The sequence below is a fragment of the Protobothrops mucrosquamatus genome, unplaced genomic scaffold (genome assembly GCF_001527695.2).
Source record: "Protobothrops mucrosquamatus isolate PMUCROS unplaced genomic scaffold, P.Mucros_1.0 scaffold226, whole genome shotgun sequence".
NCBI classification, from domain to species: domain Eukaryota; kingdom Metazoa; phylum Chordata; class Lepidosauria; order Squamata; family Viperidae; genus Protobothrops; species Protobothrops mucrosquamatus.
This window is the reverse complement of record NW_015386577.1, coordinates 485,982-557,685: the sequence shown is the minus strand read 5'-3', so window position 1 is coordinate 557,685 and position 71,704 is coordinate 485,982. Positions and strand designations below refer to the sequence as shown.

General features: G+C 38.4%; 2 protein-coding genes across 2 annotated transcripts in view; one reads left to right on the top strand and one right to left on the bottom strand.

The window, feature by feature from the left end:
- The window catches only part of CCDC77 (coiled-coil domain containing 77), a 24,126-nt gene extending 16,934 nt beyond the window's left edge, over positions 1-7,192 (bottom strand). The window contains exons 1-5 of the mRNA XM_015814172.1: positions 7,118-7,192; positions 4,810-4,859; positions 3,339-3,555; positions 2,598-2,740; positions 1,275-1,371 (exon numbers count right to left, since the gene is read on the bottom strand). Coding sequence (XP_015669658.1) covers positions 1,275-1,371; positions 2,598-2,740; positions 3,339-3,555; positions 4,810-4,859; positions 7,118-7,132 — 522 coding nt within the window. The 5' untranslated portion in view covers positions 7,133-7,192. The remainder of the gene's footprint in view (positions 1-1,274; positions 1,372-2,597; positions 2,741-3,338; positions 3,556-4,809; positions 4,860-7,117) is intronic.
- A 4,226-nt stretch (positions 7,193-11,418) lies between these two features.
- Positions 11,419-61,787, top strand: KDM5A (lysine demethylase 5A). The gene is made up of 28 exons (XM_015814171.2): positions 11,419-11,601; positions 14,240-14,317; positions 15,620-15,742; positions 16,988-17,158; positions 17,868-18,002; positions 20,777-20,882; positions 22,376-22,464; positions 25,639-25,797; positions 26,972-27,091; positions 28,289-28,447; positions 29,609-29,790; positions 30,683-30,845; positions 32,575-32,694; positions 34,748-34,942; positions 36,424-36,605; positions 36,785-36,909; positions 38,595-38,745; positions 40,148-40,262; positions 40,920-41,275; positions 42,428-42,566; positions 43,272-43,451; positions 44,209-44,370; positions 47,987-48,538; positions 50,289-50,432; positions 50,819-50,978; positions 51,869-52,089; positions 53,503-53,913; positions 60,041-61,787. The coding sequence occupies exons 1-28, from the start codon at positions 11,419-11,421 to the stop codon at positions 60,242-60,244; spliced, it is 5,085 nt and encodes a 1,694-aa protein (XP_015669657.2). The 3' UTR covers positions 60,245-61,787.
- The last annotated feature ends 9,917 nt before the right edge of the window (positions 61,788-71,704 follow it).

Genomic DNA, 71,704 nt, shown 5'->3' with positions numbered 1-71,704 from the left:
TCAAAGTTCATGCCACAGGAACAGGAAACTTCCAGGCAGGGCTAGAGGGTATAAAAAGACCATCTGCCCATGTGCTCACTCTCTTTTTCTTCTCCTCTGCTGCTTATCTGTCTTCTGCAATAAACTGTAACCTTCTTCCCAAAGCAGTCGCCATGTTTGCTTATTTATTCCCGGCTTGGATGAACCAGGATGAAGACTTCTAACACATGTTTCCAACTGATAAAAGTCTAAAATCACTATAAGCATTCTTATATATTTTTATTAATGTATTAATACATTAAACCACCAGGGGGACATCACACAACTTTGCCTTACACTGTGTAAAGTCAAGCTATTACCTATGCTTTGTTTTCTCTTGCATGCTTTATTTCCTTCATGTACCACTCTTAAAGCATTCAGCAACCGATATTCAATTTCATAAATGTGTAAAACACCATGCTTATTCACTTTAACATGTGTTTTCTCTAGATTAACAAATATAAACTTTCTTTTTCAAATTAATTTTTCAATGATCTGTTGAAGAAAAAAAAATCTGATCTCTATTCACTTCTCTGCCAATAAAATGCTGCACTGCATTTCCCAAATCTTTCAGTCAGCATTCTGCCAGTTTCCTAGCACACTTAACAAATTCATTTGCTTCTGACTGTGTTAGTAGACTGCATATACTTCCAAGCTGGTAAGATGCGGGTATAATATTACATCGGCTTGCAATATAATCTCTAGATTAAAGATCCAAGTTTGCTCAGAATACTTGTGGCAAAACTGGAATTTGGTTCTACTTGTAACACACTAATCAAGTCATGACAAAACTGACCAATGCTGTCCTTAGCATTTATAGATAATGTAAGTAGCATAGCTAAACTTTGTCTATCACTAAAAGCCATTCTTGTAAAAGCTGACCTATATAATTATTTACTTTTAACAACTTGACTGGAATAATAGATTGACCAACCTTGACTTACAAGGCTTTCTGGAACTGTCACTTGGGAAAGTACTGGATTTAGGCCTATGAGGCACAAATTCATCAATTTCATTTACTGACTTCCATTATCTTTTGCCTGAAAATTTATGGATGTGATTATGTTTATATTCTGCTCTTTCTCTAAGAACTAAATGGTACTTTTCACTCCAAAAATAAAAAATACTTTGTTGCAGCTACATTTTATACAATTATTTAAATCTTTTTAATAAGCCATAATCAGTAATGTAAGTAATGTATTTTATAAAATAAAATACATGCAGTAAAAATATCTAGGTTAATTGATGGTCATTACCTTATTTGGTGGTTCCTTGTGAAAATAGGTAATTTCACCATTGTCTGTTCCTAATAAAGCCAAAAGATGTTGAATCTTCTTTCTGTCCTCTAATTCCCTATACAGTAATGCATTGAAAATAAAGCAATTTATTTCTATTCCTAAATGCTGAGGTATGCTGCACTTTTTGTTGACTTCAAGGTTCATCTAATCTTTGAAAAGCAAACCTTTTATTTTACATGCTCTAGAAGTTCTTTCTTATAGAATCTGACCACATAAATCCTCATGAAAACTCTATGGCAAACCAATGGTTGGAAACACAATGTCTTAAAATTAATTTCTCCTCTACTGAAGATATTCTCTATTTTTTTTTCTATTTCAGAAAGAACTAATAGAAATTATAGTAGCATCTTATTACTAAGAATGTGAACTTGAGTCTTTAGCCACCAGGAGGCAATGTTACCAAACCATTTTATAAATTAGAGACTGTTTAAAATCAGACTCTTAAATTATTTGGGGGGAAATACCAATGTGATGCTTTGGAAGAGGAGGTTCCATTTTAGTACTAAGACATACATATAAGTAGAAATGTTCAGCGTGACTCCTGAAACCTGTATCAGTCCAGATGGTAATTCTAAAATTCCTATCATCATGAGATTGCATAAAGTAATATCCCACAACAGTGGAAGATATCCTCTGTACTTGACTTGCAACAGTGAAAAGCTTATAAATATGAACTGTCCATATGTGAATGAGGTTATTGGGTTTTTTTTTTAAACAAAGGGTCAAGAAAGAATTCTGAGAATCTGATACAATTTCTTGGAAATGATTTTTATAGGAAATGGACCCCCTGGCCCTTTTTGGGGGGAAATGTTTGATTAGTAGTCTATTAACTTGAACAAAAGAGATACCTCTCTTACTCAACTGTATGTATTTATTTTAAACATTTCTAAAAGACAATGTTTTGTGTATGAGAAAAATAGTATATTTGGGGTCCTTCATTGATATACAGTGTACTTAGTTCAATTTGTATTCCAGTGAGAAAAGAGAAGCTTCATTTACAGTTTTCTCAAGACAACAGCAGAGGAATGAAAGGGTTTGTAAGTTGATCCTATCACTGACAGTGTGCATCTTTGTCATAGATCTTTTCTCATAAAAGAAGCAAATACCAGTTATCTTCCTATGTCATAAAATAAAAAGTAAGGAAGAAGCAAATTGCTCTCATCTGCATTCCTTTCTTGTATATCTTATTTTTGTCCATGTGCAAAATTCCAATATATTTCAAAGCTATAGATTCCATCAAAGACAATCACTTAGCGTTTTTCAGTCTTTCAGGACACAAACCTGATTTTCAGTCGATCGTTTTCAGCATAAAGGCGCAGAACCTGCTCTCTTTCCTGAAAAAGGTACACCTGCATGTCACTCAGAGCCTTCTGCAGTTCTGCAATTTCTTCCTCTCGCTGACGCATTTCCCATTGAAGCTTGTGCTGCACAGAAAAAAGTATTATTAATTACCTGGCAGCTGAAGCAAAAGTAGAATACAAGTTTTTCTCATTATCACATTCCATCTCAAACCCAAGGCAACTTCTTGGTGGAATGCTAGCATTTTAACCTGCCAAAAAGATGCTTAGTCAAGTTCTGCAACTTGTAACAAATGTTTTCTCCTTGTTTACCATCTCTTGGGTTTGCTGAGAATGGTCTTCTAGATCAGAGGTATCCACCCTTTCTCAGTTGGCGGACCGGAGGGAAAGGGAGGGGGAGAATAATGCTTCAGCCCATGTTGATTCTTTTAAAAACTAAGTTGGATAAAGATTTCTTTCACTATCAGTGATTTAAAACAGTTTTTTTAAAAAATATGAGGATTCAGATAAATATAATGTAGGGAACCAGGTTCCAGATAATTCATATTTCTCTTTAATACTTTTTAGTGAAAATGCCTTCTATGTAGCTTTTGCAGAAAATTCAAAGCAATAGAAGAATCACGACTGCATTATGGAAAAGGACAGAGGAATAAGCCTTGAAGCTTCCTTATGTGGCTTTCCAGATCACCTGTCTCTTGGTGGATTATCATTCCCTTTTTCTTACCTGTTCATCATAAGATGCTTTGTATGCTTCCAACCGTTTCACCAGGTCTTCATGCTCTTCATCAAATTCTGCAATCTTCTTTCGATAGTACTCCAGCAGCTCCCGAGAGGGGCGAAGATAGGCCAGACGTTCATTGATTGAAGGAAGAGGGGTAGAATCACTTTGGTGAGGAGAAGGGAGGACACCACCCTTGGAAGCAGCACGTGGAGTGTTTGATCTGAAAAACATATATATATATAAAGAGTTAACATTACTAAAAGCTTTTAACACGCTATATCTTAGATATAGGTGGCACACTGAAAGGAAAGATATAATAATAATACTAATAATAATACTAATAATAAAGTTGGAAGGGACCTTGGAGGTCATCTAGTCCAACCCCTTACTCAGGAAGGAAACCCTATACCATTTCAGACAAATGGCTGTCCAATCTCTTCTTAAAGACTTCCAGTGTTGGAGCATTCACCGCTTCTGGAGGCAGGTTGTTCCACTGATTAATTGTTCTAACTATCAGGAAGTTTCTTCTTAGTTCTCTCTTTGGTTAGTTTCCATCCATTGCTTCTTGTCCTGCCTTCAGGTGCTTTGGAGAATAGCTTGACTCCCTCTTCTTTGTGGCAACCCCTGAGATATTGGAACACTGCTATCATGTCCCCCCCCTTGTCCTTCTCTTCATTAAACTAGAAGGATTAGAAGGATGGGAGTGGTCCCTAAAACAGGATTCCTACCCACAGCCCAGATTAGGATTGTTCTGCTAAATGAGAACTTTGAGAGCATTTGTTTTCATTTTATATGGAAAAAGGTAGAAATTAGGTAACTATGCACCTTAATGAAAGAATGCAAACTATTTACTCTTATGGGTCCATTGCTGGTTACTACTAGGCACAGCTGACATTTATATACAGAATACAAACCCTTGTATTCAAAACACTAGGTATTTGTTGTAGGCTTTACTTACTGATCCAAAAGCTATATTGGAGTGAGAATCTTTCTGGCCTTGGTCTACAGCAGGGTGTCAAACTGCCAGCCCATGGCCGGATGTGTCATGCCAAAACTGCACCCACCCCATTGCTGGCAATGGAAAAAAAGTCACGATACATCACGACACGTCACGTGACGTTGCGAGTTTGATCATGATATCTCTTGCATTGGCAGGATTAAACTTTATTTTATTTTGTAGGAGTTTTGGGTGTGTGTGTTAAAGGCATATTATAATATGCAGTTTTAAGCACCCCAAAGAGAAACAGTGGCCTGACTTTGAAAAGGGTATCATACCTAAAACAACAAATAAATCCATAAACTTCATCAAAGGCCCAAAATTTCAGATTTGCCTATTCCTGAGTATGTTGCTCTGGAAACTAAAAATGGTATGCTGGGAGGTCTATGAATCATGCTTTGCAGGATTCTTATTCTTGAGATAAATGAAAAGGAAAAAAAAAGACATTTGAAATCAGTACCTAATTCTTTGACTTACTTTTTGGAAGGTGTTCTTGGAGAAGTAGTCATGGCGCATATTCTCACCATCTGCAATGCATTTAATATATTGAATTACTGAGCCAGAAAACATTTCCCACCATTTCACCTTTATTTGAAAAAATCAAAATACAAAAACATTTCTTAGACCTTTTTTCACAATCTGTCCCTATATGCCATAATAAAGAACTTAAGGAGATGAGTTACATCAATGGTAGATGTAATTCAACTCAATAAAAATGGAATAACTCATGGAATACTGTAGATTAAAATAAGATTAGTCCAATTCAGCTCTGATCTGTAACAGCTCTAAAAACTGGCGATTTAAGTTGTTTTGGGTTTATTTGTGACAATTGCTATAGAGCTATGGCTTGGTTCATATAATGCAACTATGTGGTTTCTTTGGTTTGTCTTAGCATGCTCTATGAAATATTGTGGCTTGAAAGGCATGGCTTATGGATGAAAGTCTTTTGTGGACAGAATCAATTGTGGCTTAGTTGTAGTTAAGGAACAATGATTGAAACAATGTGAACATGACAATAATGTTTGTATTATTGGAGCTCCTCCATTAATATTTAACTTTACTAAAATGTTCCAATCATTAAAAACAAACAAATCCTCCAAAATCTTTAATATAATTTAAGAACTTCACTCAAGCAAGTGAAGTTCAATTCATATTTACTATTCAAATTGTATGGAAAAGTTTTGTTTGTACTCCAATTAAATTTAGTTTCTCTTTTCAGCGTGGGTAATCCTCCAATGAACCTCAGTCATTCAACACACATTCCCACAATCCACTTAATGGTTTCTGCCAGAATCCTTGGGATTTATTTAGCCCACTTTTAAATGCATAATTTCAGGTCTGGAATACATTAAATAAGAATATCTTGGTGCATAAAGCCAATAACCTCATCAATAGGTCATAATACATCATTTATGTAAGCACAATCACATACAGCTTTTCAATGAACACGATATATGCCAAATATATACTCACAAGAAACTTCATATATTATAACATATACATAAGGGTTTTGCTGTGCACATTGTTTGACATAAAATTAGACTGAAACTACAAACTCAATTTTACTCAAAATAAACAACCAAGATCCCTTACTAGTCTATATTAATAACCATATAAGCATCATAAATCTATTGTTCTATCTCTGAGCATCCAAGACAGCATCTGCAAGTTAGAGTGTCCCCAGCATATTCCTTGGTGCTTATGGTATACAGGTGTCTTGCCCTATACAAATTGCACTCTCTTCAGGTTCTTTTTTTAAGAGTGAGAAACTAATATGCTGCAGCCCTAGCCCGTTTAACAATGTGTTTGAAACCTACATAGATCTTGGAGACATTCTTAGAAAATAAAATGGTGGGTAATTGCAGCACAGTGCTTTATATCAGTCTTTGTATGAAGCAATCCCTACTTTCTACTATAAACACGGAAGATAGTTTGTTTCTGCATAATGGGCACATACACTCTTTGCAAAGTTTAGCCCCATCTCTTGTGCTGTTGAAAATTAAGGACTGATATTGAACTGGATTGGTCAGAAGACACAAAACAAGTTATTCCCTACAGTCCTGTAGAGTTCACCATTTCACAATGATAAAATAGAGTCGACTTTGTATTTAAATCCTATCAAATATGTAGTTTCCTAACCCTTAAGAACACATACATGTACATTATAATCTGCCTAAATAGGAAAGCCAAGGATCCATAACTATAGCTTGCCTCATCATCTTCTAATCCATTCAAATTAGCAAGATATTAGTAACAGAATTGGAGCAGACAGCCTACAATGTTAAAGGATTTGCTATACTATGCATGGTATATAAAACAAATCCCATAGTAGCTATTGGGGGAAAAAATGGCGGTTATATTCAAGATAAGCAAGTGGTTTGTGTGTGTGTGTGTGTGGTCTTTGAAAGGAAGTTTAAGTCCAACAAATAATGGAAGATTCATTGATGGTTAATTGCTTCTGAAAAGTGACAATTTGCACCCAATAATCTTGAGTTTGGCTACTGAGGGAAGGTTACTACGCAACTGAAAAGAAATCTGACTCTCATTCTCCGCCAGCTCAAATCCCACATCAAAACTGTCATACTAATGCAGGTTCCCTTAATAAGAACTGGAAATAAAAAATGAAGCATGTATAGCCTAGTCGTTTACTTGGTGGAAACAGTCTGGGTCTTCCAACCATCTGAACGGGATACTTCTGGTTTAATGTCAAAAAGGACGAAAGCAACCAGAAGCTACACTATTTTCCCCTTATCCTACCAGACCGCCGTGAAACCCCGTGACGCACCCTCCTCGGTCCCATTCGGCACCAGAAGTTTGCACTTTCCTTCTAACGCGCCGATAACTCCGCTGTTCCCTCCGCTCCTACTGCGGGTCTCAACGGAAAAACCAAAAATCAAACAACAGGCTGCGAAAATCCTCCAATCAGGAGAAAGGAAATAAACGATGTCCGATATTTTGCCCAATCACAACCTTTTACTCATCCGCGCGGCTTGTCTGCTAGACTTCTGTGGGTACAGTAGTGAAGTCTCGGCTACAGAGTAATGAGAGTCGATACAAGTCTAAATAATTTCCTTGGATCATTTTGACAACTGGATGAAAGACCTAAACCGATTGATGAACGGAAAATACGGGTGGTTTTAGTGCAGTTACATAGTCGAGAGCACTAAGTCTCCTTAAGGCTGCCTGGCATTTCCATTCCTCGTCTAGTAAATAATTTGTGTATCGCTTACTTCCAGAGAAAGACCCTTATTCGCTTTGTTGCACTAGCAAAAAGCTTGTGGCACAATATTACTAGAGATAAGCAACAATGGACTGCCCACAAATTGTCTTTTTATCCTGTGGTAACCAAATAGGATAGAATTTAATTTTGAATTTACATGCAGAAGTTAAATCCTTCCTGGTGCAGGATAAGATTAAAACCTTTTTAAAAAACTAAGTTATGTGTTATATATTGTGCTATTTTAATATCACTAGTTTTCATAATTTATTTTCACGTGGAAATCCCTTGAAGATTATAATTGACATATATATTTACATGTATTTCTAGGACTCCACCAAAACGTAATTGAGAAGTAATATGCACAAGTTCATGAGTTTGATAAATTTAGTATAGTTTTTCCTGTTTGATTAAAAATAGAGATTAACAACCACTGGGCAGGCATGTGCTTAATATGGTACCTTATAAGTTGTATAACCATCTCTGAACACATTAACCAATTATTGTCTTGAACAGGTTTGGCAAATTGGCTACAGGTTAAGTACAATCAAAGTTAATTGTAACTTTAAAGATTTTTAACAATTATGTTAGTAGCATTACTTTTTGTCCTATAAAGCAAAACAATTTTGTATATTTATTGGGAAAAGACTAGGTACAGATCTTATTATTCCATATTTATTACTTGCATTTTAGATTTTGTAATTAACATTTTATTACTTCTACTTTGTGATATTGTTATTGCTATTTTTCTGGTAATTGTTCTATAAGCAGTGTTGGAAGGTAGTTTATAAATCCTTAAATACATTTTAATAGCTATGTAGAAAAGATTTTTTATTTCATTCCCCAAAGCAGAATTGTAATACTAAGGAACCCTTCCCGGAAGTGATACCACCTTCCAGAAAAAAGAGCATGATTTCTAGCAATTTAAGTATTAATTTAGCCCCAGATCTTGTTAGTAGGAAAATATATAACAATAAATGGAACAATCAGCTGCTTGAAAATCCCCTTTATCTTTGTTTAAGAAATGAAAGTCATTGCAATCCCCCCCACCATTTCATCTTTATTTAAAGCTGATAGAAATGGCAGGAAATTTTAGGCTTTGTTTCACAGATTTAGAGAGTACTTCAGGAAAGCACCTAGTACTTCAGGAAAGCACCTTACATTATTTGGAACAATGGTACCCTTCCAGATTTGAAGGCACTCAACATAAGAAAGACTTTGGCATATCTCCCTCAAAGAATTCTTTTCAGGATAGAAATGAATGAAATCTCCTTTGAAATGAATGAAATCTCCTTTGGCCTACTTCATGGCCACATCCATACAGATTTTGGGACAAAGATTACAAAATGGTTTGCTGTTGCTTCTGTTGTTTTCCTTCCCTGGTGTAGCCTGTAGTCCTGGTGGTCTTCCAACTAAGTACTGACCAAAATCTATCCCTCACTTGCAGTCAATGCCATATTTTTTCTTCTTCTGTGTCTGCAATGTTCTCTTCACCCCATGAGTAATATTGACAAAAGTAACCCTCAGTTGTTTTACAGGTAACATTTTCTCTTTATTCCAACATGGCTGAGGATGTCTAAGACCTGTATACCATCACTCATGACCTTGAAGAGCTGTCAGGTGACTGGCAGTGACTTGGAACAGAGGCAGGATAGAGATCAGTAACAGGGCACCAATTTCACGCTAGTGCAGTTTTCTGCTATTTAAAATGCAGGTAAATAGTATTGTCGCTACAGTAACCATATTTTCTTGGAAAAAAATAAAGGACAAATCTGAAGGGTTCATAAGTATGTGTTTTATTCGTTTTATATATATATATATATATATATATTTGTTTTTTAAGGTTTTCACGGGTGTTTATATGTGAGTCTTTGGTCATTCGGGTTTTCTCCCATGTAAGATTAGAAGTATCATAGCGACGTTTCGATGAAATCACATTCATCATCATCAGGCTTGTGCTTTTAGCTTTGTGCTAAATATATATATATATAAAACGAATAAAACCGAGCACCAAGAGAAGTAAAGTATAAAGTAAAGTGTTGAAACACTTAAAGGGACCCCCTACACGGGAGTAGGCACCTTGCCTCTAGCACGGCAGGAGCAGCTGGGTCCGATGACGCGTAGCAGAAGCCGGATGCAAGCAATTGACACACACATTTTATAAGGGTTTCTCCCAGACTGCTGTTTTAACGCCCTGATGATGTCAGACGGGTTCTGACGAAAGCTTGGCTCAGTAAATTTTTAAACTTTTATACTTTACTTCTCTTGGTGCTCGGTTTTATTCGTTTACTATGATTCCCAAGAGTCGGATTTTTAGCGTAATTAACTCTCATATATATATATATATGTATATATAAGTAATAAAAAATAAAGGGCAAATTTGGAAGGGTTAATAAGACTTATTTTTTTAAACTTGGCTTTACAAAGGAAAAAAAGTAAAACCAAGAAAACTATATTGAATACATCTGTACTGTATTGTGAAATAAAGGGCTGTCATTTATAATGAATATGTCATTTATAATTATGTCATTTATAATTAATATAACAGCTCCTGTAACTACAACTGAACAGCTGCTAGAAGGCCCAGATTTGGCCCTACTTAGCTTTTTGAGCCACCCAAAAAAAACCAACAGGTGAGCCATAATAGACACTTTTTTCAGGAAAAGAGAGGAAAACAGTATCTTTGCACGAATATTCTCTTCAGCCGAGAATTGTTTTATGGCATGGCGTTCCAAGGTGCTGAGGGAATGCTAATTACAGTTTTGCAAAAAAAAAACAAAAACCCTTCTCTCAGGGATCCGACAACAGCAGATCCTCCCCCCCCCGAGGAAGTTGGTTGAGGGACTGCGAGGGGGCCAGGGCGCTGCGGTGCCGTGTTTTTTATGGGGGGGGGAAGGGACAGGCGGTTACTGTGGAAACAGAGTGGGCGGGGCCTATGGAGAGTTCAGTACTGTACTTGGAGAGGCTTGTGGGACTTTCAAGTGGGCGGAGTCCAGGTTTCTCTTTGTCGGCCGGACGGGAGAGGAATGCGAGGATAACTGACGGGATAGTCTTGTGGGAGAGGAGCGCGCGACAGTCAGCTCGCGGCCTCGCAAAGATTGCACGGAAAGGGGCGGGGCGGAATCTATTCCCACAGAACCAGAAAGGGGGAAACGAGCTTTCGGCACCGGAAGTTCTTGTTGTAGAACGGCTCCGCCGAAAGAAAGACCTGCGCGCAGGCATACATACTCCCCCCCCCCCGCTACTCCTACACACCCACCCTCGTTCATTCTGCTCCACGACTTCGAAGTCCTTATCGCCCTCGGCTCTCTCCTAGCATTTGCCGGGGCATCATCCATAGCTTCGTCGGATGAGGTGCTAAAGCGGATAACGCAGAGCGAGAGAGAAGCGCTTCAGACCGAGAACAGTAAAACACACACATATACACAACAACAGAGCCGGGACTAGATACATTTTTTTTGAAACCAGATCAGCGGAAGGATATGATGAGTCGCTTCCGCAAGAGAGGGGATTTAACTGAGACGCGTCACTTCCGCTGAGCCTCAAGAAGGGGAGGAAAAGGAAAAGGGGGAAAAAAAACATACACACACGCAAAGCAGCAAATCCTTGCGGGAGGGGGGGAGGCGAACAAAAACAAACGGGGGCCTGGACCGGCCTGAGGGAGCTGCGGCCTTGCCTTGGAAAGAACGGCGCTGCTTCATCGGCCGGGATCGCCTTTGCTCCTCGCTGGGTACCGGGATGTCCCTCCGCCCCCTGGTCCATCTTTAAGCGGTTTCGCCTTCCCTCCTCCTCCTCCCCCCCCCATCCCCGCGAGCCGAGCTCCTTCGTCCGGGCCCTGAGGCAGCGGCAGGAACGACGGCGCCGACGCCATGTCGGGGGACGACGACGGCGGCGGCCTCGATGGGCCGCACTACGTGGCAGAATTCGTGCCTCCGCCCGAGTGCCCCGTCTTCGAGCCCAGCTGGGAGGAGTTCAGCAACCCCCTCGGCTTCATCGGCCGCATCCGACCCTTGGCTGAGAAAACGGGCATCTGCAAGATCAGGCCGCCCAAGGTACGCCGGGCGGAAGCCCGCGGGCCTGCGGGAGGAGGGATGGAGACGTCTCCGGCGTTCCTCGGGGATCCTCGGAGCTGGGGCTCCGCTCTTTTTAAGAAGTTGCTTTTCCCTTCTTCCTCCCCCCCCCTCCCGTGAACTCCCCCAATGGCCGCCCGCCGGCTCGTCCTTTAATTCGGATGGCGCTGAGCCGGAAGGAGGGAAGGAAGAGGGGCGCCCGGGCGTTTCTCGAGGGTTTGGGACTTTTTCCCCCCCCTCCGAGGTCTTTGGATCCTTTGCAGCAATGGCGCCTCTTGTCACGATGGGCCGACGCTGAAAGAGCGGGGGGGGGGGGAAATCGGGGTTAACTTTGCTTACAGCCCGCTGAGCCTCCTTCGAAGCGTTTTTGGAAAGCAAGAATATGGAGTGGGAACGATCTGTTGGGCGAAGAAGGATCCATTCTTACTCTTAGGGGGAAGTGCAGCGAGCTCGTAATTAGCGGTGTTTAAAATACCGTATTTACGATCAAGTCTAGCCGGCTGGCTGAATTTATCGGGAAGGAGGGATTTTGATTGGCAGTCGGTGTTGATTGCGAAGTGGTGTGGTGGCTAAGTTCTGTCAATCCACGGTAAAAAAAGCGCTTAGGCTTTTAAACTGTGTGCTGGCCTCCATAACAAAAAAAAAAAAGCGCATTTATCTCCTGTGTCGGTCTGAGTTCTCCATGAAAACAATTTTGCTTTGTATCTCTTTGTCTAGAACTACATAGCTCCTATTGTACTGTATTGTACAGCCCCAGTAGCGTTGTGTCTCTCTACTCATTTTCTTGGTTGTGAATATTTGAAAAACACTCGGATTCTTGTTCTGTTCTATACTAAAGAGCTCTTGTAGGTTAAACCGTCGTGTTAATTTGAAGAAAATCTCCTTAAAAGAGATTAGAAAACACAGTCCTAAATAACTCTTTTCTAGTACCTGATAGACACTCCCCTTCATCACCCAAGGTCAGTCTAGATCAAGGCTTCCATCTTTGCTCCCTTTTCTGTGCAGTAGCACTTTTATTCACCTTGCTCTTTTTAACTCTAAAATGATGTGATCACTTTGAGATTCAGCTCCTTTTTCCTTCTGTTCTGTCTTCTACTCCAAGAATCTGGATAATGAGGAAAGCAATTATAAGTCATAGTACTTGCCAGTTTTTTTTCTTTGTCACTTAGTTATTAAGAGTTATCATAACCAAGAATTGAATCGATGCTGACGGAGTTTTAGGCTTCAGTTTGCAAAGCAGATTGCTTTTCGGGTATAAAAAGATATATATTTAACATAGAACAACTACAATAAGTAAAATAATTCTTTGAAATGAGAAGTCTAAGCCATGCAGGTTCTTTAAGTGCAGGCAAAAACAGCCATTACATCTGTATCTCTTGTGTTTTTTTCATTAGCTTTGTGTTCAAAGCTATGGAAGTCATGTATTTGGCCTTGTGACATATTACTCTGAAGGAATGCTTATTTTTGGATCATGTCAAGTACATTATATTAAAATATCTGTTGGAATGAAACAATCGTTCACAGTCTTATTCATTCTAAATGTTTCATTTTAACTTATTTAACACCCGCATAATGAATAGGTTACATGGTTAGACAACTGCTTAAAAAGTAATAACCAGCGATGAATAACAGATGTTCTGATTCATAGTATTAAAAAGTTTAAAATAAACTGTCATTCTATATTCCAGTATAGCTGGCTGCATTCTAACTCATTGCATAATTACAGATACATTTACTTAGAGAAATGCTATGCTGTTTTAAAACAGTCATGAAAAGTAGCAATCATTTTAGTTGTATGAGAGAAAGGGGGGGGGTTACAAAGAAATGAGCAGCTGATGAGTGATATGCCATTTTTAGAGTATTTATAGATTTGTAATTTGGGTCAACATATTTGTAACACTTTTTTTATTAGGAACATGCAAACAGTTCAATGCACTGATTGTTCTATGCGTGGAATGGGCAAATTTGCAAAGTTCAGGCATAGAAAAAGATATATGTTCTGGATATGGACCTAAAAAAAACATTTCCAGGATGGGAAACAAAAAGTCAAAGTTTTTGATGGAACAAGGCAGCAGCTAAGGAAGGTAGTGGGGAGAGGGCAGATGAGCTAGTGGAGTGTGCCATGCTTGAAGAGCGGCATATTGGTGCCCTGGCCATGTGGAAGAGGAATTGAAGAGGGTAAAATACACTACCCTTGTTCTACTTATCATGAAAAATGCCTCTGAAATTTCTCTCCACCAAAATCCAGAACAATACAGATACTTGGCCGAGCCGTATCATGCCCCAAACAATCAAGTTAAAGTTCAAGAAAGTCAGATTCTAAATAGGGTTGCAACATTGTGAATCCTAGCTTTGTTCTAACAATTTTGTATGTTTTTCTTTCTGTATAGTGATAAGCTACTGTATATGAGTTCTGGAGTTACTAGGATTACAGCATATATAATAGATCATATGAAAGCTTATTCATTTTGTAATAACTTTCTACCTGAAATATTTTCAACTTTTAATGGAATGCTTGTAAATCATTCAAATATGAAAAATATATATATATGAGTGATGTGTTTGTTGTTTTATTAAAGACTTGCATTTTAAATGTAGCATTCCTTGTTTACCCCCTTAGGATTGGCAGCCTCCTTTTGCATGTGATGTGCAAAATTTTCGTTTTACTCCACGGGTGCAGCGCTTGAATGAACTGGAGGTAAGTTTCTAGTCATCAGTATTGGACTCTTTAGAATTTTTTGGTGAGATGTTCCAATGAATGATCTGAAAAGCCCATACAGTTTCTTTGTTATATTGATATAATTATACAAAATAACTCTCCCAGTATTTATGAGTAAATTTTTATTTTATTAAGTGCACATATTAAATAACCTTTTGGTGCTACAGTAAAAATGACAGTTTACTAGAACTAATTTCTGTCTGGGTTCTTTGTCAGTGCCAGTGGCTCTCTTGGACACTCCTTATTATGACAGGAGGAAAGCATAAAGTATTCATTATTTAACCATTATTGCATTCTTGATAGTTCTGCTTTGCAGTCCTTCATGAGTTAGTACAGTGTTTCTCCACCTTGACAATTTTAAGGCATGTGGACTTCAACTCCCAGAATTCCACAGCCAGCATTGAGAAACACTGAGTTAGAATATAACACAAGGGCCTGGCTATGATCCTATTATAGTGCAGGGGGAATCTACAGGAATATATTAACCTAAAGCAGTTGAAGTAGAGGAGCTAATTAGTGTATCTTATCTCTTCTACATTATGCAGTAGAGAGCACATGAGAGAAGACCTGATCAGCACTCATGTTTCATGGATTTTGGTGGAACTTAATATTGGTAATGACCAATTCCATAGTAATGAGTATCTGTGGAAGATGAACCTGGTTCAGACTTAATATTAAGATGTAGTTTAAGATTGAGAGGTTATACTGCATTATTTTGCTCTTCTTCCAATCTTGCCAGTATTTGCTTTTATCTTTATCTTGCCTTGTTTGGGCTTTATAAACATGGATTTATTTTAGCTATGACTTGTTTTAAACAAGTGATCTTTAAAGTAGGGTTCCAGCTAATCATTATTAGGATTAATCACAGCTTTGATTTCAGACAATTTAAATGATTGCCCTTAGTCTCCCCCCTCCCCCAGGCAAGAGAGAAGCAACATCTTTTGCCAAAGTCTCCTAAAATTTACTTAAGAGGAACTTGAAATATGGAGATTGTTATATAATTTTGGTATACCTGTATATTATTTCTGTCTGTTTCCAAAACTCTTTAATGATTTTCCCTGCTCTTTTTAGCCTTCACTAGAGTGGAATTTATTCATTTATCATATATTAAGACACACACACATTCTTGCGGACTTCATAGCAACTCCATAAGTTTGATATTTAATGTTTTCTCTGAAACAGCTGAAATGGCCTTTATTCTGTTGTTTCCATTTGTTTTTTGTGGACAGAGAACTTTATACATCAAATTTATATGATATCTTTTGCTGGTTTGATTAATAGGCAATGACTAGAGTGAAGTTGGATTTCTTAGATCACCTAGCCAAATTCTGGGAACTTCAAGGGTCTGCACTGAAAATTCCAGTAGTAGAAAGAAAAATATTAGATCTTTATTCACTGAGCAAGGTAAGTTGAGATTCTGTAGTGCAGGCATGTCAAACTGCCGGCCCACGGGCCGGATGCGTCATGCCAAAACCGCGCCTACACCATTGCCAGCAATGTGACGTTGCGAGTTTGACATGCTTGCTGTAGTGGTTTGGTGTGGGCAAGTGATGGATATCTGAACTAGTTTTTCCACTGTAACGGGGGCATAACTCTTTTAAAAAGAAAATATTCACATTATGGCCAAGGTAGTCTATAACATACATCAGTGCATTCTTGTAATCAGAACTGCATTATTTTTATTTAAGGCAGCAAGGATTTTTTGTGCATATAATCTGTATCAGCAAGCTATAAAACATTGTTTTAATCTTTAAACAATTACATAATATATTTCAAGCATTCTTCAAATGTTACACCATTGTAACATTAATTTCATTTGAGAAATTAAAGAATGCATGGACAGAGTAAGAGATCTGTTGAGATTTTTGAGAAGTTATTTTTCCAATATATCGAAAGATTCATTTTAAAAGTGTTAAATCTTCATTACAGTTCCATAGTTGGCCTAAATTAATTAGTACTGTTTATTCTTGATAAAATCTTTGTCGGAGATTCTCCCAAAACAACATTTCATGTTCCTGCTTCTATAAAGGTCTTTCTGTTCCCTCCCTAGTACATGATACATTGTTACTTCATTATTACTGTTGTGCCTTCTACTTATTTAAACAGTTTTAGCAAAATGTAAATAAGTTATCAAGTCCTTTATTTTAAAATCAGTTCATTTGTAATCAGCTATGTTTTCACTTTTTTCAAAGTCTACCCTTCACAAATCTTTTGGTTGTTTAAAACCATAAATATTGAGTTGAAGAGAATAACAACAAAAATCATTTTTGCCAAATAATAATGATGGCAAACTTTATCTTGAAGGACCTATACTATACATGCTCTACTTTGCTGTTTTAAGACTCTTGATATAAACTCTCACATGAATTCCAGATTTTCTGAATTAGATAATTGCAAGTTAAATTAATGTGTTTCAGAACATGACTAATCAGACTGAATGTTTCACCCTCTTGTGTGGTTAAATGGCAGATGTGTGCAGACTGCTTAGCTAGTTATTTACTTATGTAGATAAGAGAAATTTTGGAGGATGAAAATGTCTAGATTGTTTAAATGATGTTTGGAGTTTTATATCGCAGATGTAACCCTAACCCTAACCCAATCTTGATCTGTAGAAATCTGCAGCCACATTGTTTTGAACTTTTGTTTTAGATTGTTGCCAGTAAAGGAGGATTTGAAATGGTCACTAAAGAGAAGAAGTGGTCTAAAGTGGCAAGCCGCTTAGGTTATTTACCAGGAAAAGCAACAGGTTCACTTTTGAAGTCACACTATGAACGGATCTTATATCCTTACGAACTTTTCCAGTCTGGTGTCAGCCTTATGGTGAGAGTATTTTATTTGCAAGAAATCAAATATACACTTCTTTAGTATGTACAGGTAGTCCTTGGCTTACAACAGTTCATTTAGTGACCGTTTGAAGTTACAATGGCACTGAAAAAAGTGACATGTCTGTTTTTCACACTTACAACCATTGTAGCATCCCCATGTTCATGTGATCAAAATCCAGACACTTGGCAACTGACTCATATTTATGACGGTCACAGTGTCCTGGAGTCATAACCTTCTGACAAGCAAATTCCCAGCTGTGGCAAGAAAGGTCGTAAAATGAGGCTAAACTCACTTAACACATGTCTCATTAGCAAGAGAAATTTTGGGCCTCAATTATCATAAGTCGAGGATTACCTGTACTAGGTGGACATGTTGTCTAATGTGCATTTACTTTACTTAAAATATCTTGCTAATGAGAACCATATTATTTGGTTCTTTGGTCTCTTTATTTGTATGTTTTTAGCTAGATAGGATTGGAACACTGTTGAAAGAAAGTCAAACATGAAGGGTTGGGTTTTTTTATTTGGCTAAATAAAAGCATTTGGAAAATCTGTTACGCTTCATGGGTGAATCTGTCCAAATGACATATATAACGTGTCACTATTGGCAGGCCTTTTTCTCTCAGTAACTATGTACGCTTTGAAACCAGAGTGACATCCCATATGTAATCAATCTGTTATTGTTTTGTGTTGTGGTTCTTTAGGGCATCCAAAAGCCAAACTTGGATCTTAAAGAGAAAGTGGAAGTTGAAGAAGTTGCTGTTGATATTCAGTCTCCTCCAAAGCAGGCTGCAAGAATGAATGTTGTGCTGAAAAAAACCAGACGCATCAAGTCCCAGGTACTCAGGCTCTTGGCCACTATAGATAGATTGCTTTTTAGTTTAGTGTAGTGCAGAAGCATTAAAAATGCCGTGGCTTTTATCTGGTCGTAAGATTTATACAATCAGGCCACCCTGAGTCTTTTCAAAGTAAGTATGTTAGATAAAAATGCAGTAATCTAATTAATAGTTCTTAAAAAAAACAACAGATTTTATTTGTGATAGCTGTTGAACTTTGCATGAGCATCATCTGGTATAGCATATGATTCAAACTATAAGCTGTGAAGTTTGTTTTTCTCTAAAATAAACGGTCTTTGAGGCATTGGGCAAGCTAATATCTCAAGCTTAAGTCTAAACATGCTGTCTTATGACAAAGTATGAAATGTTCTATCATACTAATTAAATATGTTTATTGAATGACATCAAAACGTTTAGTACAACATTCACAACTGTTATTTCTAAGTTTGCTATATATGTTAATCTTTGTGTGTGTATAATTTGGGTGTACACAAACTGTGTGCGTATATGCTTATGCTATATCAGCATAAATAAAAGACAAGAAGTTTGGGTTCTACTCAGACTCTATTCAGATTTTTAGTGTGAGAAATAGTAAAACATTTTACAAATACATGGTTGCCAATTAAAGTAGGAAAATGCTGGCAGCAAGGAGTATTTTCTAGACAGTGTCTGGTTCTTCTATATAATTTTCCCTGTCTTTAGTAAAATAATTATTTTCTCCAATGTGAGTTAGGACTTTTCATCAGAATTATGTGCTACCAATAATTATTTAAATTCCATTCTCTTCCTGTTTGACTCAAAGAAGCCCAAGAGAAAAGTTGTGTGTAGCTTTGGCCACAAGTTCCCTTCCCTACAATTCTTAAAACTGATGTACAGCTGAGTTACTCAAACACAACAGTTGTATATGTAGGAATAATAGAAGGATCAGACAAAAAAGGGAATAAAGTTAAGCAAACCACAACTATCGGTTGTGAACTTTATGCTTGTTATTGTCAACATTTCATTCAAATTTCTAAGAAAAAATGATTTTGATGTTTTGTTATTTTTCCCTTGTTTACTTCCTCAGGAAGTTCAAAACTCTTTCATTATAGGTCTGTTTGCTTCCTATCCAATTCTCAGGGTTCATCTTGTTTTTCAGCTGTTTTTGGAATTGGATATTTAAATTAGTTAGACAATTCCCACTGGTATACTTTTGTAGATTAGAGTGGTTTTCTCCAGAGTCTGCTTAAGTTTTCCTTCAGGGTTAAGGCTAAAAATATATTTTTAAAAATCTTTTCAATTCTTTAAATCTGGATTTTATAATGCATTTGTTTTGAGAAATGTCCTTTAAAGTTGTGTGCCTTTTAAAATGTATTAGTTAAGGCTGAAAGAGATCATTTCATTTTAGCATTTGAATGGCCATTTTTCCCAAATTGGGAAAGTGTATGAAATACAAAAATAATTTTAGTTGTATTTATGTAGCTTTAATAGTAAAATGTTGATAGTTTTAAGGGACATATGCACTGTATTTTTACAGGCAATCCAAACAAACAGCCAAAATAAGCATCAGTAACTCCACCCCCTACTGTGAAAATTATAATTAAAATATCAGGATACTTCCCCAGTAATCTTTGTACCACAGTTTCTTAAAACACAGTTGCTGTCACTAATTAGCCTTAATTGGGATTGTTGTAGAACAGAAGTAGTCAGGTTGTGACCTTGCTATCTTCTGTTAAAACTGAGTTGGGTAGATAGAAAACTTGGAGAGGCAGTCCTAGCCGCAACAAAAAATGACCCAGTTACAAGCTCTTTTGTTATATTAGTATGATTTGAATATTCAGAACAAAATTAAACAACTATTTTCAGAAATACTAGCCTTGTGGATAGAATTATAAAATTATTTCAAAATGTTAAGAATCCAGCAAACAATTCTGTATGTTTGACTGAGAATTTCTGTACGTAATATCTGGATGTGAAATTGATCAATTTTTTTTAAAAAATGTAGTTACTAATAGAATTGTGGTTTGAATCAAAACTGGTTTTGAATCTTTTTCTTTTAAGCAGTTATTAGGTTTTAAAATTGAATAAGGTAAAACTAAATCATTTAAATCTGATTTTTCTGAGTCTTGGTTTGTCTTCTGGTATTCCACATCTTTTCACCACCAAGATTTTCAGCATTTTCTTAAGAATATGACATGTTAAACATTTATTTAGAAAATCTGTTTAAAATATTTAATTAGTGCAAAAGAAAGCGGTTATTGGATGTATAAGGAATTGTAGGCTAGAATATCAGATAAACAGCTGATGCTTATTATGGGCTATAAGTAATTGTATTTTTGCTCATGAGATACATAATAGAATATACGTGCTTTCGGATCTAAAGCAAATTAGGATATAAATGACATTAAATGCAATATCAAAAATTTGTATTCTTATTTTTTCAGCACTTTCCCTTTAATAAATAATATCTTTTTTCCTAACTGGTTGGGAAAAGTTATTTTAAAAATGCATAGTAAATGGTGTCTATATATAGAAGTATGCAGTTTAATTATCTTCTATTAGTAGTTTGAATGCTATTCCAAGAAGGATAATTGTTTCATTAGTCTGAAACATGTTGAAGATAGTGTTGGAAATTAAAATAATCTTTATCCTTTGAGGTGTCTTAATAGAATTGTTCTTGAAAAAGATATCTGTGAGAGTTGAATTTGATCCAGCTCATAACATTTAGTCATCCAGCATTGAAAGTAAATACTTTCAGTCTAAATACAAATCATGAGTTTATGTAATCTTGTCTTTAGGCAGAGGCAGGAGAGATGAGTAGAAATACTGAATTGAAGAAACTTCAGATATTTGGAGCAGGACCAAAGATGATGGGATTGGCATTGGGGACAAAGGAAAAGGAAGGTAAGATTGCAATTCAATTAACTGTTGACTTTTTATTATTGGGAATGCAGAATTTTACCACCATTCATATAATTCTTAACAACTGGTGTAATGTTATGAGTGGCTCGTCCCACTCGTGCCGGCAGAGGAAGCATACTGCAGGTCCCATCAGCCCGATTATTCCGGCTGGTGGGATCCAGCAGAAGGGCCTTCTCTGCTGTTGCTCCTGTCCTCTGGAACATCTTGCCCCCCCCCCCCAGTATGAGGTTGGCCCCAACCCTTTTATCCTTTCGTAAAGGCTAAAGATGTGGCTCAAAATGGGGAAACAACACAGTGGAGGTGGTTGATCGAGTAACAACAGATCCCACCTCCCCCAGTCCACCCCACCCTCCCCATATGTCCTTAGATTGTAATGTTTGATTTTAATGTATTTATGTTTTAATGTATATGTATAGACATATTTTAATTACTTAAGCTGCCCAGAGTTACCCTGTGATAAGATGGGCAGCCAATACATTTTATAAATGAAGAAATAAACTGATTAAGATATTTTCAGTCCCGATACTGTAAAATGTTTGTCTCCTTAGCTTCGTCTAGTGTTGTAAATACTGGATATTACACAGTTGTGTAGATGTAATTAGTTGTCATTTCTTGGAGCAAATGCAAAATGAATTATTGTGAGGCTTTTAAGGTATCCAAATAGTGTTGTGGCCTCTTGTAAATTCCATATTCTTGGTTTAAAATAATGGGGCATCTGTTAAAATGGCATTATATAGGCATAAAATTGTGAATGAACTAGTAAAGTAAGGGTTTATTGCAGTTGGAAAAGATACGTTACTGTACATTTTAAGTTAAATTTAATTGGGAAGGATTAGGTAAAAGACATTATNGGTATCCAAATAGTGTTGTGGCCTCTTGTAAATTCCATATTCTTGGTTTAAAATAATGGGGCATCTGTTAAAATGGCATTATATAGGCATAAAATTGTGAATGAACTAGTAAAGTAAGGGTTTATTGCAGTTGGAAAAGATACGTTACTGTACATTTTAAGTTAAATTTAATTGGGAAGGATTAGGTAAAAGACATTATCTTGGTGTAGGGTTGTGGATGCTTAGGATATTCTGTTTGTGAATCTAGCAACTGCTGACTAAAGGGAGCTTCTGCAATTGTATATCTGGATTGGCTTTTCTCAATCCATTCTAAAAACACATTTCTGAGAATAGGATTTGCATGCTTTGGTCTGAAAATCATGATCCCCAGATTTCCCACTTTGCAGTAGACTGGTTTGTACAGTTATTCCCACATTAAATAATATTACGGGAAAAGAAGCTAGAGATCTGTCCTACCCATATTCTTCTGACTTCCATTTTTTAAAAAAACATATGATTTTTTAAAGATGAAAGACATGATTCATTGAGAGCCTGTTTTAGATTCCCTTGGCAAAATGTTTTGTGAACTGCTATGTTGTTGTCCTTGTTGCAGTCATGTGACTAATGAATCATTCTTTTTTTCAGATGATGTTCCTCGGAGACGCAAAGGTACCAGATCTGAGGCTTTTGGTATGCAGATGAGGCAGCGGAAAGGGGCACTATCTGTCAACTTTGTAAGTTTGCTTTACAACATGTCACTCATTGATACCTTGCTTCTTGTCTAGGCCGGGAAGATGTAGGTAAGGGAATAAGAAAATAAAATGCCTTCATTTTATTAAAGTTGTTTGAAAATTAGGGAAATAATATCTATTGCTGTGTTTATGAATAGTTTATTACAGTTTGTAGTTCAGTCTACAGTTTTTGAAGTCCAATTTTTACTCAGACTAAAACTCTAGTTTGTACATTATCTTCCCAAGAAATACTGACAATGTGACAAAATGTTTTATCCTCACCAATAAAGTGTTGGACAGCTGCCAGGTTTTACCTACTAGTCTTAGATTTTATTACCACTAAGCTTATGGCTAGGGAAAATTATTCAATTACTCATTTTCTACATTGTTGTCAAGTAGAATTGGGTGCTGTACTTTATTACTATATGTTACCAATATTTCAAGAGCCTGTGTCAGTGATGGTGAACCTTTTAGAGACCAAGTGCCCCAAAACTGCCCCTGCCCCTGCTCCTGCTCCATCCCCCCCGTCCCACCTGCTCCGCCCCCGCAGGGCCGCCCACCGCCTCCACAGCCCGCCGCAGATCGCCCAGGTGGCCCAGTAGCGCCATGGCAGCCACGCCCTCCGCCCACGCTCCCCAGCATCAACTGCACATGACAGGGCACGAGGGTGGAGTCTTGTCCCCGCTGCCCGGCTGCCATGTCCTTGTCTGCACTGCTCTGAGTGGGCCGCGCTCAGGGGCGTCTCCTCCGGGCTGCTGGTGAGGGAGCTGCAGGGGGAGGCGGGGCTGGGGCGACGGCGTGCATGCCCACAGAGAGGGTTCTGAGTGCCACCTCTGGCACACGTGCCATAGGTTCGCCACCACTGGCCTATGTAAAATGAAATCAAAATATTACCCTTCCAAATTTTGGAGCCCATGAATATAGATCTAATTCAGGTAATCCTCATTTAAGGACAGTAATTGGGACTGACAACTCCATTGCTAAGCAGTACAGTTGTAAAGTCCAATGTCAGGTGACCATGCCAACCTAGGAAAATACTAGCAGTTCCAATTGCTGCTGTTAGGCAAAACTGCAGTCGTTAGGCGCAATATCACACGATTGCCATTTGTGACCTCCTACTAGCTTCCCCAGTGATTTTGCTGGTAAGAAGCGGGCAGTGAAATGGTGATCACAGGACTGCGAGATGCTGCAACCATCATAATTGCAAGGCAACTACCAAGTGCCCAAATCATGATCATGACTACAGGGATGCTGCGATGGCCACAACTACAAGTTTTAAAACTCATTACAATTCAACAGTTGTAAAACTCATTCAACACCATCATAACTTCAAACAACTTTTGAACTAGTAGTTGTTAAATGAGGACTACCTACACTAAGTATGAATTTTTTTTTATCCTAGATAGTTTTTCAGTTTTTGATCCTAACTGAGCGATCTGACCCTAACTGAATATTTCATCTGTTGTAGTTATGAATCACTGGATACTTGTGTTATGAGCCATTTTTAATAATGAATTTTCCCTGTTTGTGACTCTACAGGTTTTTAAATATTGAAATCCAGTATATGCTTTACTTGATTTCTGTAAACTTCTAGATTGAATATTGTTTAAATATAGAAACATAGAAAACTGATAGAAGAAAAAGATCTAGTAGTCCACTGAGTCTGTCATTTGGGTTTTTATTTTATTTTAATTTTAATTTTTTACTTTTTGTCGGATGATGGGCGTGTGTTTATCCCAAGCGTGTTTTAACTCAGTTACTGATGATTGACCCACTGTCAGCCTGAGCTTGACTTTTGGATTGCAAAGATATACTGTGGTTTGTTTAGTTTGGGCCTAATGTGCAGTATAAACTCAGCTGTTGTGCTTTGCAAACTATATATTATTGACTTAGTATGGCCTCTGAACCATGTCTTTGTGGCTTATTTCACAAATCAACAAATTGTTAGAGCAAACAAGAACTATAATGCTCAAGTCTAAACTTAATTTGCTTTCTGAATAAAAAAATAAAATAAATCTAGTCTGAGCTAAGATTTGTTAAAGAGCATGGCCCTGGATTTTAAAAATTGAATTGTAAAGTTCTGACAAGGTTAAATTTCTCACTAAAATGTATAGGTTGCAAAACTAGAAATATTTTTTCATTAAAATGTACTAAAATTCAGAAATGCAACTAACATTGGCAAATTCATACACAAATATTTCATTAATACAAAGATAAGGGAATTAGATTTTTAACTAAAGTATCTCCACAGGGGATGTTTACAAATGTAGAAAACAATTCAACATTGAGATGTTTTTATATATAGTAACCCATTTCAAGTGTCCAAAGCACCATTTCGAGCATCTTGGAAGTGGTTTATAGCAGCAGTCCCCAGCCTTTCTGGCTTGGTCGACTGGGAGGGGGGGAAGAGGGGATGGTTCCATGTGACTGGCAGGCTCATGCAAATGGAGTGCACACGCAACGTTCCCCCCTGCCACTTGCGTGGTAAGGTTCCGGGTGGCAGCCCAGGGCTTGGGGTCCCCTGCTTTATAGCTTGGAAAAGGATATTTTATCCTCAAAATATCTGGAATGCTGAAAGCAACCTATTTTTTCCCTTTGTGGAGGGACATTCTGAACTCCAAAGGGTTCACATATCCCTATTTAAAAATAACTTCCTGGATTAGAGAGCCAGTTTGGTCTAGAGAGCTAGTGGTTAAGGCACTGGGCTAGAAAAGGGAAGACTAGGTTCAAGTCCTGCCTTAGCCGTGAAAGCCAGCTGGGTGAGTTTGGGCCAGTCCTTCTCTCTCAGTCCAACCCACTTCATAGGGTTATTGTTGTGGGGAAAATAGAAGAAGGAAGATGTGTTGTTTCTAAAAATAAAAGTGGGATACAAATAAATAAGTTCAAATTTGTAAGGCAGACATTGCTATTCTTTCTGTCTCTGACCTCAGTAGCAACTCTCCCTTTTACGGCATTTGTTTGCTAGGAAGTAGATTTCTGATTTCTTTAGAATTGGTATGGGAGTTGATGCAGATGTACAACTCCATCCCTCATTACTGTCCACTGCAGAGAACCAGATGTTTCCCATTTTAAGTTTTGGAAATTAACTGTGGCATGAAGGATAGAAATGCAATTTGTGTAATAACGGTCGGATTATATATAATGTCATGAAATTACAAGAAGTTTACTTTTCTCCAGGTTGACTTATACGTCTGCTTGTTTTGTGGTCGGGGAAACAACGAGGATAAATTACTGCTCTGTGATGGGTGTGATGACAGCTACCACACTTTTTGCTTAATACCTCCTTTGCCTGATGTTCCCAAAGGTGACTGGAGATGCCCCAAATGTGTTGCTGAGGTACAGTTTTTCTGACATATACAGCATAGCACAAAATGCTCATATTGCCAGAGAAAAACCTGTGGCTTATTTCATTCGTTCATATGCATGTACACACATACACACAAGGAAATCTCTGTTAATTAGGGCTATCTAGGCTTCTATAGCAAATGTAGTAATATCTGGCATTTGGTGCATTATTTTTATGTTTCTAATAGAAGGGGCTTTCTGTAAAATAATTTTGCAGAATACAAAATAGTAAGTATAAGGCTTAGAGAGCTTGTAACTGAAAAAAACTTGTGAGCTTAGCTTTGTTCAAGATGATGCTAAGGAAGCTGTGGAACATGCTGCTGAATGACTGTGGCAGATATTGGTGTCTCTTCAAAATTCACAAACTGAACTTAAGTTTGTTTCTTAACCTTCTTATTTCTATAATGCACTGCAGTAAGTGCAAACTTTAGATCAGACATGCCAAACACAAGGCCCGGGGGCCGGATGCGGCCCGCAAAGTGGTTTCATGTGGCCCGCAAAGCCATCCTGGAAACAGTGAGGGAACGGCCCCCGCTGCCTTGGCCCTGGCCCAGGCCGGCCGGGAGCCAATGTACAATTTTGTGGTGGCCATCTATGCTGAAATGCATTCAGTCTTAGCTCTACAAGGCCATCTAGAAACAGCGAGGAACCAGCCCCTGCCACGTCGGCCCCGCCCCCTGGGTGCATGCTGGGGAGGTGTCACCCTTTATGAGGAATGAAGAAATGCACCATCGCCTGGAAGTGGCCAGCAAATGGCCCTCGCCTACTTCACATATCCGGCTTGATGGGCTCTGCCCTGGTCCCACCCCTTTCTGCCAGAGACCCTCAGATCTGTCCCACTCCTGCCCAGGCCCCCACAGGCCCCCTTGACACGAATGATGTAGAGATGGCCATGCCTACCCAGTAGGCCACACCACTCCAGCCCCCCCCCCCCGAGGGCAACCGCAATGCTGATGCGGCCCTCAATGAAATTGAGTTTGACACCCCTGCTTTAGATTTTGGAAAACATGCCTATCTCTTAGATAGTCTAGTTGGCCCCTCTTCCTTAAATCCCAGTCTAGAATTGTTTTATCTGTAGAAATTAATTTCAAATTTTATTTTTCTTAAAATTTGGTGAGAAAAAGATAGTCTGACATAATAAATACTACTTTTCTTCTTCTTCTAGGAGTGTAACAAACCACGGGAAGCCTTTGGCTTTGAACAAGCTGTTCGAGAGTACAGCCTCCAAAGCTTTGGTGAGATGGCAGATAACTTCAAGTCGGATTATTTCAATATGCCAGTTCATGTAAGTGGGTCATTGTTAATAACTTCATGACAGCAGGTTATATGTGTTGTCCTTTTGTACTGAGGGATATGGTAAAATTCAGCATGATATGTCCCAACTTGTTTGTAAGTGAGTCCCTCAGATTCTGCAAATTGTAGAAAGTTTTATGAATAATGTATTTGACAGTTGGTATATTTTTACGACTTAAATGCTTTTAGTTTTCTTTTAGAATTATATTAATTTTATAGAAATTAGAAAAGGGAAATTGAGTTTTTCAGGACAGCGTGGATTATTGATTGTTAATGGCCAGGATATCAGAGCTCATTGGTGCGGTCATGTAAAAAAAAAAATTGAGGTACTGTAGTTCTCTCCAAAATGACAGATGTTTATGCAATATGCAGAAAACCTTTTTCTTTAAATTCCAATCAGCGTTACCATAGCTTCGTCAAACTTTGAATGTGACCACTTTAATAAAACTTGCCACAGCAAAGTTCTTCCTAAGTCCTACTTATCTAATCTTATAAACTTTTCATTGGTGTTATCACGAGATTCACATCTCATCTTTATTTTGTTCAAAGACAGCATACATAAAACTCCTTTCTCCTGTTTTTGCCCTAGCAACTGCGACTTTTTGAGGTGGGTTAAGCTGAAAGAAAGTGACTGGCCCAAAGTCAACCAGCCGGCTTTTTTTTACCTAAGGGAGTACTAGAACTCATGGACTCCTAATTTGCAGTCCAGCAATTGTTGCTCCGATAATCTATGAATCTCTTCTTTAAAGTTAAAATAACAGCATAGAATTCAACTTGTATTTTCAGCTGCACTGTGTGAAAAATAGCCCAGGACAAATTACATTAAAATTGCCTAAAGCCCAAAGAAAATGTACTGATGCTTTCTTTACATCTCTTTTTATCAATTATGAATACTGACCCTACAGCAGGGGTCTCCAACCTTGGCAACTTTAAGACTTGTGGACTTCAACTCCCAGAATTCCTCAGCCAGCAAAGCTGGCTGAGGAATTCAGGGAGTTGAAGTCCACAAGTCTTAAAAGTTGCCAAGGTTGGAGATCCCTGCCCTACAGTATGCATGAAAATGCAAACAATTTAAATGTGTGCTAAGAAAATGAACACAAATTAAGTTATAAGTACTTGCAGACATACTATGGCTTGCAGACTTCGAAACCCGAGCTCCTCTTGATGGCTTTTCTCCTGGTCTTTTCAGATGGTTCCTACAGAATTGGTGGAGAAGGAATTTTGGCGACTTGTGAGCAGCATTGAAGAGGACGTAATTGTGGAATATGGAGCTGATATCTCATCCAAAGACTTTGGAAGTGGCTTTCCTGTAAAGGATGGGAGGCACAAGCTAATGCCAGAAGAGGAGGTGTGGCCAGGATATACAACCTTGATGTAGTTTGCATGCTGGAAGGCAATATTTTAACTGGGTTTAGCTTTAATGCATTTAATGATTTTCCAATATTGAGAAGAGATAAAGATGTTTAATGTGCAGTTTAATGTTCTTTCTGTTGTTCTGTTGGCTGTAATCGCATCTGGCATCAGCATGCTGGGGTCCTATGAGGACTGATTGATGTGCCTGATCTGTATTGCATAGTGCTGAGTAGAATAGTCAGCCCATAGATGTGGGTTTGTAGGGATGTGTGAACTGGTAATTTTGCTTTGGATTCCATATTTTGGTCAACTAAAGGAATGTTGGAGTGATAGTGCCAGTGTACGGGGTGGAGAATAGAATTCAGAGGCAAGAGCAGGATATACTGTACTTATATGGCTTATTGAATGCAACTGGTCTAGAGCTGGGCCCTACACCCATAAGACAGAATTTAGAATGAGGCAGTACATTATGGCATAGCCCAGTGGTGGCGAACCTATGGCACGCATGCCAGAGGCGGCACTCAGAGCCTCTCTGTTGGCACGTGCGCCACCGCCGCCAGCAGCAAGTCCATCAGGCCGCCCCCGGAGCAGGAGCTCCACCCAGCACAAAGGAGGCGAAGCAGCCGACTAGCAAGCTTGAGTAGAGGTGGTAGAGCAGAGGTCATCAACCATTGTCGATTGGTGGACTGGAAGAAAAGGGAGGGGGAAGCATTTTACATGCGGGCATGCGCGCACCAGGCCGCGAGCACGCACATCCTGCAAATGGGGCGGGGCTAGTGCCTGCGTGATACTAGCCCTGTCCCATTCTTGCGTGGTGCAGCGCCTTGTATCTTCACCCTGTGGCGCGCCGGCAGCCATTTTTGCACCTTGCAGCACGGTGGCCCATTTTTACACCCCCAGTTTTTGCATGCCAGAGGCGGCACTCAGAGGCACCTCACTGCCCCCCCCCCTCCCGAGGGCACCACAATGCTGATGCGGCCCTGGCACTTTGTGATAAATTAGTGGGTTTTGAGTTGCGGTTTGGACACTCAGTCTCTAAAAGGTTCGCCATCACTGGCAAAGCCACAAAATATAAATGCTAAATATATTTGTGATTTTGAGCAGCACACTGATTTCTTCCTGGTCACTTTTTTTATGGACTTTGTTTTGTTGGCAGGAATATGCTGTTTCTGGTTGGAATCTTAATAACATGCCAGTCCTGGACCAATCCGTCCTTGCACACATCAATGCTGATATTTCTGGCATGAAAGTGCCTTGGCTTTATGTGGGAATGTGCTTTTCTTCTTTCTGTTGGCACATTGAAGATCACTGGAGCTATTCCATCAATTACCTGCATTGGTATGGAGTGTGTTTTATATATATATATATGCTTCTAATGATAACAGAGATAAAGATTGGCATTGTTTCTCCCCCCCCCCCAGCAAAGTGTAAATCGGGTCTTTGCATAGGATTGAAGAATAAGCATTTGCCTCAAGTGTCTGAATATAGTGTGGGAGTAGACATGTGTTCTCACAAACCATATAGCTACATGCTAGTACTGGAACATGTATGTTGTGGAAATATCAGTAAGAAAGAAAATTAGATTAGAAATTAAATTTGATCCACAGTTGGGCTCCCATCTTATAACTGGTTTGCAAATGTTCATGTTTTTAAATATGATTTGTGAAAGTGGCTAGGAATATTAGATAGGTTTTATGTATATTCCTATGTCCCATACATTCCTATATGCCAGGAAAGGGTTTCCTCTGATCTTCCATTTGTAGTTAAATTATGACCTCCAGGATTGTCACAGTTTGCTCATCCCTGGCATTTAGTCCAATCTAACACAAAAGATTATGATCTGATCTGATTATGCTTTATATCAAAGCCATTGATGGTCTATAAAAATAAATAATGAAATATGCTGGAAAATATTTCAAATACATCAGAAAGATAAAGTTTCTTTTCAGCTTTTCAGATGCGCAGAGTAAATACTGCAAATTGAATAATTACTTTTTATCATTTTATATAATTTGGTTGGTTGCAGCTAAATTATGGAAAATTATTGTTTTCTTTCTCAAGTCCATGCAGGAAGCTAATGAGCAAGTTGTCAACTCTTGGCCTGGCTGCAGCACTTTTGGCCAAGCTGCAGCACTTTTTCTGAAATATATTTGCATTTGTTGATTATAATTGGAAGCTTCAATAGAACGTATTTTATACCATATGTTTTCTTTTGGATAATGGACCATAGGGGGGAACCAAAGACGTGGTATGGAGTGCCTTCCCATGCAGCCGAACAACTGGAGGCCGTTATGCGAGAACTAGCTCCTGAGTTGTTTGAGACACAGCCTGATCTTTTGCACCAGTTAGTCACTATCATGAACCCCAATATTCTCATGGAACATGGTGTGCCTGTAAGTAATGCAGATTCTTTCTAAGTTTAACAATTTATGCGCCACAGAATAAGTTAGAAGATAATTGTTAAAACATTTCAGTTCATTTTCATATTCTGTGTGCCAGATAGTGTCTTTGTACATCCACCTATGGATATTCTGTAATTGTTGGTTTTCTGAGCCACTCTGCCTTTCAGTACTGTTATCTGTAGATCCCTTTATGGTCAGAATCCAAATACACTGTTCATTCCTCTTTGAAAAAGCAGTTTTAAATCTGGTGCACCTGTCTTTAGAGAGGATGGACCTGGCCATAATATTAAAGTGAACTCTAAATTTAGTATATTTTTCATGCAACAGACAAAATTGGTTCATACAATGTGCCTAAAATTGCATTTGTCATTCTGCCTAGGTCTAAAATCTATTCTAGATTCTACTTTGGCAGTTACCCATTTCCCCATTAGTATATTGAGGGTTTATTCTGCATGCTTTATTTATATAAAGACTAAATTGGCATGGTACACTTTACTTGGTTCCTAAAACTAGATAAAATTTTGGATCATTTTCTTCAATGAATAAATGAACACGCATGTATTTGATTTATTTGTTTAATTGGTTTCTCTTGTCTAGTTTTAGCACGTGAAAGATTCACAGCTACTGTGAATCTTTTTAGCAGAAATATAGGATATAAATATTTAAAGAAATGCTTGTAGCTGAGGTGTTACCTTTCATTTTCAGTTATGTAAGTGTGACTGTTGTGATCATGTAGTATGCTACATAAAAGTTGCAGTTCAGGTTTGGTAGAAGTTGCAACTTGCACAAATGATGCTGATTCATTTATAAATTGGCTCAGGATCTAGCACTGCATAGTAAATTGCTGTAATTGAAGTTGAACCCTTTAAAAACAATGCATTTAATATTTCAGAAATAAGGTCACATAACATAGATATATGAGCATCCATCTTTTTTTTTTAAACGGGCATATTTTGGAATTAAAAAGTGTTGCCAACTGCTAAATGGTATTCAAATCTATTTTGTATTTTATCAACAGTTTCTCTATTCTTTGTTAAGACAAAATAACATATGCTGCAATCCAAAAGCTTTTAACCTTGAAGTAGGATTTATCTTCCAGGTAGAGGAAAGATTTTTTTTTTTTTTTAGAAATCCATAGCATGGGATTCAAAGCACATGTAAAAATGAAATGGAATCTCTTTTATATTCTGTGCCAGTTGAAGTAGCTGCTTGTTGAATAGACTCTCTGAAGTCCTTGAGGAAGTACAGGAAGAGATTATGTGCATGTGATACAGGAAAAGTTCAAGCACATGTTAGGTTTCCTTGCTGGATCTAGCATCTAGAGAACATCTTACAGTCATTCAGAATAAATGACTGCCACAAAATAAATCTTGCCTGCTAATAGCGTGAGTGCTGCATTAGTTAGTACCACTCCCAAGGCACTGATTTATCAACAGACAAACTGGTGATTTGCTTCTGGTTGCCTGTTGCTACCCAGGATATGCAATTCCCAGCTTATTTTTATCCTCTTTCTGGATAAATGAGTATAATTATAAACAAAGTAGTGGCGTGTAGTCAACTACCATTTCCTTTTTCTAAGAATCAGGGCCTCCCAGAGCATTCTTGGTAATAACATTAATTTGTTAGCAGTTTAGCTGGTTGTTTAATTCTGCTTTGGAAGATTGTTAATTGTGCAATGTTTATATTTTTTTTCTTCAAAATTTTTATTTCTTGTATTTAGGTGTACCGGACCAATCAGTGTGCTGGCGAATTTGTTGTGACTTTCCCCCGTGCCTATCATTCTGGATTTAATCAAGGCTACAATTTTGCTGAAGCTGTGAACTTTTGCACTGCTGACTGGGTCTGTATGTGCCTAGCATAACCTAGATTACTACCAATAATTTTCCTGCGCAATAAAAATTGATGATATTTTAATAAAGGGAAATTAAATAGAGCTCATCTGAAATATACTTTGGCCAAACTTTAAACAACAAACTAGTTTGTAAATGGATTGTGTTGGATAGTATTTTAACTATTTGTTAATTGGTTTGTCAATTAGTTTCCATTTCTTTAGTTTCTTGCTGCTAATGTGGAACTAGGCAGCCAATTATAATTCGACATACAAAATTATGAAAAGTTTTTACAACTTCATGTCTACTCACTTAGCTTCTTTGTATGCCTCACACTCTTCATACTTCCCAGTCATAATATTGTGATAAATATTTACAGATAATGGAATGATCAAAAGCAGTTTTAAAGTAGTATTCTCTTCAGTCCAAAACCTAGGAATTTGAAATCCTGCAACATTTCTAGCAGTTGTGAAATGTAATATTGGGGCTGGTATGTGGAGGTTACACCATCCATTTGAAAGTTAAATCCTATACACTTTGGATAAATAGAGATACGTTCACTAATAATTTATTGGTCCTAAATTGAAGTTGATTAATTTTATTATAGAATATATGAATTGGTTATTCTATCAAATAGTTCTACTTTTGTGCTGCTTGAAGTAAGAAAGATAAATGCATCAAGATAATGTACAGAAGAGGCATCTTATGCACTATATTTTCATTTGACAAGCATACAGAAATAAAATATGAAAATAGACAAATAGCTTGCAGAATGAGTTTATTTCTAGTTATGATGAATGAAGAGAAGTTCTCATTTTATGAAATCATTTTTAAGGTGTAATATTGACTGCCTATTAAGTATTATGCAGGCTATAGTTATCTTATTGAATGAGCAGACTTGTTGTTTGCCCTGCATCTATATTAAACAACACAGTATTACTACGTCACTGATTTAAAAATGAAATCTATTGCTGTAATGGCTGTTTAGATTTTTGTGTAGGGTATTATTATATATACAACAATGTGAAATCACAGCTTCCAGTCTTTAGCTGGTATTGGCCTTTATATGCACAGAACTATTTTATATTTTTTATTTAGACAGCTTCCAGTCTTTAGCTGGTATTGGCCTTTATATGCACAGAACTATTTTATATTTTTTATTTAGTTTATCAGATTTATTTGCCATCCATTTCACGATTCAGGTGACTGAACGGCTTAGATCAAGATAAAACAAATACAGTATTCAGTGATCATAAATATAAAATTGATTAAATCTTAAAAATTAAAATAAGCTTAAAAACAAGGGTTTGGAGGGGAGAGGTAGGGAGCCTTCTCTGTTAGTACACCAACCATCTTTAGGCAGCAGCTTGTCCTTTAGGACCCCATGCCATTTGACATAGCCAGGTTTGAAGTCTTTTCCAGAAGGCTAAAACAGAGGGGGTGGATCTTGCCTCCTGAGCCAAAATGTGGGTAGGAGCCACTTTAAAATAATATCTTATTTTTTTATTTCAATGTTATTACCGGTATTTAATATATTTAAACATTTGAACTATTTAAGTAAATTGTACATGTGCATTTAATTTTGAATTTACTCTGATCCAATAATTTTGGATTAGGTTCCCTAGGCTAATACGAAAAGCTGGGGTCTTCTTGCGTTTATTCATGTTTACTGCACTGTAGCTTTTTTTGGTCAACTGATGGGAAAGAATACAGCTACAGTCCGGAAAGGTTGATTGGAGATTGGCAATTTCAGGCTTGTTAAGATGAAATTACATCTCTTGAAATCCATTTCCTGCACCCAATCGCTCAACCATTTTCCTTGTCATTATTTTTCATTTTCACTGAAGAGTTTTAGTCACTATGGCTTCTAGAAACATTATCCTTGGGTATTGAACTAGCCAGTGCCTGACGTAATTTCCCACGCCTTTAGTTAGTACCATTTTATCTGTTTTTCCGTTTGTCTTTTAATTTCCTGTATGTCAGGCCAGGAGCAAAAAATAGGTCGGCAATCTACTAGAACATTTGTTCTAAATCAAAAGCTGTCTGTGTACCTTGCATTTCTAGCTTCCAATTGGACGGCAGTGTGTGAACCATTATCGACGCCTGAGACGTCATTGTGTGTTCTCTCATGAGGAACTAATCTTCAAGATGGCTGCCGATCCTGAGTGTTTGGATGTTGGGCTGGCTGCCATGGTCTGCAAGGAAATGACTCTCATGACAGAAGAGGAGGCGCGCTTAAGGGAGTGTGTTATACAGATGGTGAGCTTAGGGCAGACATGTCAAACACAAGGCCCGGGGGCCGGATGCGGCCCGCGAAGTAATTTCATGTGGCCCGTGAAGCCATCCTGGAAACAGTGAGGGAACGGCCCCCGCTGCCTTGGCCCTGGCCCAGGCCGGCCGGGAGCCAATGTACAATTTTGTGGTGGCCATCTATGCTGAAACGCATTCAGTCTTAGCTCCACAAGGCCGTCTAGAACAGGGCTTTTCAACCTTTTCACCCATTGTACCACTTTTAGGATATGGCAATATCCGAGTACTTCCAGTCGCCTAGCAAGCTGTCAAAACTTGATGACCCCCCCCAAAAAAGGAAAAAAGTGATAAAGTACAGTAGTCCTCGACTTACAACAGTTTGCTTAGTGACTGTTCGAAGTTACAATGGCACTGAAAAAAGTGCCCCCCAAGCCACAGCCGAGCAAGACGCCTGCCTGCCCACCCGGCGGTGCTCTTCCTCCTGTCCGAGGTTTTCATTGTTGTGAGCATTTCTGTTGAGGATTGGCAGCGGGGGTGGGGTGGGGGGGNGGGGGGGTGTTTGGTTTTTATTCCCCCCGTCTGCTGGGTGGTTGCAGCAGGTTTTGGTCACTTCACATGACCCTGGGACACTGTGACCGTCATAAATATGAATCAGTTGCCAAGCATCTGAATGTAAATCACAAGACCCTGGAGAGGCTGCAACATTCCAGCTGATCGGCACTTCTTCTGGGCTCAGCAGAAGCGCCAGGATCAGTGCCGAGCTCCAGCTGGAGCCTGGCGCTGATCCTGGCGCTTCCACTGAGCCCTGACGGCCCCGAAGAAGCGCCAATCAGCTGGAAAGTGGCACTGATCCTGGCGCTTCCGCTGAGCCCTGACAGCCCTGCAGCTCCAGCCATCTCTCGCTCAGGCTTGTGCGGTGCTGCCATCGGTTCAGCTCATTCCCCTCCCCCACTACCACTTTTCTAGGATGTTCGCGTACCACCTACCAGGTGCCAATGTACCACAGGTGGTACCCGTACCACTGATTGAAAAGCCCTGGTCTAGAAACAGCGAGGAACCAGCTCCTGCCGTGTCAGCCCCGCCCCCTGGGTGCATGCTGAGGAGGTGTCACCCTTTGTGAGGAATGAAGAAATGGACCATGCCTTGGCGCTTGCCCCGGTCCCACCCCCTTCTGTCAGAGACCCTCAGATCTGTCCCACTCCTGCCCAGGTCCCCTTGACGCGAACGATGTAGAGCTGGCCATGCCCACCCAGTAGGCCACACCCACTCCATCCACGCCCACCCAGTAGGCCGCACCCACCCTGGCTACCCCCCCCCCCCGGGCAACGGCAATGCTGATGCGGCCCTCAATGAAATTGAGTTTGACACTCCTGGCTTAGGGGGATTTTGAAGGGGTTGGAGCTGAGCAAAGAAAATGTATGGTCTCCTTTAGGGAAGACTCACAATTCTTGGTTAAGAACGTTATCAGATCTTGCCTATTTTTACTCCAGGGAGTGCTGATGTCAGAGGAGGAGGTGTTTGAGCTGGTTCCAGATGATGAGCGGCAGTGTGCAGCCTGCAGGACCACCTGTTTCTTGTCTGCCCTTACATGTTCCTGTAATCCTGAGCGACTTGTTTGTTTGTGTCATCCAAACGATTTGTGTTCATGCCCTATGCAGAAGAAGTGTCTAAGGTACGATTCCCCCATATTGCTCAGACATCCCCGTCTTTAAAATGGGACAATCTTTTCTATGAAAACAGCAAGGAATCCTTGACTTTGTATATTGTGACCAGCTTCAGAATGGTAACATCTGTCCCACTTCTTCCTTAATGAGCGTGGCAAGATCTTTGAAAGCTCTTGTTTCCTTCCAGATACCGATACCCGCTGGAAGACTTCCCTTCTTTGCTATATGGAGTGAAACTCAGAGCACAATCTTACGATACTTGGGTCAGCAGGGTCACAGATGCGTTGTCTGCCAATCTCAGCCACAAAAAAGGTTAGATGCACTTTTGTTTCTTAGAAAAACTTGTTCAGGGGAAATCCTGGATAGTAAACTAAAATGTTCCAGCTTAACGATATCACATTTCCAAACCGAAATTCGGAAGGTGAAACATGAAAGTTGAATCAATTATTTAAGAAAATTATTTCCACATAGGTTATTATGATATAATATGTAGAATGTTACTTAAGGAGCAGAGGCACTTGTGTTTCAATACCGGTTTAGCCTTCGACGCCCAATCGGTTTGTTCTAACCCAGGCGTAGGCAACCTTGGCTCTTTTATAACTCGTGGACTTCAACTCCCAGAATTCCTGAGCCAGCTCAGTCATAAAAGAGCCAAGGTTGCCTACTTCTGTTCTAACCCAACCGCAAAGAAGTAGGCAGATAAGAATATAAAATCCGGAGGCATGGAAAAAACCCATTCATATAAATGTATCACCATCTGAAATCTACCCAGATTGCAACATACATAATAAAATGCAGATACTCCTTGCTTAACAGTGGTTACTGGGACCAGCAACTCCAAAACTAAGTGATGCAGTTGTGAAGCAAAAAATCATGTGAGCCCACTGACTTACAATAACAGTTGTGGAAATTTAACTTGCTCTCATTAGGTGAATTCTGCATGATCACCGTTTGCAAACTCTTGCCTACTGACTGTTTGTTGGTAGCTGGTAATGAAGCTTGCAGATAGCAATCATATGACCCTGGGACTTCTTCAGAGAAGTTTTGGATTGTAGATGGAAATTTGGAGGGCAAAGAAACATGAAAGTGAACCACGAGTTCACTTTGTAATTCCAAGCTGGTTGCCAAACACCTGAATTATGATCACATGACCATGGGAACACTGCAACAGTTGCAACTACGAGGAATAGTGATAAGTATCCTCGTGCAGTGCTATTACAACTTTAAACAGCCACTAAACAAGTGTTCACTGAATGAGGACTAACTGCTTAACAGTTTTCATGTAATAGATAATATATAATAGCATTCTGTGCCCCTCGGCATATAGTCACGCTGGCCACATGACTACGGAAGTGTCTTCAGATAATGCTGGCTCTTCCGAGTAAGAAATGGAGATGAGCACCTCCTCTGAGTCAGACATGATTGTACAGGGAAAACTTTTATTTTTATCTTTAATATGTAATAAAGCTATAATACATGGTATGTATTTTTATTATACACACACACATATAAGCACACAATGTTTAAGAAAGCTAAATGTAACACTATTAAAATTACATTGATGTATGCCATCCTGAGCTCCTTGGAAGAAGGGAAAGATGAAAAATTAAATAATAAATTTAGCAGGCATACAGTCCTTTTAAGTCTTAAATATTGATGAAATAATAGGTTTATTTCAAACTATAATCATACATGAATTTCAAGAATGTTAGACTAACTGGTATCCAACTGTGTAAGGTAGTTCAAACTTACATTAAGCAAAGTCATATGCACAGGTATTAAAATCTGAAAAAAAGATCTTATTCAGGAAAACCTCTATATGATGCTCTAGAATCAGTAAATGATATACATAGGTCCCCAAAATATTAATCAGGTACTGTGTTTGGTTCTTTGAAAAAGATTAATATAAGTTTTAAAATTTTCTTAGCCGTTTTCTTTAGGGCATTCTGTAAAATCTGTATTAGAGCAAATGACTTAACAGCCAATTTTTTTTGCAGATGTAATTGAGCTGAAAGTAATGCTAGAAGATGCTGAAGACAGGAAATATCCAGAGAACGACCTCTTCCGTAAGCTGAGGGATGCTGTGAAAGAGGCAGAGACTTGTGCTTCAGTAGCCCAGCTGCTTTTGAGCAAAAAACAAAAGCACAGGTATGAGCAGGCATTTAATTTTAAAACCAGCCACTTGAAATGTTCACGGCTCTTTGATAAAATAATAAATTGCCCTTTGCCAAATGGACTCTTTTCAAGTGGAACAAATCAGCTGATATATTGTCAGAAGGACAAAAATAATGGAAGCAATATTTTCAGTTGTCTTGAGTTATGCTCTGAAAAATATATATATAAGAGTGAGGAAATTGGAGAACTTGTGCAATGTTTTAATAAGTGTGCATATTAAAAATGTTTGCAAATTTATTTAATAAACGTATTGCAGTATTGGTATTTGGGAGTTGCAGTATTAATTATTTTTAGCCAGTTTTTAACATGCAACTAAAGAGAGGTGGTCTTCCTACTACTAAATCTGCCCTTTGTCAAGATTATTTATGGAAAGCCAATATCTCACCATCAGAACTTACAAGCCACTTCTACATAGTGCCTTGACTTGAAATATCTTCAGTATGCAGACATGGTGCTGATTTAAGCTTAAACTGATTAATTCTTTCTGAACATTTTTATCTCTTCACTTATATATTTAATGTTATTATTGTGTAATAGAGAATTAATAACAAAACTTAAAGTATTAAACTATAAACATTTGTGTAAGAGTGGAATAACACAGCCTGTTCTTCAAAGGCATTAATCAAAATGACAATTCTGTAACAATTAAGAGGTCTTTTTCTTCATGGCACGTGTCTAACTTCACTGAATGGCCTATCCAGAGAAGAGCTTCTAACAGTAACAGAAATGTCCAATCAAATATACAAGTAGTCCTCAGTTTATGAGAGCAATTTGGAATGGAATTTCCATCACTAGATACATTGTCATATGACCACGTTGCTTACCTGCGTCAATTGCTGACATCCCAGTTACCATTGTTAAGTGAAGATCTCATATGACCTCAACTTCCAACTTCATGCTGGCTTCTCCATTGACCTTGATTGTCGGAAGTCAGCAGAAAATGTTAGAAATCACAATCACATGACTGTGGCTAGCTGTGATGTTATTATCATGAGCTGGCTGGAGATGCTACAATGGCCAGAACTATGAGGACACATTGAAAGTATCCTTTCTTCAATGCTGTCATAACTTTTGAATAGTCAATAAATGAATGGTCATAACCTAAGGACTGCCTCTGTATGGGAAGACACTTTTCTTTAACTATTCCTACCTCTTAAGCCATTCTAGCTTTTAAGACTAACGTCAACTTTGATTAAGCTTGCTTAATTTTGTCTATTAAAAGATTGTTAGTCTTTTCAGCATCAATTTTGATGGATGCTTCTGAAACTAGTAGGTTTATGAATCTTATTTAAGCTTTAAAGTAAAAATCTATATAAAGTTAGTAACAGGAAATATACATGCAATTTACACTATTCTCTTTTCTTTTATATAATAGACTGAATTCAGACAGTGGAAGGACACGGACTAAACTGACTGTAGAAGAACTGAAAGCTTTTGTTCAACAGTTGTTCAGTCTTCCTTGTGTCATCACTCAGGCTCGACAAGTAAAGGTGAGTTTTTGGAGAAGGTTGCATTTGGATAGAGTTAAAAGTTGCTATAGAAATACTTCTTAAAATGAAATTTTATGAAATAATCCATTAGAATCTCTTGACAACATTTTAAGGGGGAAGTTGCAAATATTGTTTCCTGTTCTGTTTCGTGTAGGGATTTTTTTTTTTTGAACTGTCATAAGTTTAATTTTAACCATTTTTGTGCACTTGAAGTGCAATGAAAATAAAAAAAAAAGATTGATATTCAACTGATAGTGGATGTTTCTCGTTTAAAGAAGTGGGCTGAATTAAAAGAAATAGTAATCAATTGACTATTGCAGTATTCCAGGAAGCCCAAATGTGTGCAGGGATGAAAGTATTCATTCCAGTAAATTAATTTCAGCAATTCCATTTTAAGATTTTGACTTGTTTTGAACCAAGGTACTTTGGAGCAAGTGGATATTTTGTTTCTAGGTCCTCTCAAAACCCTCAAAAAGTGATTTCCATTACCGTGAATGGTTGATTTGATATTGTTTGCTGCAAGAATTGTTTTAAGAATACTATTTTTTTTGCCCGCCTCAAACAAACCTAGTTAAAAACATTCAGAGATTCACTTGATGTCTGTTACTGCGCCTATCACTGTGCTGAATGGTCACTTTGCTCTAAACCCTTTTAAAGAACCTGCTGGATGATGTCGAAGAGTTTCATGAGCGTGCCCAAGAGGCTATGATGGATGAGGTCCCAGACTCATCCAAGTTGCAGACGCTGATAGACATGGGCTCTGGACTCTATGTGGAACTTCCAGAATTACCTCGCCTGAAGCAAGAGCTTCAACAGGCACGTTGGCTGGATGAAGTGCGGGTGACTCTTTCAGATCCTCAGAGAGTCACCTTGGATTTGATGAAGAAACTGATAGACTCAGGGGTGGGCCTAGCACCACACCACGCAGTGGAGAAAGCCATGGCTGAATTGCAGGAGGTGCTTACAGTTTCAGAGAGGTGGGAGGAAAAAGCCAAAGTCTGCCTACAAGCAAGGTGAGGGGTGTTTTGTTCATTGTCTTTATGGGTCCGTCAGGAGTTGAGGGTGTTTCAAAGACTATCTACTAAAATATGGTATACAATTTTCTTGGGATAAAATCATAAAGGGAGGGGAGTCTAATGGGTCGAATTTTTTTATTAATGAAATCAGCATGTCTGAAAAGATTACATTGCTAACTAAGCCTTTCTAAAGATAGTGTTAGGAAAGTCTTTTGAAATCATGTTCATATGTTCTAGCTTCAGACTCTGAGTTAGATTGGGTAGACTATTTGCTTGAGGAGTCCTTATCTGTCTTAAACTTATTGATCCAATTGAGCAAATCATTTTCAGCCTTGACGGTGTAGGTCAGGGGTAGGCAACCTTGGCTCTTTTATGACTTCAACTCCCAGAATTCCTGAGCCAGCATGGCTCAGCATGGAAACCTCTCAGCATGGCTGGCTCAGGAATTCTGGGAGTTGAAGCCCACGAGTCATAAAAGAGCCAAGGTTGCCTACCCCTGGTGTAGGTCTTTACCTCTTATCTGGATTAATGCCATGTGCTGTATGTGGAGCTACCTTTCTAGACTACTCAAGATGAAACCAATCCTAAATGCTCTGCCTTCTTTAGTAGGACTAGCTCTTGTCACCAGCATTTGGATTATATTACACCGGTACTCTGGACACAGCCTGATTCCCAAACCTATTTCCAGATTCTGATCTGGAAAGCCCTGTATTGCTTGGTATCTAGATATACGCAGGACCAGTTTTTCCATCTGGAATCAATTTGCCCAACTCTTACATCTTGGGGAAGTCTGTCAATTGTGATAGTGATATTGTTCTATTCCAACTCTCCCTAAAATTAGAAACATCTGCCCTCACTGTTTTGGCCTCCTGGAGCTTTTGAAAACTGAATTATTCCAGAGAATGCATTACGAGTGCTTAGGCACAGTTGAATTATTTATGAAATTGTTAGCTTTAGATGAATTCTTTTTGATTATGTGCCATGAAGCCATTAAATAAAATAATATCTGAGATTAGCATTATACCTGATGGCCGCTGAGGTGTTCAATGCATGGTATAGTCCTGTTTTATAACTGAGATGTATTTTTGATTTGGACCTGGAAATAAGGATGTGTTCCAGATGTTTTTTTTTTTTGTTCTCTACTCTTAGACCTCGACAAAGTATTGCCGCTCTGGAGAATATTGTGAATGAAGCAAAGAATATTCCAGCTTACCTGCCCAACATTCTGGCATTGAGAGAAGCCCTGCAGCGTGCTCGAGATTGGACAGCCAAAGTGGAGGCTATTCAAGTATGTTTAATTCCACAGAGTTCAGCAAGATTTCGGATACTGCCTTTGCCTTTCATTATAAAGAGTCAGATAGTAACATTGTGATACTGTTGATTCTTGCTACAAAAGGTATCTTGTTTCACATAAAATGAGGATCCTGGTTCAAGATACGTTAATTTTAAAATTTAATTATAGGGACTCATACTGAGTTAATTGCTGAGTCTGAATATTTTTAATAAAAAGCCATTTGCTAATTAGGAGAGTAATAATGCGCAACTGCATTCGTCTCATTTAAGATAAGATAAGATAAGATAACCTTTATTGTCATTTTTTTACTGTGGGCACAATGCACACATCAAAAATGAAATTTAGTTGCCCGCTCTCAAGGTGAAACACATACATGACACCGAAACATACTATGAACGACATTTAATTTAATTTAATTTAAAAATGTATTTTGGACGAAACCCCTTGTTAATTTCACCCTTCATTAAATTAGAAAGTTTTATTCTGCAATAATTTTATTATCTTGCATTCATGTTTATTGGATGTTTTATTGTATTAACCCATTTTTATCATCGGCTATCTTGGTAGTAGCTATCTTGGAAGACCAACATGTGGTTTAAAATAATGCAATGATTAAAGTCACGTTTCAAGTTCTGATAGGTTCCTTTTGCTCTATTACGAGAGCGCATAGATGAGAATGGTTTGTTTTTATCCATGCAGAATGGAAGTAATTATGCGTATCTAGAGCAACTTGAGAATCTGTCTGCAAAAGGCCGCCTCATACCTGTCCGTCTTGATGCACTCCCCCAAGTTGACTCACAGGTAGCATCAGCCCGTGCGTGGAGGGAACGCACCGGCCGAACTTTTCTGAAGAAGAATTCAAGCTACACACTTCTACAGGTTAGTTGGGAAAACATGTACTAGGATCCAGAGCAGCAAGTTCTAATTCTCCAATTGTTGATGATGATTTTTTTTCATGCAAGTGATTGGTGTAGCCTTAAAATGTAAGTTAAGAGTTTTAAAAAAATACAGCAGTTTTGCATAGGACTGAGGGGATAAAGGTAGTCCTCATCTTACGACCATTCTTTTAGCAAGCACTCAAAGTTAATAAAGAATAGAAAAAAAAGTGACTTATGATCAATCCTCGCACTTACAACCGTCGCAGCATCCCCACAGTTACATGATCAAAATTCAGGCAAATTGGCAAACTGGCATGTATTTACAACGGTTGCAGCATCCCAGGGTCATGTGATCACCATGTATGGCCTTCCCAGCCAACTTCCCACAAGCAAAGTTAGACTGTGCATTTGTTTTATTCCACATGATTCACTTAGCTGCAGTTATTTGCTTAACAACTGTGGAAAAAAGAGGCTGTAAGATCAGGCGCAACTCACTTAGTTTCCCTGCTTAGCAGTGGACAATTAAGATTGTAAATTGTATAGAATCTTATTGCTGTGTAAGCAGATTGCCTTTTTGAAAACTTAACTGTTTTTATTGAAACTAAAAGCAGTCTCAATTTGATTAACACACTCTGTAAAAAGTCTTTCTAAAACTAGCGTAGCCCAGGTCCCGTTGAAATTGTGGCCAAGTCTGAGCTCTTAACAAAATGTTTTGTAAAAACATTTGTATGTCTGATCTTTTATTGTTTTCGTTATAGGTTCTTAGCCCTCGAACTGACATTGGTGTATATGGAAGCAGTAAGAACAGACGAAAAAGAGTAAAGGAGCTGATAGAGAAGGAGAAGGAAAAAGATCTTGACATGGAATCCTTGAGTGAATTAGAAGATGGAGTAGAAGAATACAGGGATACTGCAGCTGTGGTGAGGGCCCATATTCTTTTAGCCATTCTTTTTTCCCAGTAGGAAGTTCCTGTGTCTTTTATTTTACTGTGAATCTAAAAGCCTGTTACTTTTAGAACAGGCATTAAATCTTGATTTAATGGACCTCTTGGAGGAAAAGCTTTCTATTAAATACAAATATCCATTAAATCAGAATTGTATTAATGTAATTACTTCATTTATGCAATGATATAAGTGATGCTTCTATATATTTTCTGTTAGTTTATATCAAATTGACGCAGATAACATAAAATAACTCTGGACTTAAACAATTAATATAAATTACATCAATTATGTAGAAGGTTCTGAAGCAAGAGAGTTGGTCCATTATTTGGGGGTGAAATCTGAAGTAAAATTTTGTCTGCTCTTTGGAGGTTAAGAGAATCCAGATTTTACAGGACTAGAACTATTAGAATAGTTATTACTTACAACTAATAGCTATTAGAATGCACATATTGTAATAGAAACTCCATTAGATGTTAGAATGATATTTTTTCACTTTGTTGGGAAGATCAAGCCATTGAAAGATATCAGTGGAATTCAATCTGAGTTTTGTATTGCTAATAATTCCATTGGTAAAATGATAGCATTTTCAAGGTTTACAATCTTAAAAGCTCTCATTTTTTAAAAAAAAATTGGAACCATGTGTGCTTATGCTATAATTATTAGCCTTAATTTTTAGAAGTTAATTTTTTTTGAAATTGTATTCTTATTGATAAGAAACTTCTAAGAATTGCATTTTACATATGCAAATCTTTTGAAGTTTGATTTTTGATTATGTGTCATCAGGTTGTTGTCAACTCTTAGACATTACTAACAACACATCTCTGAGGTTTGCAACTATTATTAAAAGTAAGCATCCTGTATTTTATTTAGTTGTCAACATTTTCATACTTTTACACTTTTAAATTGGATATTAGAGATAACACCTGATTCTTAGAGATAACATTTGGAATTGCCCATAGTTATGATTTATAAGTGACTAATAGAGCTTATTGATATTATAATAAAGCATATTTTTGAACCTTAAAACCTATTTTATGCTTTCTTGAGTTTTCAAAATGTCGTACTTTGCTGAACATCCTGCTAAATCTTTACTCTTGAGCACAGAATGAACATTGCAGTTGTGCAGATCATTTTAGCAAACATGAATTCATTTTGTAATAATTACAGAATCTACTGACCACAAATTGATTTTTCTTTGTAGCTCTAAATTTATAGCTCCCATCATTGAGAAATATCTGTCAACTCAACAAAGCCCACCTATAGAACTCGGCAAAAGAGATTAATATGGGGACATTAAGTTTTATAGCCCAGTAATTTAATTACTAGGCAAAACTCAACTGGAGAGATGATAATACTGATGACACTGAGCTCTATATCTTTTTCAATCAATACCAAGAAGGCGGTGGAAATCCTAAATCTGTTTGGACACAGTGTGCAGTTATATATTATTGTGTTAACTGACCTATATAAGTCAGTTAACACAAAGCCTCAGTTGAAGTCTGGGATTTGGAATTATCACATGTTCTTGCTGGAGTACCACTGTGAACAAACGTGTAATCTGCAAGTGCTTTGGGATCTGGCGCTGTGTCAGTAGTTATAACTGCTGCAGAATATCTTAGCCATCTTACATCTTGCAAGGTACATCTTTTATTTAGGGCTAAATTCTGAAAATGGTTTGGAAGAATCTTCTGGAATTGGCAAAGAGCCTAGAAACGTGGGTGGTTGCTTCAAATAGTTAGTGCAGCTTCATTTTTTTTAAGAAATTACTTTGAAAAGGCTCACATGGTTTGAGGGTCAGTCATAGTCTTATGCATTCTAAAACAGCTCATAGGAAGCACGCGCGGCCCTACTTTACAAAAAACTGATACAATAGATGGGTTGAGCCCATAGGCAAAAATGATGGATACCTCTAACATTCTTTCTAAGAAACCCTCTGGATTTTCATAGCCACCTCTCTCTCTATAAATATTGATATCATGTATACCATATCATACCATATGGCATATCATATAGCATATTATTATATAATAATAATGGAACCCTCCTGCTTTGTAACTTATAACTCTTGCTAACTTTAGATGTTAAGATGCAGAGCTTCCCTGTTAAAGAAGATAGAGCTGTCAGTCAGCAGCCAAACAAACATCCAAAGATAAACCAAAATAAAATGGAAAAGATATATTCCAGCCATATCACAAGATGGCAGCAGTCTGCTACAAATGCTAAAAAAATATTTGAAAAAAACTTTAAAAAAAGAGACAGAGATTAGAAAATACCAGATTCTATAGAAATATTCTAGTTATACAAGTAAAACTTCCCCTAATTTATGTGGAAAATAGAATCAGGGGACTTTACCACCGAACAATAATACAAAGATTAAACCTAATGCAACACATCTAGCAGTTTCCCAAAACAGATCTTTCCTTTTTAAAAATTATTTTTGGATTTCCTGGAAATTCCAGCAATTCTGAGGCTCCTGGGGAGCCGAAAAGAACCTCTATTATTTTCTCTTGCTTCTTTCTCCAGTTTCTCCTCTCCATTGATTCTGGGCACTTTTTTTTGTTTGGAAAGAACAATTCAAGCAGTCTTCTCTGAGGGAATTACTGGGTTATCTCTCTGTGTCAATATGACAAGCAGCATCTTTTTCTCCTGAAGGTATTGATTTTAGGCCTGTACCTGTCTGGCAGGTAGATTGGCAGGCTGTGGTTATCAGCTTGAACCTTGTCATTCACATCAACTGGTATGAAACTGCTAGTACTGTGCAGCCATCTTTGAAAGCCCTCTTATGTTTCTTGTCTCGTGATGGATGAAGTTAGGTTGATGGATATTTGGAACAAGATTTTTTTTTCTGCAGCAGAATTCTGTTTATGACCTTTTTCCACATAGAAGCCAGATTAGAGCTTCATAAGTAAGTTTCAGATGGTAATAAAGATGATACAGGTATTCCTCGACTTACGACCGCAATTGAGCCCCAAATTTACGTTGCTAAGTGAGGAATTTGTTAAGTGAGTTTTGCTCCATTTTACGACTTTTCTTGCCACATTTGTTAAGTGAGTCAGTTAGTAACACACTTGTTAAGTGAATCTGGCTTCCCCATTGACTTTGCTTGTTGAGAAGGTCCAAAAAGGTGATCACATGATCCCAACACACTGAACCAATTGTCAAGCATCCAAATGTAAGTCATGTGACCACGGGGATGCTGTAAGTGTGAAAAATGGTCATAAGTCACCTTTTTCAGTTCCGTTGTAACTTTGAACAGTCAGTAAATGAACTCTTGTAAGTCGAGGACTACCTGTATTCTATTGAAAATGTTAATGATTTTAGATTTCCACATATAATTATTTTTCACAAGTCTTTTTTTATTTGATTCAGGTATATTAGATTTTTTAAAATGTTGCAGCTTGGAACAAGTATTCTGTTTGTTCATGGCTGGCTCAGGAATTCTGGCACTTGAAGTCCACAAGTCATAAAAGAGCCAAGGTTGCCTACCCCTGTAGCACAGTGTGTTAAAAAAAAACGTTGGACCAGTCTAGGAATGTGAGTTTTGCCAATGAAATGCATTGAATGGTTCTCTACTATTCTCCCCTTTGAAAAGGTGGCTGTCTTCAAAGACCGGGAGCAGAAAGAGGTTGAAGCCATGCACGCCCTCAGGGAAGCCAACCTGGCCAAGATGACGATGGTGGATCGCATTGAAGAGATCAAGTTCTGCATCTGCCGCAAGACGGCCAGTGGATTCATGCTACAGTGTGAACTCTGCAAAGACTGGTTTCATAGCACTTGCGTGACCCTTCCCAAAACGAGCTCCCAAAAGAAGGGCTCCAGCTGGCCTGCCAAAGAAGTCAAGTTCTTGTGCCCACTTTGCATGCGATCTCGAAGGCCTCGCCTTGAGACAATTTTATCTCTACTAGTGTCCTTGCAAAAACTCCCAGTACGGTTGCCAGAGGGGGAAGCGTTGCAGTGCCTGACAGAGCGAGCTATGAGCTGGCAAGATCGGGCACGGCAAGCCCTGGCCACCGATGAACTATCTTCTGCATTGGCCAAACTTTCTGTGTTGAGCCAGCGTATGGTAGAACAGGCAGCCCGTGAGAAAACGGAGAAGATAATCAGCGCGGAACTCCAGAAGGCAGCTGCCAATCCTGATTTACAGGTATTAGTTTATTTTTGGGGGTGCGTTCTCTCTTCTCTTCCTGTGGATAAAGACCTTATTGCTTGAGCTTTGTCACCTAGTTTGATCTGAATGCTCTCCTTCTGGAACCCAAAAGTTGATGCTTTTGTATAGACTTCTTAAACCAGTCCAAATGATAAAAACACAGTTGTTTTTTAGAACCTAACCGAATACACATTCACTAGCAGGGGCTTTACACTTTACAAAGACTAAGAACAAATAATTATATTCCAATGCAGGAAATTCCAAAATCTTACAAACAGCCCAGCTTTTAAAATTTGAATACAGTAGATTTTTATCCCTCAGGAATTGTACTTCTAATAAAAAGTTAATGTGACATTGTTTTTTTATTGGCTATTCTTTTTTCCTACTATAACTATTATCTCTTTGGGATTTGCATCTCTATACGCTTAATACTGAATTCATTTTTATTCCAGTGATCTGTGACCCTTCAGGTACTGAATGCATTAGCATTCCTAGCATTCTTTGCCATTGATTTCCTTGACTAGAGGTGTTAAGATATGCAGTCCAACAATGTTGCCTATTTATTATGTATGCCTTCCTTTGCTATGTACAGTAGTGGCCAAAATTGTGGAAACCTTTTGGGAAAAGTGTGTTTTTGAGGTTTGATGGCTAATAACACCACTTTTTTGGGGAATAGTACCATCAAATTATATATCAATGGAAAGATAATTTAATCAAGAATATAATGCAACAAAGGTTGTTCAATTATCTGTACTGTATTCTATTAAAAAATATAGCTAAATAACCAGAAAAAGGAAGCACAACTTGCTTAGGTTGATATCAGGTAGTTTTCCTTCATCTGATTGTAGCAAATGAGCATTGAGTGTTTAGAGAGCCAATCAGGTGTCATCTTGTTTTGGCAATGAGCCAATCAGATCACAGTAGGATTCAGTTATTGATTCATGTATTGAAGCTGAGAGAGGACATTTGTCAGTGTGTTATGTGATCTCTATCAAGTTGGTTGGGTTTTTTTCTTTCATTTAGTGAGCTTGTAAAACGTAATAAAATTAAAGTAATGGTGCAAAGAGTTGACTGGTTGCCCAGAAAGCGATGTAAAATAGTATTATTAAGTGAACAAGGCTACAGTTATAAAGAAATTAGAAGAAAAATTGGTGGAAATTTAACCAAAGGTGGCATTTCTATTGTACACTTTTCCCCAAAAGGTTTCCACAATTTTGGCCACTACTGTATTGCAAAGATAGGGGGAATGCCTTTTATTTGGAAATTTCTGCTCACTTCCCATCAAGAATTACATAAAAAGATATTTTTAAAAGGTTTAATTGTTTTTTCTTTGTTTAAGCAATGCAGTTAGCATCTTATAAATATAAATATATCAATCCCAAATGATTATTAGTAATTCTCACTGATAAGTGTTTTCGTTTGATGTCTTCAGTGACTACAAAATTCTAATATTTTCAGATACTGTATCAATTACCAAGTTCCACATATATTTCAGACAATGGTTATAAAAGTGAAGAAGCAATTATGGTGTTCTCAGCATCTGTGAACAAAGGAGAATATTTATAGTTGTGTCTTGGAAGCTTAGAAATGAAATTTCAATTCTTATTGTTAGAAATACAATTTTAAAGCAAATATTAGTTTCCTGTAATCTGATTTGCAACTGCTAATCAACTCAAGTAACTTTTGTTACCTTGTATAAGTTTCACTGGATGCTTTTTTAATTCAGAAAGTGTATTTCTTCACATAGGGTCATTTGACTAGTTTTCAGCAATCTGGGTTTAATCGGGCTACAAGTAGTGTATCTTCATCTCCTCGACAGACTATGGATTATGATGATGAGGAGACAGATTCAGATGAAGACATAAGGGAAGCATATGGCTATGACATAAAGGTTAGTCTTGCAATAACATTTCTGAGTTCACAATTGTGAATAATTGTTTTATTCCTTCAGTGAGACTTCACCAGTAACAAAGTTTGCAACCATAACTGTAAAGTTGTTTGATACAAAGAGATGATCAGAAGCCTCTTGGGAAATTTTTATTTTTTATTTTTTTAAAAAAAGTTAGTGCAGAGTTTACATTTTTAGAAAAGCAAAAAGCATTATCCTCTTTTTCATTCTGCTGTAACTACTGTAGCTAACCATATATTACTGTAGTAACTGAAAGAAAGCCACTGGCTTAACCCATGTTTAATGTAATTCTGTTAACAAACCTGTGGTGGGTTGTCTTAAAATGATTAGATCCCGCTCCGTAATCTCATGTTTCTGCTGTACTTTAGGACAATGCCAGTGTAAAGTCTTCTAGCAGTCTGGAGCCTAACCTCTTCTGTGATGAAGAAATTCCAATCAAATCTGAAGAAGTAGTAACACACATGTGGACGGCTCCCTCTTTCTGTGCTGAACATGCATATTCATCAGCTTCAAAAAGCTGTTCTCAAGGTAATTCTTTTTTTTTCCTACATAGTATTATACGTCCAGTGCCACTTATTTGTTATTGCAATTTATAAGCTCCTCAATTCACCCAAAATTCTCTAAGCAGCTTATAAATTAAATTAATAAATGAAGCGCTCTGGGGCTAAAAATTAGTGGTGAGGCCAAGTTAAAAACTAGATTTGATTAACTTCATTGGCAGGCAGGCAGGCAGGCAGGCAGGCAGACAGGCAGGCAGGCAGACAGACAGACAGACAGACAGGCAGAGAGATAGGATACTCCAGACATACGCTTTGTAGTGTGTTTTGAATGCCATATGAGCACAGTACTTTCTATTATTAAGTACTACAGTCATGTATTTTCCCAGGCTTCTGCATAAACCTGAAAAAAATGTAGCTATCTTAATGAATTAAAATGATTCTTAAAGCAGTGGTAACTTTTTTTTTAAACTCACATAAAAATCTGAAAAACAGTGTGGCTATTAATGAATAATAGACAGGTGATTGCCCAAGCTTCTTCTAAATCATTTTCAAAACATGACCAGAACTAGTGTTTAATCATGTTCTGTTTCTGAAACTATAACTGCAACTTTTGAAGATTTCAGAAATTGTATGTATCTCTGGGGTCTTAGGTTGTGTACTCCAAATAAGTGCTTAGTGGCACCTGGGTAACAACTAGAGATTCTGAGTTCCTTTAGAGTCTTAAACCATCCAAATGATTTCATGTCATTTTGCATGTCTATAATAAATGACAATGAGGCCATCAACTACTAGGAAACTGGGTACTTGAATTTTTAAGAAATCAAAACTTTAGTCCTTGTTACCTTTCATATTATGTTATGTTTTCTGTCCTTTAGCCTTAAACATCATTTTTTTTCCTTTTGTGCTTCTTTTTGAAAGGTTCCAATACCCCAAGAAAGCAACCCCGCAAAAGCCCTTTAGTTCCTCGCAGTTTAGAACCTCCTGTGCTTGAACTGTCTTCTGGAGCCAAATCACAGCTAGAAGATCTAATGATGATAGGAGATCTCTTAGAAGTATCTCTTGATGAAACGCAACACATCTGGCGAATTTTGCAGGCCACCCACCCGCCCTCTGAAGATAGATTTCTTCATATCATGGAGGTAACTATAGGCATTTTCTGTCGTAAAATAGCAAAGTCATATGTAAAATTAACTTTGGCAAAATGGTATTGCAGAGAGCAGGTGATTCCCACTGCTGCTATTTCATCTCTTGATTGGATTGCCTCCTTCTAATTTACTCTTTGGGATTTGCTTCCTTACCAAAGTCTTCCTTGAAGTCCCTATAACAGTAGTGGCGAACCTTTCGCTGGGCACGCATGCCATCGCCCCAGCCCCACCTCCCCCCGCAGCCCCCTCCTCACCAGCAGCCATTCCGGAGGAGAGTCACCCCCGGGTGTGGCCCGCGCGGAGCAGCGCAGCCAAGCACATGGCAGCTGGGCAGGAGATGATGCTGCAGGGCGCAGGCAAAGGGCGTGGCCACCATGGTGCTGCAGGGCCGCCTGGGCGATATGCAGCGGGCCGCAGATGGCCCTGAGGGCAGGCGGAGTGAGGGCGGAGCAGGGCGGGGGCGGGGAGGCAGAGAGTGGGCGGGGCGGGTTTTGGGCACTCGGTCTCTAAAAGGTTCGCCATCACTGCCCTATAAGCTCATTACATTTGTCCTTCCACTCTTATTTACTCCCTTTTCTATTTCTCACTAAATCCATACAGTGGAATATTGTCTATCACATGTTTCTTGTTGAAAAGTCATGAGCATCCTGGCGTGAGCATCTCATAATTGGATGCAAAAATATCCTGTCTCTATTTTAAGTACCAGGAATGTTGGGACACTCCCATTCACATGCAGCAAAATGCTTGTTGATTGCCATTAGCAGAGGGAACCCAGCAATCTAAGGCTCTGTTATTGTAAGGTGTATGCATATGTCCATGTCCATGAACATATATATCCCACCTTTATTATTTTAACAAATAACTCAAGGCTGAAAAAATATCTAAAATATCTTCCTCCTCCTACTTTTCCCACAACAACAATCCTGTGTGGTGGGTTGGGCTGAGAGAGAGTGACTGGCCCAAGTCACTCAGCTGGTTTTCATGGAAAGGGCAAGACTTGAACTTGTGGTCTCCCACTTCTTAGATATTGAAAGTAAAATGGTCATATCCAGCCTCCCGAAAAGAATTCATTTGTTGAGGCTGAGGAAGAAAAAAAGTCTAGAGTCCTTTCCACTCTAATCCTAACGATTGACCTTTCTTAGGAAAGCAGATTACCAGCTCTGGGTATGTGTATATTATCTTACAAATTGTTTAACATCCACTTGGTTCCAAAACAAAGTGTCCCACTTTATGAAGTAAACTGGCATTGTGATTAATATTTACTTTGCCTCTTCTCTCCTGTTAATGAGCTTATTCACTCAGTGAGAGTGCTGTGTGCTTATGCGAAACTAGCTTCTTCATTTTGCTTTTATGACATGCCAGGGAATAATCTGGCAATTACCAACCTCCTCCTTTTGTTTCTTGAAGGATGAGAGCATGGATGAGAAGCCATTAAAAATCCGAGGAAGAGATGCTTCAGAGAGGAAAAGAAAGCGCAAACTAGAGAAAGCAGAGCAGTTCTTTGGTGACCTGAAGCAGAAGTCTAAAGAGCTGAAGAAGTTGGAGAAACCAAAGAAAAAGAAGCTGAAACTGACAATGGACAAGACAAAGGAGCTGAACAAACTGGCCAAAAAGCTGGCTAAAGAAGAAGAACGAAAGAAGAAGCGTGAGAAAGTGGCTGCAACAAAGGTAGAGCTGATGAAAGAGTGCACTGAAAAAAAGAGGGAGAAGAAAGTTTTGGACATCCCCTCCAAGTATGACTGGTCAGGAGCAGAAGAGTCAGATGATGAAAATGCCGTGTGTGCTGCACAAAACTGCCAGAGGCCCTGCAAGGACAAGGTGGGTCACCACGGTTGGTGTTTTGAAAGATCATTGCTAGATCATTGCCTCAGACTCCAGGGCTCTTATCTTTGAAAGTTTTAGCCATACTTTAATTTAAAAAGCAGAAACCATAACATATTTGTTCTTCGATAAGGGATTTTTTTATGATTTATTCATTTATCCATCAAATTTACACGGGCACCCATCTCACCAAAAGTGACTCTGGGCAGCATGCAACAATTAATTAAAATAAAGATATATAGAAACAGTCATTAAAGATTAAATATAAAAATAGTCATTAATTTTTTTAAAAAAACGACCACACTGCCCAGGAGAGAGTGAATGTCAGCTATAGTGATGGAACCATTGTAAGATATGACTGTTCTTCTGGAAACCCCAGGCCTAACTACAAAGCCAGGCCTTGAGGGACTTCTTGAACCTTAACAGGAATGAAGCTAACTTGGTGTTGGGGATGTTCCATATGGTAGTAGCCACAACAGAGAAAGCCTGCCTCCTGGAACCTGCTAAGCATAGGTTTCTACTGGCAGAACCCAAAGTGCACCTTCTCTGCCAGACCTGATGGAAGGGAGTGACAGTCATTCCGATAACCCAGTCCCAAGCCATGAAAGACTTTAAAGATTAAAACCAGCACCTTGAAATTGGGCCCAGAAACAAATTTGGCAACCAGTACAGACTAGAAACACACATAAATATTCACTCTGCTGCATTCTGCACCAGCTGATGCTGGTATATATATTATTTCAGTATGACAGTTTATAGTATTAAAAATTCGACTCTTGGGAATATTCATAATTAAAAAAGGTCGAACACCAAGAGTAAAAAGTACAAGAGTATTAAAATTTATTGGGCCAAGCTTTCGCCGGAAACGTCCGGCATCATCAGGGCCATGATACAGCAATATGGGAGGAGTCTTATATAGCATTGGAGTCTGCAGTCTGCATCCNGGGCAAAACATCTAGCCTCGTGTGCAATACTCCTCTGGAGTGTCTGCCCAAGTTGTTGCAGGATCCAGTCCTTTCTGACCCAGAGGAAAGGGTGCTCCCACAGTTCTCGTCCATTTGGTCACTGAATCCACCTTTGTTTGTCCGTGAGCCGTGAGCCATGTTGGCTTGTAGGTAGGTTCCTGGTGAGTTGTTGCAGAATGTATATTTCAGTATGTATATTTGATGAGACTTTGCTAAAAAGCAGGTTCAGTCATGTCCACTGGATTTTACTCATCAGCAGACTTATTAGTAAAGAAATTGTGAATTTGCACATTGTTCTTCCATTTATAAGTTTTTCCCATTGCCTCATCTGCTTCCCTGTAGAAATTGTAGAAACCTGCTGATATCCAGAATTCTGTATTACAATACTGTTCCTTCGTGCTAAAGTCCCTAGAATGGCTATCTTTATGAAAGAAAATTAATCTTCCAGAGGTTCTTGCACAAAAACTTTAAGTCATGTGTTTGCAGGTTGAAGGAAGCCACATGCCCTGTTCTGTTCTTCCTGGTAGTAAACCTGCATAGGTTTTTTTTGAAATGATCAGATTCAATTATAGCAAATTTCATTATTTTCCCCTTTGGAGACATTTTGCAGGTCTGCTTGCGATGGCTATGGATTCTAGTCAGAAACAGTCTGCTTGGAGCAGTATTCTCAGGAGTTTTGTGATTTTGTTTAGGGAACTTCCCACAAATCAATTTTAGGTTTGTGTGTGTGTGTGTGTGTGTGTGTGTGTGTGTGTGTGTGTATGCTGCCAGGATTTATTTCTATTTCAGCAATGCCTTAAAAGATCAGCTAATGCATATGTGCAATAGTGTGGGAAATGTAAATCCTGCATAAGGACTGAAGCTGCTGCAAAAATTTCCATATGCTGCAAAAGACAGAACTTTGCTGCAGGGCTTAACTGCAGAAAAGTAACAAGCACTTTCTGAAGAAACTAAATCATTTTGTTGTATGAACTAATCACATGCACAGTAGATTAATATATACAACGCACTGGTTATTTCATTTTGTATAAACTTTGTAAATACTTGTAGAAATTAATTTAAAATATACTACTAATTAATGCATTTTTATTAAATGCTCGTCCAATTCAAAACTGCCAAATGCCAAGAGACTGGTAGATTTTTACAAATCACAGGAAAACCATTTCATGGCAGAAGACAGTTAGGTATACTTGTGTCCTAACTATATTATTATTATTATACTTGAGGTATCATATTGGTTAATTTGTTTAGATCTCATGCCTTTAATAGTAGCCCTAAGGAAGCATAATAACCCATTACAATGACTCATAATAATAATAACTTATTATAATGACTCATTTCAGGAAATGACCTGTAATGATAAATTTAAAACAATCATTGGAGTTACTGCTTTAGTACTCCAGCTTCAAGGTTTAATTTAATGTAATGTATTAAATTTGTAAGAACATCCAATTCAAAATGACTCTGGGCAGTGTACAATACTAAATGCAGATATGATTAGCTATGCAGAAAGTTTAGCATATCCTGGCAACCAGGGTAGCCAAGAAGCAGATGTGTTACACGGGCATCGAGAAGCATCTGGGCTGCCACATTCTGGACTATCTGTAGCTTCCAAGTGGTCTTAAAGGGTGACTTCATATGCAATGTGTTATGGTAATCCACACACAAAGTGACCAGAGCATGAGTAACTGTCCCGAGGCTCTTCTGATTCAGAAATTAGTGTACCTGCCCCACGAGATAGATCTGCATAAAGCAGGAAATGGGGTCCAGGAAGACTTCTAAATTGCATGCCAGTTTTGAGTGAGCTAAACGCTCATTGATTAAGACTAAAGATGTGGAATCCTTGGATCCAGGAGGGGATACATACCCCATAGCCTTGCCAGGGTTGAGTCTGAATCTGTTGCTCTCGCCCAGATTATGAAGATATAAATAACTCCCTAATTTTGAATGAGAAGGAAAAGCTATAGGTGCTTTAAGAAGTAAGCTGTTTAACAATATCTCTTGATAGCTGCAACAAGCAATGCCCCAAATTTAAGCTGAAATGAGCCCAAGAAGTTGCCCACTCTAAAGTTCTTTATTGAAGGAGTTGTTTTAACTGACTTGGTAGTCATCAAAGGACTGTTAATCATGACCACCTTGGCCGTACTTGACTTTTAGTTGCATTTTCCCCTTCATATCTTGTCTCTAAACATAACTCTACATCATATGTATTGAATAAAAAGCACAGCTGTCTCATCTGCACATGTATATAATATCAAGTACCAATTTGTATGCATATCAGTGATATTTAGTGATATATTTCGCTCTAATTTCTTTTAGTAGCAAGAGTGCAATCTGCCCTGTAAAGTTTTGTCTAATGGAAAGGCACAACTGACCTAATTTGCAAGCCTTTTGAGCTTTCACCTGTCATAATGAACAAAATATCTAAAGTAATTTTATGAATGCTAACTCTGCAGTTATCTTATAAAGCTTGTGTGTATGTATGCACACACACACACACACACACACACACACACACACATCTACCCATCCATCAAATTTGTAAGATTATAAAACACCATAGCAACTCTGGGTGGTGTACAATATTACAAATGAGTTAAAAAGAAGTATTATCTTGATAACATTTAAAGGTGCAGAGAAAGACAAGAGAGAAATTAATGGAGAAGACTATAGATAATAATTATGACGACTGTTTTCTCTAGTATTAGAAGGAAAGTGAGCAAGAAAACATTCACATTATAGCTGAAATCTGTAATCTTGTGGGCCAAAGTAGGAGCAGGATGCTAGGTTACATTCACCTTTGAGATGATCCAGAAGAGATGTCACAGGTAATCCTCAATTTATGACCTCAGTTGGAACCAGAATTTCCATTGGCAAGCAAGGTAGTGGTTAAGTGAATTTTGTCCAATTTTATGACCCCCCCTTTTTTTGGCCACACTTGTAAGCAACTCACTGCAGTGAAGTGAATCATACCCACATAAGCGAATCTGATTTCCCCTATTGATTCTGCTTGTCAGAAGCCAGGTAGGAAGATTGCAAATGGTGATCACATGATCTCTGGATGCTGCAATGGTCATAAGTGTGCAGAACTGGTCATAAATCAAAAAATGCCATTGCAACTTTGAACAGTTGCTAAATGAATGGTTGTAAGTCGAGGACTTTCTGTTTACTTCCTGGCTAATTGTTCCAATCTGCAGAATAAGCTTATAGACATATGTATGCAATACAAAGACATCACGCAAAAGAGTCACAATCTTGGTCTTTATTATGTTAGTTACAAACAAGTTAATAGAAAAGATACTGTAGCTTCCAGTGTGTTTCTTGAAAATACACTCACTGGATTATGTTTTTCAGATAACAGTGACAGCAGATAGAAATACAGATAAAATAGTATCTATTAATTAGTTTTGAAAACACTTGTCTCTTTACTCTTACTCCTGTGGTATTCACAAACCAGAATGTGTGCCAATATTTAAGATAAAATAGTTAATTGGGTACAACTGCCTGAAGGCAGCCTATTGTTTTTCACACTAATCAGGCCATTGACAAGTAAAAATTAGTATATTCCAAGAGATGTAAAATCTTTTATGACAGATCTGTAACAGCTCATTAACCCAGTTAAGTAAATATAGAGATGGTTCTCTTTTCAAGATATCTGCCCACAATAAATGTATTTGTAATAGGTTATCTTGATTTCAGATTTGGACAAAATGATGATATATAATGATGATGATTTTATCCATTCAGTTGTGTCCAACTCTTGGCAATTCTACAAGCCACGTCTCTCCATGTCTTCCGATCTTGCACTACCTTTTTGAGTTGTTCTATGCTCTGGCTGGTGTCGGCTTCGATGGTGTTCAGTCACTATGTTCTTTGGCCTGGTTTCCTTTTACTGCTAACTCTTCCAAGCATAATTGCTTTTTCCAGTGAATTCCCCTGAATGACATGGCCAAAATAAGTGGGACACAGTTTTGTGATTTTGCCTTCCAGTGACATGTCTGGTGTGATGCACTCCAGTACTTGCTTGTTAGTCACCTTTGCTGCCCAACGGATATGCAGGAGCCTTCTCCAGCACCACAGCTCAAATGAGTTTGGACAAAATACGATATTAAAAGCTTCTCTCCCCCTTCCATCGCCCTTTCTAGTCAGTCTTGAGGAACTATATGGACGAACACATTAATGGAGTTAATTATTGGGACAGACCTAGGATTATCATGGAGACGCAGAAGTTGATCACCCTGAAAGTCTTGCCTTGATGTAGATGTTGGGACCACCCATTTGGGGGGGGGTGTGTGGAGGGTACCCATTACCAGGGAAATGTATTCACTGGGTGAACCTAGCATCAGATTATTTACTGTAGAGATGTAGTGCTGTAAAAATAACTGCCACTTTTCTCTCTCACTGCAGTTTGAATCGCTGAACAAAATTAAAGCTTTTCCTAGCCAAGTCATAAAATGTAAGCAAGACTGCTGTGTTAACCAGAATGAAATACAGATTTAAATTCCTGTCCCTCAGAATGCTCTGCATTGGCAGGATGTGAATACAGGATAGCATCTTTTTTTTTTTAAAGCTGCTACTGCAAGTGAACTACTTAGAGACAAGATAAAGTAAAGAAAATGGGATTGGATGTCAGTGTTGGACTATTTCCCTCACTGCTACCATTTTAACACTTCCACCTACTTGAATTTCCTTCTTTGTCCCAGTTCTGCCAGCGTATAGTGCCCATTAATCTTCTACTATCTTTTTGCAAATAAAAACTAAAACAAAAACAAACCAGGAATCCCTTGAGTACTGACTTATAAGTACTTCTGAAAATCAAAAACTGAGATTAAAGCAGCAAAAGGAAAAAAAGACTGTTTTCAGCATGGATGAGAATTTTACAGTTAGGCCTACAACCACTGTGGGTTAATGATGAAGCTTCTTGGATGGGAAGTAAAACATCTTCAGAGAAAAACAAGGAAATCCAGTTGCCTCTTTTTCCCAAAGCACCTTTGGGACAACCATGACCTGGATGACTGAGAATCTCTGTAGACAGTTATCTAATACTTTTTTTTGTTACATGCTCATTCTTGGATACGATCCACTCAACCTCTAACCGTGGTGTTTGCTAAATGATGAACCATGCAGTTTAACTAACATGCCTATATTGTGTCTTACAGGTAGACTGGGTGCAGTGCGATGGTGGCTGCGATGAATGGTTTCACCAAGTTTGTGTTGGTGTGTCACCAGAAATGGCAGAAAGTGAAGATTATATCTGTATTAACTGTGCAAAAAAACAGAAGCAAGGAGTAGGTAGTCCAACACCACCTCATTTCCTGCTGACCTACAAGCTACCCATGGAAGACCTCAAGAAGACAAGTTAGCAGCTACTCGGTCTTGATGGGACTTGAGGGAAATGGAACACTGAGAAGGTGTGAAGCTCATACGGCCGCTTGGAAAGCTGCACTTCTGGCAGACCTACAGCCCTATAGCGGAGCTGGCCATACGTAGCTGGCTTCCATTACATGAAGCGGATGTCACGGGCCATGGGGTACTGGCCCAGCTATGCAGATGTCATCTTGTTCGAAGGCCCAGTCAGTATTTTTACTCCCATGTTTCCTGCAGAAGGCTGAGTGTAGCTGCTGCCTTCAGACTAAGCAGATGTGAGGGCCATGGATTTTTTTTATTTTGCCTCAACAGTTTAAATTGAGAGCACTCTGGAGAATCAATGAGCCCTCTGAGTTGCCCCATAATGGCATGTTGGTTGAGAGGAGATGGTTTTCCTTCAGCCCGTTCAGGTCACTGAGGCAATGTTGCTGAACCTGCTTTAAACACCACACCAGGAGGATAGGAAACTCCTTTCTCTTCTGTTCCTTGAAGCAGAAGAACTGTGGCTCTCAAAAACATTTGGCTTTGTATTTACCCCAAAGAAATTAGGATGACAGTCCTTCTTGGGGGAAAGCTCACATATAAATGAATTCAGAGCTAAGGCATGTTACCTTGGCAAAGCACTCCTTCCTGCTTTGGTAGCTATTTTTCTCTGTCTTAAGCTTTACCAACACCCTGTCACTAAATTGTTTAAAGCAAGGTGCAGCTGGTTATGGGTATCATGAGTGCATGAGTTTTTCTAACGGGTTGCAAGCAGCCCCGCTTTTTCTTGATTCTGCACTGATATGTCTTCTGTGAAAATCTAAGTCACAGTATCCTCAGCATCGTCAAGTTAGTCTTGCAGTCCATAAGATGCGGTTTGCTTCCTCGCCTTTAGTTGTTGATGAATTTAAAGGCCTTCACTTGGCCACAGATCCACTTTAACTTCCCTGCCCCTCTGTTTTCTGGAAGATAGGTGGCTGAGGAAGGGAGGGGGAGTATACCCAAATAACAATTGTTTTAGTAAACCCATTTTTTTAAGGACTGGTTTTTACTTTTTTCTATGTCTTGGACTACTGACTTGTTCTACAAAATAAATAGATTATTTTTCTTTGTTTTTATACTTACCACGGTTACCAGCAGCACAGAAAGAAAGAAAGAGGCTCACTAAACAAAAAACCTGCCTGCAGGCTTGGGTTTTTTTACTTCATTCCTTCCTTGTAGTACAAGGAACTTAGCAGTTACTCCCCACATCCTTGTTCCCCCTGCTACCTGTGTTTTAAATAGGTAAAAAAAAAAAAGAAAAGAAAATCATGTGCTACTTTCCTATTGGGGTATGTTTGGTTAGCAAGGCATCTTCGTCCTTGCTGTGTTCCAGTTTATGCTGGGTTTTCTGTAAGTAAATGGCTGAAAAAAGCCATAGTGGTGTCTCCCCCCACCCCCATTTATCTATTGTGTTTCCATTCTTCTACAGCTCTAGATGTGTTGTAACTATAGCGTCCAGTCTTCTTAGCTGCAAGGGTTGGGATTTTCTAAAACATAAAAACTGTAGTGTTCTGCCTTGCCTGTTTTTGTGTCCCTTCTGTTATATCTGGAATTTACAGAGTTCACTGGTAAACATCACTGTCACGAGGCACCGCATAGACTTCAGCATCTGTATGATTCAGATAATATAATCAAAATGCGGTATCAGAGAAGGATTTTCAAGCTGGGAGTTGCACTTACGGCCTATAGTTGCAAGGCTCATGGTTTTTCCTGGGTGCCTTCATTTGATCTTGAGACTGCTGTAAAAAGGAAAATTGCTGACACATGTCTTATATATTTTGATCACATGCTAAAGGGGCAAGTTACTTGTGCTTCTGTTTTAAAATTAAATTGAAAAATAGCTCACCTGTTCAGCAGCTCAGTGGTTATAGCTGACATTTTGAGAAAAGATAGGGGATTTTCAAGGTTCCTTGTTCTTCTGCATTAATGCTGGTAGTCTTTTTTTTAATGCAAATTGAGCTTCAATTCACATGTTCCTGGCAGTGGCTGTAAGGTAAGAAAACACAATGGTTTACAAGGAACAAAGAAAAAGAATACCAATTTTCAGTACCACAACACCCTTTAACAACACGGTCAAAAGTACCAAGTTATAATTGGGATCTCCAGCTAACATATTTTGACCTGATGCCGGTATATTCCAAATAGGTGGTTTTATGTTTAAAAAAAGCATTCAGAAGATTTGAGTGAAGCAGGTTGGAGTGTTTACTTATCCAATCTTTGCTAAGTGGTCTTCATTTGCCAGTAGCAATTAAGATGAGTCAAAATTTTATTATCTTTTTCTCTTACCAAAAAAAAAAAAATTACGAATAGAGATTTACATTCTTCCTTTAGTTTTCCTTACTTTTTATGTCTAACAGCCTTTTGACATTGAAAATCCTTTTCAGTCTGTTTCAGAGCTGGATTCTTCTCATTTTTATGTTGTTTGATTCATCCAAACCATCCTCATCTTCATGATTTGTTTTTTAAAGTTTCTGTTAAAAATAGGACTTTTACTGCCTCAATGACCGAGGTAGGGCAAGAAAGCAGTAACTGGCACAGTTCTTCAACGATGCTTAATGACGGTCATCTGTTGGGTTTCTTATTAGCTAATTTGCTCAGCCTGAATATAAGATCTCATTTGATTTGTCAAGTCTAATGTACATAATCCCTAAGAAGAGTACTAACGTATCCGTGTCAGAAGCACCAAAGTACTTCCATGGTGAAACGATTTATCAGTGGCATCATCACAGTTGCCCAGGGGACATCCAGTTGGGGGCTCTTTTTGTGTCCCTGTGAAGTTGCGCACCAAAGTGGTACCAATTACTCTACTGGTTGCCGGCTTCCGAACTGCTGGGTTTGCAGGAGCTGGAGCATGTGATGGGGGGGCTCATCCCACCCCCACCCCACCAGCAATGGGTCCTGAATGCAGACTGCCGATTTTCAGCCCAGCGTTCTAATCTCATGAGCCACCTGGCTCCTACCTAAGAACAGAAGTGTCTTGCTGAATTGAGTGGAGGGTTTTCTGTTCACAAGGTTCTGTAGCACGCAGTGGCCATTCGGATGCCCCAGGAAGCTCATGAATGGGACTCGTGAGGATGTTCCTTTTCCGCTATTGGCCCCAGCAATCATTGAGGACTTTCATCCACCAAAGAAGTCCTGTCTTTTATCAGTCTTGAGGTTCGCCCCATTTAAATTAATACGTACTGCTTCTACTACTGTGAGAACTGCAGAAATGTACTGTATTCACATTTTGCAGACCGCTTATGGTGTCTATGAGTCAGAAAGGAAAACAGTTCTGCAGAATGTGAATACAGAATCTTTCTCAAGTTCTCATCTATCTGCTAATCTCTCCCCCCCCAACCACCAATTATCCTTTCTGCACTAGCCTGCCTGTCCCTTTTCTCCTCTTCTGAAATCAGCACAAGGGAATTGCTCTCCAGCCGTGTGATTCCCATGGACCATGGATTTACTGGCTTGGCCTTTAGGTGGTCAGTTGTGTTGCATGCATGTACTCCTTTCTCTATAGCAGCCTGCTTTCTAGAATTGGTATAAAGCTGTACAAGAAACTCTTGGAATGTATATCACACATGAATATTTTTAGGATTGTTGCATAATCCATATGTCCCGTTAAAATTGATTCTGGGGTGAGAGATACACATTTTTTTTCTATGGCTACATCAAAAGGGGGGTAAATGCCACCATTTGGAAGAGATTCAAGAAAGCAATGAACATAATGAATTGAATCCTCCAAAGAGAGATGGTATAAACTTGGTATATTAGTCTTGATAAAAGGATACAATGTTACTATTAAACTTTGTGCATTGTTATGGGGGGGGGAAATACCTTGCTATCTTATTTGTTCTCATTCCAAAATGCAGGACATGAAACCTAATGACAAAAAGGCAGTTTCTGTTTCAATATTGGAAAATGCTTTCCAACAGAAGAGATCACCCATGAAACCAGACCCTGAGGCCTCCCTTTGAATGGATATATACAAGAAAGTTGCTTTTAAAAGGATTTGTAAACAGTAACTTAGCTAATCTAGATCAGGGGTGTCAAACTGCCAGCCCGGCGGGCCGAACACATCACAAGGAAACCGAGCCCACCCCATTGCTGGCAATGAGGAAAAAGGTCCAATACGTCGCGCGACATCGTGACGTTGTGAGTTTGACATGTCTGATCTACAATGGATGTATAGATTGGCAGGAGCAGTGGAGTTAACTGCTGCCTTCTTGCTCCGAGACATTGTGGAGCTTCCTGGTTGCTGTTGAATAAGGAACGCCATAAAATACAGCTTAAATTGTGATTACAAAACTTATTCATTTTATATGGTAAAGTGACAGATGGATCCAGGAAGGTAAGGGGGGGGAGTGGTTTGTTACATGATATTCTATAATGATCAAGCATACATTGATAGTCACTTCACAGAGTTTACATTTTAAAATAGTAAACAATAGAATGGGAGAGTTTGCATCTGTCATTTTTGGTCCTAGTGCTCAGGTGTTGAAGACGAAGCAATGGTTGTGCAACTTAAAGGGCTGGTGGAGTAAAGAAATGGCAAGTTGTGCAAAACACACTATATCCCAAGGTGTCTACAGGAGCATTATAGTGACTAAGGAATAGGTGGAAGACGATGGAGGAGAAAGGCAAGGCAACAAATTCCAATTCTGTTGCTTACTAGGCTTTAGTGTGCCAAAAGTGTTATGGTTAGTCTCTACCCAGGTCAGTAGAAATGGATGTAAGAATCTGTTACTATCTTGTTCTCTCTCACTGACAGACTAACCTATGCAGGAAGGAGTTCAATCTTTTGTAACTATTGGTTTCCTATATTTTTATATTTGATTTTTGTATTGCTATCTATGATAGACATTGGATGAGATTGCCAAAAATTTAAAATGCAACTAATTTGCATATTTTGCACATATCTTTTAATTAAAATAATGCATCTTATTTTGTTCTTATTAACCAGCACATACCAAACCTCTATATCACATAAACAACACTTATTTTTTCTTTTTACATATGTTCACTGTGAAAAGGTACAAATTTCTAGTTTTATCAACAACCAAGAGATTGTCCCCATTGCAGGTTTTACTTCCATAATTACACCTATGCACAAAAAATTCTTATAATTTTTACAATACTAAGGCAATGAATTCTCTATAACCAGGAAAAAAAGTTGCAGAAATAGAATTTGGAAAATAGAGAAATTCAAATATTTCAGTCTTGTAGAGTTAGAAGGTGGAGACAATAGGTATATTAGCTGGTTGTGCTAGGAGCTAATTAGGTTCAACATGCAGGCAGAATAAAGGTCCACAATAAAAATCTGAAAACAGAAATATTAGTCCCCCTGCTTTGGGCAAAGCATGCTATGATTTTTGTAAGATGTACAGATTTCTGTATTGTCAGAAAGAAAATAATTCATGTTTTTCAAATATGAGAGCCAGCTTAGTTTATAATGGTTAAGGCAGGGGTGTCAAACTGCTGGCCCGCGGGCCGGTTTCATCATACCGAAGCCGCCACCCCATTGCCGGTAATACAAAAAGAGTCGCGATATGTCGCGACACGTCACGTGACGTGGCGGGTTTGACACCCGTGGGTTAAGGCATCAGGCTAGAAACTGGGAGACAGTGAGGTCTCTCAGGCACTAAGCCAGTTGGGTAACCTTGGGCCAGTCAACTTCTGTCAGCCCTAAGAAGGAGGAAATGGCAAACCACTTCTGAAAAACTTTGCCAAGAAAACTGCAGGACTTGTTTAGGCAGACTCTAAGAATTGAACATTATTGAACAGAAGGGGGAAAAAATTAAAATATTTAGCAGCATCTTGGCAATGTTAATACTTGGACATAGCATTCTAAGGCATGGGTGTCAAACTCGCCGCATCACGTGATGTGTTGCGACGTATCGCAACTTTTTGCATTGATGGAATTGGGGTGGGCGCAGCCTCAGTATGATGCAACCGGCCTGTGGGCTGGCAGTTTGACACCCCTGTAATCTAAGGCATCATTGCCTACTGAAATCAGTTGAATTTAGGGAGTGAAATTACTGTAAGCTTATGGTTTATGGTGCACTACCTGACATCCACCCAGGTGAAACAACATTTATTCAACTTTTTATTAATTAGTTCAGAATGGAATCTCTTTGAGATGTAAAAGATAAACAGTACAGACCATAGATTATTGTATTGGGGCTAACAGAATAATTGCTTGACTGTCTTAAGCATAAGATACATCTAGAAGAGCATAACAATATAAGGTAGACTTGTTATCTAGCAGGTTCCTGACGTCCCCATAACAGCAATTCAGCATGCAATGTTTTCATGCAGCTCAGGAATTTTAGTTCTTGATCTTTTAATTCTGGTGGGTTAGTTGGCAATAACATGTCTTCATTTTGCAAACTTAGAAGGGCTAATTTAATACCTTATTGTTCAACAGACTATAGTTTCTTGTAGAATCTCATTGATGAAATGTGCTGAACATCGGCTTGGCTGGCTTTTTTTTTTCTTTTTTAAAAGTTGGACCAATTCATGGAAATCATGGAGATTAAGGGCTATTAGGTTTGATGGCAGTGTGGCTGAAGACCATGAAGAGAAACCAGTGGGTTTCCTTGTGCAGTTGGTTAATCACTGAAAACAGACCCTCTACTTGATTCTACCAGGGGTTCAAACTAGTGGGCACTGCTTATATTCTTATACTTAACATTCTCATTCAGTTTCACATCTCACTTTCTGACAGGTGCAATTTTTCAACTGCTCCAATCCACCTGTAACCAGAGGGCAGTGTTAGATGAAACAATTTACAAACAGCTTCTAAAAATGTTTTCTTAGCACTTTCTGAATTCCATCCAACTTTCATTTATTTCATTTATACAACTTTTAACACGCTTTCTATTGTTAAAATGGTTTTCCTCTAGCTTTTCTTGTTAAGGTTAATATTATTTCAAGAAAGTGAAATAAGTTAAAAACAAAGAACGTGTAAGTCCTCCACTTACAGCCATTGGCTAAGTGAGCGTTCAATAATAGTTCTGTAACATTTGATATAGCTGACAAAGACTAAAATAGATTTTCTGAAGGTTCTAAAATAATAAAGTTGGAAGGGACCTTGGAGGTCATTTAGTCCAACCCTCTGCTCAGGCAGGAAACCCTACACCATTTCAGACAAATGGCTGTCCTGTCCCTTCTTAAAAACGTCCAGTGTTGGAGCATTCACCACTTCTGGAGGCAGGTTGTTCCACTGGTTAATTGTTCTAACTGTCAGGAAATTTCTCCTTAGCTCTAGGTTGCTTCTCTCCTTTATTAGTTTCCATCTGGTGCTTCTTGTCCTGCCTTCAGGCGCTTTGGAGAATAGCTTGACTCCCTCTTCTTTGTGGCAACCCCTGAGATATTGGAACACTGCTATCATGTCCCCCCTCGTCCTTCTCTTCATTAAACTAGACATACCCAATTCCAACAATCGTTCCTTATATGTTTTATCCTCCAGTCCTCTAATCATCTTTGTTGCTCTTCTCTGTACTCTTTCTAGAGTCTCAACATCTTTTTTACATTGTGGTGACCTGGATACCACTAGGTATTTTTTTAAAGAGATGAAAATATATATAACCAATTCTTAGCTATTTAGATTTATCATTTAGAAAACCAACTAAAACCAACTAATTCTATAAAGATACAAGTTTACTGAAAATCTTCAGCCACATAGTCTATTTCCAATTATTTGCATCTTACATTCATTTCTCAAACAGTAGGGATACTGGAAAGTTATGGTTAAGGTCTGAATATGTGAAGCCATTTTAATTTGTGATGAAAGAAGATCTAACATAAAATATGATTGTGAAATTCTAAGGGCCTAATCCTTATGCCTGACAGCTTTGATTGAAAACAAAACACCCATGTAATTTTGGAAACTTTTGGTTTATTTTAAGACGACCATCATGTGGCTCAATATTCCAAAGGATAGTCATAAATACATAAAAAGAAAGATATACATACATACAAATATTTGTCAATTTATACTCCATTCTCCTGTATGTAAATACTATATATGGCTTAAAGACTGAGCTACATGTAGTCCTCAACTTACAACAGTTAATTTAGTGACTGTTCAAAATTTCAATGATACTGAAAAAAGTGACTTATCACATTTTCATACTTGTAGTATCCCCGTGGTCACGTGATCAAAATACAGACTCTTGGCAACAAACTCATATTTACGACAGTTACAGGATTCCAGGGACATGAGATCACCTTTTGCGACCTTCTGACAAGCAAAGTCAATGGGGAAGCCAGATTCACTTAACAACCATGTTACCAACTTAACAATTGCAGTGATTCACTTAACAACAGTGGCAAGAAAGGTCATAAACAGAGACAAAACACACTTCAATGTTTCACTTAGTAACAGAAATTTTGGACTTAATTGTGGTCGTAAGTCGAGGACTACCTGTACATGCCAACTTTGAGAATAAAGACTAAACTATTATAGGCTTTCTTAGAATACCAGTAACAAATGGCTTTTCTCCTCTTGAGTCTCTGCCGCTACGTGGACATCCTTTGATTTCTTAGATGGCCCTGAGCTTTCTGTATTGGCTTTCTCAATATGATTCCCCATTAAATATGTTAATGATCAATACATAATACATAATTGGGTGATTAGAAATCAGGGTGCCAGGACAAAAGAACATTACTGCCAGGACTGAAGAAGAACAAAGAAATTAGGCTGGACATTTCTGCATTCCTGCATAGGTTTGTTTTTTTTTAAGTTACAGCCATAAGATGAGAGTAACTCTTCTAGTAAGGAGCATCCAAAGTCCTATGTAGTTTAGTGAGCAGCCCTTTTGGGGGGGGGGGGGATTGGAGGAAGGAATGTGGGTTGGGCAGAGTCTAGAATTACACCATTGCAGAATTGGTCCCCCCCTTCAATGCTTTAAATAGCCAGCACCTTTTTTTAAATGATTGCTTTCACATTTCCCCAGTCAGCCAGATCCCTGACCGCTCATTTTTAAGGTAACAAAAGAATTCCATACTTTTTTCCCTTTTGTGACCTATATGTATGTAGTCATGAAGTGACAGGTGTGTTTGTGTGTGTTGCTGAACTATTTTTACTTGGTAACAGTGTATTTCTATATGCTTCCTTTGGCTAAGTATTTCTCAACTTTTGCAGCTGTTTGAACTATAGTATTTGTTTAAGGGCACAGGAATCTTGATTTTCTTCACAAAGGAGATTGTTGGTCTGGCAGAACAAATTAATTTAAAGCATTTTGGTCCTGATGGAGAGGGACCTCAACCAATGGCATGCTGTTTAATTTATTTTTTTAGATTGACATCTTTACTCTTAACCAGATTTCCAGATTCATGGATCTCCTTACCCATGATTTATTGCTTGACATCTGATGGATCTGTCATGTCATGGATGCAAACCAGACTTTGATGTACTTCTAAAGATACCTGGATAGAAAGACAGACAGACAATATGATGTGGGGAAAAATTAAGATTTGAGGAGTACTTAATTAACATTTTGAAAATATTTATACTTAAACCTTGGAATATGTTTCCAGAGTAGAGATCATTCTCTAAGAATTTCTGAAGCGATTACATGTAATGTTTAAATGATGTTCCCCAATCTAATATAACCTCCAAGCTGTACTGGGCTAAAACAAGCAGGTGGTGGGAGCTCCAGATGTTGCTGAAATATAATTTCCAATACCCTCATGAAGCCTTATAAATCAACACTGGTCGGATGGGAAGAAGGTCACCAAGTTGGGAGCATTGTAGAATGGATTCCAGTCACTTCTACCTTCCTCTCTTGGCGAGTTTATAAGATGCTGTTTTTCATAAAAGATCAAAGCATCTATCAGCGGAAAGAAAACTGCTTCCGAGAATGTCAGAACTAATATTTTTTGGTAAAAAGGGAAATTTCTGAGAAAATTCCAAAAGAGATAAAAAAATTAAGTATTAATTAAGTGTTAAATTACATTTCAGAAATAGCAGTCTGAATGGAACCAAGTTTCTAGTGAACTTTCAGTAGCTGGGTCGATGCATCATGTTGCATCAAAATCAAGAAATCGCATTGTCTTAGTGAAAAAGGCAATATTTGCTGTTAAGAAAAAGTAATATTTACTATTACCCACTTCCTTTAAAATTGGCACATGACCATCTTGGAAGCTACTACTTAGCCTTGTAAACTGCCAGTGAACCACATAACATCTTCTGAAGACACTATTGGAAAGACAGCAAATAGACATATATATTTTGCTCAATTTTGGCATGGAAAAAGTATGTACATGCAGCTCAATCCTATTTCAGACTATGTATCCAATCCTATCCCTTCTGGGTCTTCAGCCTTTGACAGCACAAGAATATCAAACAAAATGAATATAATCTGGTATTTGCGTACATCAGTCTGAGTAGCTTTTTCTGTAATGGAATTCTGCCTGATTTGTATAGTTTATAAAACCAGGTACACAGTTCCAGTACTTTAGACTAATCTGCACTTATTAGTTCCCATCATTTATTAGTTATACAGCTTAAAATCAAACAGTCTGAAACCCCCAGATCTTATTAGGTACTTGGTGGTTTTCATTGGGCTCTCCGGACCTATAACATTCACACATCACTGCCTTTCTGGCTTCTACAAAAATACAAAATTAATTGTGTTCTTTCTCTCATTGTCTGCAAGAGGAGACAATATCAGCCAATCAATATATAAAACAAGCATATTCACTAGAATTTACCATATAGATGCTGAGTTCGCATATTGAAGCAACATGATTTCAAAACCCTTTGAGGGTTTTGAACAATCCCACGTCTTTCTCCATTGGGCTGTAAAACAAACATAAACACCCTCCCCCCCAACACAAACCTCTAGCGAAGATTTCTAGAAAACTAACTCTTTGATGCCATGCAGTTGTTTGGTGCCATCTGGAGTTTTGCAACTAACATATGATAGCTTTAATATATGTGCCAGTTGAATATTCACCCAGAAATAATAGTACCGTGAATTATAACTAAAAATTATTGACCATGGTTTAGGGCTATTATAAATGGCCTTTTTTAAATAAGGTGATGATGCAAAATACTATGTAAACAATGGGCTGTCACCAAAATCTTTTTGATAAACTGATTCCAATCAAGCTATCCCTAATTTCTACTGTTTAAAAATATATATATTAAAAGTGCAATTGGACCATGCAGCATTCTGGTCATAAAATCCATATGCTGAATATGCATATCTGAGTCAAACTTCATGCATTGAAGATCGTGTCTTTATTGGTTTGGGGCCATAAATAAAATGAAATGAAAATGATGCAGTCTTTTGTAAGCAGGGATTCAGCTTTCCAGGAAAATTAGGTAAATATATTTGTCCTTCTCAGATATCTATACTCAGAGCAAACCTGGCGTGTGTCCCATTTTAATTGGATGGAGGATTGGGACGATACATTGTCTATAGATGGAGCTATTT

What these genes read in the sequence shown, in the direction of transcription:
- KDM5A (XM_015814171.2), top strand. Translation starts at nt 11,419, where the DNA reads ATGTCGGGGGACGACGACGGCGGCGGCCTCGATGGGCCGCACTACGTG. An exon ending in TCCATCAATTACCTGCATTG is followed by an intron (nt 29,791 to 30,682) that starts GTATGGAGTGTG and finishes AATGGACCATAG; the next exon opens with GGGGGAACCAAAGACGTGGT. An exon ending in ATGCAGAAGAAGTGTCTAAG is followed by an intron (nt 36,606 to 36,784) that starts GTACGATTCCCC and finishes GTTTCCTTCCAG; the next exon opens with ATACCGATACCCGCTGGAAG.